Source organism: Pelecanus crispus, chromosome 20 (assembly GCF_030463565.1).
Source record: "Pelecanus crispus isolate bPelCri1 chromosome 20, bPelCri1.pri, whole genome shotgun sequence".
Lineage (NCBI taxonomy): Eukaryota > Metazoa > Chordata > Aves > Pelecaniformes > Pelecanidae > Pelecanus > Pelecanus crispus.
In genome coordinates this window covers 2,039,406-2,107,025 of record NC_134662.1, presented here as the reverse complement: position 1 = coordinate 2,107,025, position 67,620 = coordinate 2,039,406, and the positions used below count along the sequence as shown (strand labels likewise).

Below are 67,620 nucleotides of genomic sequence, written 5' to 3'. Positions count from 1 at the left end.
CAGTTCCCTGCATCTCTCGAGGGAGGGAAGGAGATGGACCCAGAGTAGTCTTGGGAGAGAGGAAATGTGTTTGTGGCGGTGCCCAGGGCCAGCTGCTGGCCTGGCTGCTGCCATCCTGTGCGACGGGAGGCATACCTGCCCCTCGGAGGGGAGCGTTAATGCTGTCGCTTTGTTTGCAGAGTGGTACCTTGAAGTGATAGCGGGGCACGGGTGTCGTTGCCCAGCGGGGTCTGTCCTCCAGACAAGTAACAGGGTGAGCCATTGTGCTGAGCCATAACCAAGTGACACTGCGTTTGAGACACCCTCCTTTAGTTCAACTGACAGTTTGCTTGCATTCAAAGCTAAAAAACCCCCAGGAGTCGTTGGTTGCTAAAAAAACCAGGCTCTAGTCACATGAGCGTGCATTTTGGATTTGGTAATCCCTGGCCTGCAAGCCCAGGAGACAGTTTAGAACAGGCAGGTGAGAGATATTTGGTGAAGGAGAGGCTTGGAAGAGCCTGCCCCTTTCTTCTGATTGTGGGATTTTGAGAAAGCTGTTTAGGGTCAGATCCACAAAGCGATCTCTGCCTCTGACTGTTTGTCTCCTTAGCCTGATTTTCAGCACAGCATGCACTGCAGGTGTGTATCTGCTAGCAGTTGGAGCTCCTCCCTCCTGTTGACTTCTCTAACCTGCTTAGGTACTGTAGGAAATCCTGCTAAGCATCAGTGACCTTTAACAATCTGGCTTTCAGAGCTCAGTTTTCCTTTTGGTAGATTAGAGACAGTGATGAGTATCTGTGTAAAGCATTCTGAGACCTACATATGAGGAACACTTATGTAAGAGCGAGCAAAAATAATTAGTAGTACTTACGAGGGGTTAACTTTTTTTTTCCCTGCAAAGATTAACTCTAGGCTCAGCTGTGCAATTGAGTTACTGTACATCAGCTAAGCTGTAGTGGCTATCCAGAAGCATACTTATGGCAAGCACCAGGTAGTTCTACTTAGTAATACTTTTTCTCAGCAGGAACTAAATGGCATCACATTATCTTACGTATGCCTTAGCTAAACCGTAATATCTCCTTGGTGTTTCTGAGCCTTCGACTTAAGGAATTTGAAACAGCGAGAAAACATGAGGCCGTGTGAGGTGTAGATGTCTGTGGAACAAGGCAAATCTCACAGTTTGGGGTATGTCGGCCAGGGCGACGTGCGCACAAGAGGTGTCTGGCACAGACCCAGAATCGGTAGGGCCTCAAGCAGCTCCTGTAATAAACCGAATGCATTGCTTGGTTTATCAAGAAGAGTAGCAAAACTCTTGCCTCTGTTTCAGGTACCCTGCTTGAAATATCCCAGAACACAGCTGAGGGCAAGACAGCTTCAGAAAAACCGAAACAGAAGAAGAATCGCTGCTTCACTTGCCGGAAGAAGATAGGGCTAACCGGTAAGACCCTGGCTGTGGGGAAAGCTTGCCTGTGGCCTGACTAGTCTGGTTTCATAGCCCTGCAAACAGATCTCCTTGTGCTGTGAGAGTGCCTGGGTTCAGAGGGTTGGCGTGGGTCAGTGGTTGGACGTACCCCTCCAAAAAGTACTTTACATCCGCAAGACGTGGTGCTGCAGGGGAGGTGAGAGGGGAGCTCTGACCCGCGAACAGCACTGGCCGAGGCAGGAGCTCAGGGAATCTGCCACTCATCCTCAGGGTCCCTGCCAGCCCTTGCATGCAGGATTGTGGAGCTGGATGGAGCCTGGCCTCTCGGGTTATTTCTGCTGCTTGGCAAAAGCTGCTTGTAGAAGGAAGGGCAGTACTCGCTGTGGATCTAATTCTGCTCCTATTCAAGGCAGCGGTAAAGCTTTCCTAATAGTGACACGAACCGAGTTAGACCCAAACTGAAAATCGCACTCCAAGACTCATCCTGTTTGTTAATGCTGCTTCACTTGTGCCGTTAGCTTCCTGAGAGCAGGATGGCTCTCAGTGTTCAGTCTGTAAAGCTGAAGAGAGAGAAGAGCTGAGACGGTGTCAGGTGACTGGTATCAGTGGGAAAACTGCCCCTGGAAAGGCAATTCATGAAGCAATTAACTTGGCTGTGGTTTGTTAATAAAAACATCATTCCCCTAAATTGACTCTGGCATTTAGTGTTTCCCTGGAAAAAGTTAACTCCAGAGCTATGCAGGTCACGCTGTTCTAGCCGAGCGCTCGCCTCTTTAGCCTCCTCGGTGCGTTCAGCAGCCAGGCACTGCACACACGCTTCTGCTTTCATTGATGTGAGCTGCTTGACATGGTCTGGCCTGGGAGGTTTGCCCAGCGCCTGACACTGCGGAACCCGGGCTTGCCTGGATTTTGAGGGCGCTGCCATAAAATAAACATGGGGTTATGAGCCTAGGACTGGGCAGGGTTCTCTGTGCCCACCCTTCAGATCTGCAGGGGGGATTGTTTTCCTGGATGTTTCCTTAAGAGCTTCAAACTGTGAGAAGTTTCCTCTCCTTTAGGAATCAACTTGCAGAGAACTCCTGTGAATTCAGGGCACTTGGGATAAAATGAGTTTTCTCAAATAGGAGTAAACTGGCACCTTGTAGCAAGGTGTTTGTGGTCCTTACAGCCTGTAGTTGGAAACCTTTCGTGAAAGCAAGGAGTGCGAGTCCAGCGCGACGGGGAGCTGATCTGCTGTCCTGCAGCAAACTCCCTTCCTGCTCCGTGCCTCAGTTTCCCAATGTGCTGTGATAACGGTAGCACTTCAGAACAGCATTATCTCCAAGTGAAGGGACTAAATTATGAATTTTGAAACCTAAATAGCTCAAAAGTGATCCTAACGAGGTGAAGGTTTTGCTGCTTGCTGGCTTACTGCTGGTCAGTCCAGATGCTGCTGCGTGACGCTTGGGGAGCCAGGCTGGCTCGGAGGGCTCGGCTCCAGCGCAGGCTGCCTCCTTGCAGCCTGGGGAGCCTGGTCTGGATTAGCAATCTGGTACTCTGCAGTCCCCGGCATGTCCCTTGTCCCCGGGGAACGCGGAGAGCAGCTGCTCTGAGAGCGTTTCCCACCGCCGTGACAGCTGGGGCTGCCCAGAGCACGCGTGCGCTCACAGGATCAGCTAAGCCAGAGGAAACTGAAGAACAACCCGTGGTCTTCCCCCACACTGAAACTCCCTTTTGCCTGTCAAGGACAATGGCCCCCCCTCCCTCATCTGACCCTCTTTCTGCATTAGTGGAGTTTCCTGGCCCGGCAGGAAAGAGAGGGGGCCCTGCTGCCTTCCTGTCCGGCTGGCCGGGGACTAACGTGGCTTTGTCTCTCTGCTCCTCCTCCTTTCAGGCTTCGACTGCCGCTGTGGGAACCTGTTCTGTGCCATTCACCGGTACTCCGACATGCACGCCTGCCCCTACGACTACAAGGCAGAAGCCGCGGAGAAGATCCGTAAGGAGAACCCCATCGTTATTGCTGAGAAGATCCAGAAGTTGTGAAGGGGGCTGAGCAGCTCCAACTGCAGCCAGGTGGCCTGGTGCTCCTCCCCTTCCTCCCAGCCTTCCTCTTCCTCCCAGACCCGTCGGTGGTGCGATGGGGACTTCAGCAGCACACACAAACCAGCGCCCGGACGTGGAGACTCTTCGCACTTCTTCAGCAGAAAGTTGGCGTTCCTTCTCTTCCTTCCTGCCCCTACAACAGCCACAGATCTGTTCTTGACCAGCTTCCCAAGGGAAGAGGGACCATCCTGCCCCACTGCTCCAGTGCTGAGACCTTCAGATTTGTCTTCCGCTGGGGTGGTTTGCACGGCGTGGGCAGCAGGGCTCTGCGGGGCGGCCTCTCCCTTCAGCCGGCAGCTCCGAGTCCTGCGAACCACTTGGGACTCGCGGCTGGAGCCCATGAGCTGCCACTGGACTTCATTCCCTCTGCCCCACCGTCTCTTTGTGGCGGATGTAAAACCGGGAGCTGGAGAATCTTGGCAGCAAGGCTGCCTTCTGCTCCCCGAGAGGTGTTTGGTCTCAGATGCAGAAAAGAGGATTCTGTAGTTTTAATGCCCCAAATACCCCTCCCCTTCTTTTGAGACACTGTTGTTGAAGCACCGGCGTGGTTAAGCAGCAGAGTACTGGCACAGTACAGTTATTTTGTGGCTTGAAGCGACGTAGACACGCTCCAGCCGCGGGTCAGGACCTTTAGGAAAGTGCTGCTCGCTGCCTCACACCTCTCGCCATGGGGAGGGAGCCAGCCTGCCAGGCTTGCTGCGTCCAGGGACGTGGCTGGGCTGCGGGACACCCTTGCTCCAGCCTCCCGTGCTTCAACACCCCCTGAATAACCGCTGGCCGCTTCCCGAGCGAGGTTTGTTGTAACACAGCGGCGCCTGCGCCTCTCCTCTCCCCTCCGCTCCCCGCCTTCTGCCTTACACGATTCTTTCTCATCAGGGTTGTGCACAAAGCTCAGATCGCCAAACCTCCGCTCCTTTCCTGTCCCTGCACGCAGGTGGATGGCGGGAACCCTTCCTCCCTCGTGGGCCTCGCTGATACTGGGTGAGAGCCATTCTCCTCTATGAGCACGTTGGCTCAGGAAGCCCACCCAACCCTCCTGCCTCGCTGCTCGTCCCTGTGGGACAAAAGGCAGGGCCAGATCCCCAGGAGATGCTCCAAAAGCTGAACAGAGGGATCTGTGGTGTAGGGAAAGGCACGTGAAGGGCTGCAGGGCACTTGAAAAGTCACAAGGAGGATCTTGGGGTGCCTGGAAGTGCAGGGGGCTTTCAGAACAGCCCGTGGCGAGCCCTGGGCAGCAGGGAGAGGCACTTGGAGGGCTCTGGGCCAACTGAAAGATCCGTAGAGTTTTTAGGGGTCCTGGAAGACTCAAGGAGGGCTCTGGAGTGCAAGGGAAGGCAGAAGGAGAGCTTTGGGGTACACTAAACATTCTCAGAGGGCTCGAGCACCCCAAAAGGCACCTGGAAGGCTCTGGGGCGCGCACACTCACACACGCATGTGGAGGGCTCTGGGGTGCAGGGAAAGCCAAATGCCGGGCTCGGTGGCACTCCAGGAAAAACACGTGGAGGGCTCTGGGGCTGTTAGAAAGGGAAACGCGGGGCTTGGGTACGCAGCGAAAGGCAGGCGGAGGCTCCTGGGATGTGCTGAAAGCCGCCTCCGCACCGCGCAGGGTCTGCGCCTGCCCCAGAGCACCCTGGCAGGGAGCTCTCCCTGGGAACGCCAGGAGCGGGGCTGTGGCCGCGGGGCTGCGGCCACGGGGCTCCCGTGGTCTCACAGGCAGAGAAACCCGGACAGGTCCCAGGGGAAAAGCAGCAGCCTCTGCCCCGCTTCTGGCCGTCCCACGCTTTGGAAGCATTTCCCTCAGCATCGGCTCGTACAAGGGTGTTGGAGAGCGGAGCCGCAGGGGCTGAACCGGCAGCCGGGGGAAATCAGGGCAGCTTCTTCCAAGCGTTGGCTTCCTCCCCTGTTTATGGCAGTTCTGCCCCACTGATTGCAGGGGCACTGTTGCGAAGGTTTTGTTTTTCCTATCTGATTTCAGCCAAAGTGGTGCGTGCCCTGCGGCAGCTACCATCGTACAGTGTTACCGGGAGGATTTGGACCTCCAAAAATGATGCAAATTGCCTGCCAGTGCAGAGCAGAGGTGAGGGAGGTTGGCTCTTGCCAGCCTTTTCCTCAGGTTTTTGCTTCTGGGTGATGTTGGCGTCACAGCCGGAGCATGCGAGTGGCGGCACGTTTTAGTGCCGGGATGCACCTGGGCCGTAAGCGCGGTGCCGGCAGTGCAGGGTGAGCCTGGGTTTTGCTGTTGAGGTTTTGGCTGAGAACGAGCTGTCACTCTTGGAGGGGGGGAAGCTGTAAGAAATTGCAACCAGCCCTCACCTTGCGTTGGCACAAAGGTCGTGAGCCCCTGGGGAGGGGAAGCAGCTCCCATGGATGCAACGGGAAAGCCCACATGGGAAGCGGGCAGCCGCCTGCTTCACCACCTACCTTGTTCCTTTTATCTCCTTCCTCTTCATACGTGTAAATATTAATACAGTCTAGTTTGCTTGGATGCTGTGGATAGTTTGTTATGGGCACGGATGTGTTGCATGCCGGCACCTGCTCAGCTCTGGGCTCCTCTGGGGCAGCTGTGGGGCTCCATGCCTCAGTTTCCCCGTGGATAATTGTGCCCGGTGCTAGCGGGGGTTAGAAGTGCCTCACTTCTGGCACCCGGACTCCCGATTTCTCTTCCAGCCACCCCGGTACTTAGGCTGTGTCCTGGGGCCGTATCCAGCCCCCCTAGGCCCAGGGGTACCAGATTCCCCCTTGGTGGAGGAGCTGCATCCTCCACCCACGTTTGCAGGGCTGAAGTGGGACCCCACAGTGCTCATGACTCGGGGGGATGGTTTGGGCCCAGGCCTAGGACCCGGGTGGGACCTACGTCCCACCCGGGTCCTAGGCCTGGGCCCAAACCCCCTTCCCCTGCGTGTCCACTTTCATAGAATCATCAAATTGTTTTGTTGGAAAAGACCTTTAAGATCATCCAGTCGAACCATTAACCTAAGACTACCAAGTCCACTACTAAACCAATTAAGGGTAGAGTCATAATTAATTTCATGTTTCCTGGCTTGGTGGCTGGAATATTTAATGAAAGTAAAAACTAGGAATCATTAAGGTTGGAAAGGATCTCTAAGATCATCAGCCCAACCATCAGCCCAACACCCCCATGCCCACTAAACCACGTCCCAGAGTGCCACCGCTGCCCGTTTTTTGAACACTTCCAGGGATGGGGACTCCCCCACCTCTCTGGGCAGCCTGTTCCAATGCTTGACCGCTCTTTCCATGAGGAAATTTTTCCTAATATCCAATCTAAGCCTTCGCTGGCGCAACTTGAGGCCATTTCCTCTCGTCCTGTCGCTGGTTGCTTGGGAGAAGAGACCAACACCCTCCTCGCTGCACCCTCCTGTCAGGTGGTTGTAGAGAGCTATCAGGTCTCCCCTCAGCCTCCTCTTCTCCAGACCAAACAACCCTGGTTCATAGAATCATAGAATCGTTCAGGTTGGAAAAGCCCTTGAAGATCATCCAGCCCAACCATTAACCTAACATTACCAAGTCCACCACTAAACCAATTAAGGGTAGAGCAGCAATTTCATGTTTCCTGGCTTGGTGGCTGGATTATTTATAATGAAAGTAAAATCTGGGAATCATTAAGATTGGAAAGGACCTCTAAGATCATCAGTCCAATCATCAACCCAGCACCCCCATGCCCACTAAACCATGTCCCCAAGTGCCCCCCTCTCCCCTCAGCCTCCCCTTCTCCAGGCTGAACACCCCCAGCTCCCTCAGCCGCCCCCCATCAGCCCCGTGCTCCGGACCCTTCCCCAGCTCCGCTGCCCTTCCCTGGCCACGCTCGGAAGCGCTCCGTTCCCTCAGCCGCTCCTCACGCGACTTGTGCTCCAGGCCTGAGGGCTTCCTGAGGGAAGCCGGGCTGCGTTTGACATCTGGATTTTTTCGGGGGGGACCGGAATATCGCGGCCGCGGTGCGTGGGCTCGCCGCCCCGCTCCGCCCGGCAGCCCCCAGAGGCGGGAAGCCGCCGAGCAGGCCGCGCCGTTGCCCTAGCAACGAGGGCGGCGTGATGGCGTCACTTCCGGGCGGGGGGAGGGCGGGGCCAAGCGGCCGCTGTGCAGCGCCGCCCCGCTCCGAGGCCCCGCAGCGGCCGCGCGTCCCTTCGGCGGCCCCGAGCGCGGGGGGCCCGGGCCGGGCCGCGGCGGAGCATGTCCGGGTACGGGGGGGCGCGGGCCCGCCTCGGCCGGGGGGAGGCACGGGTGGGTGCTGGGGCCCCTGCGGGAGGACGGGTCCCGCGGCGGGGGGTGGGGGGGCACCGGTCAGTGGGGGGGGGGGGCCCAGAGTGATCGGGGGGAGGGGGGCACGGTGATCGTGGGGGGGGGGCAGAGTGATCGTGGGGGGGCCCAGAGTGATCGTGGGGGGGCCCAGAGTGATCGTGGAGGGCCCTACAGCGATCGTGGGGGTGCCACGGCGATCGGGAGGGGCCCACAGCGATCGGGGGGGGCCCACAGTGATCATGGGGGGGCCACAGCGATCGGGGAGGGCCCTACAGCCATCATGGGAGGGCCCAGAGTGATCGGGGGGGGGCTCAGAGTGATCGTGGAGGTGCCACAATGATCGGGGGGGGCCCACAGTGATCATGGGGGGGCCCAGAGTGATCGTGGGGGGGGCCCACAGTGATCGGGGGGGCCCATAGTGATCGTGGAGGTGCCACAGTGATGGGGGGGGCCCACAGTGATCGTGGAGCAGCTCACAATGATCGTGGGGGGGCCCACAGTGATCGTGGAGGTGCCACAGTGATCGGGGGGGGGGGCCCACACTGATCGGAGGGGGCCCATAGTGATCGTGGGGGTGCCACAGTGATCGGGGGGGGGCCCACAGTCCCACTATGGTCAGTGGGGGGAGTGAGGCCCACGGCGATCGGTGGGGGGGCCCCACCCGGTCAGTGTGTGTGTGTGGGGGGCCTACCGGTCAGTGGGGCGGTCCCACGCGGGTCAGTGTGTGTCCGGGGGTCCCACAGCAGTCAGTAGGGCAGGGAGGCCCGCAGCAGCCGGGGGGGGGGCCCACGCAGGTCAGTGTGTGTGTGGGACCCCCCCCACCAGCCCGTGGGGGGTTAGAGGCCCACACCGGTCAGTGTATGCGGGGTGGGGGTCCCACGCCTGGCAGTGGAGGGGGGTCCCATGCGGGTCAGTGTGGGGTGGGGGGTCCCACGTGGGTCAGTGTCTGTGTGTCCCACTCGGGTCGGTGAGTGGGTGCCGTGTGGATCCCCCCACCCTGTGTGTGTGTGTTGGGGGGGTCAGTGCCTGTGTGTGGTGTGGATCCAGCCCCCACGCCAGGCATGGGGTGAGTGGGTGTGGGGTCAGGGTTGGGGTGTGGTGTGGATCTGCCCCCCGTGACGGCTGCGGGGCGAGGGCAGCCGGGCAGGCAGGGCTGCCTGTCCCAGCCGGTGTCGGGGTTTGGCCCGGCGCGAGCGTGACACACGGCGCGAGCATGACACACGGCGTGAGCGTGACACGCAGCGCCTGCACTGCCGGCCGCTGCCTGCCTCTGCCTGCGTGGACCCACGCCCCGACGTGCCCGTGCAGGTGTGCGGCCGCCGGACACCCTCGGCCGCCGCGGCTGCACGTGGTCTGGCTGGCACGCAGGGTGCCAAACCCAGGGAGCGCCGGGGCTGCCGTGTGCCAGCTGTGACGCCGGCCCCAGCACCGCTGTGGATGGCCACCGGCCCTAGGGGGACCCAAATTCAGCCCCAGCCCCCAAAGTGCAGGGCCTGTGGCAGGGCTAGGGCATGGGGCATCCCTTCACTCCGAATATTTGGGCATATTTTGGCGCCTCATGCCTTCCCCTCCTGGCTGGGCAGGCCGCCTCCCCCCTCCACCCTTTCCTCCCCTTTCCCAGCCCTTCAGAAGCAGATGGAGCGAATTCCTTGGGGTGTGGGCTGGTTTGACATTCCTCAGTGCAAGCCTGTGCCCAAACTTGCAGAAAATAGTTGCTTTTTTTTTTTTTTTCCCCCCCTCTTTCTCCCCCCCTCCCCTTTTTCTTCAGGAGCTCGGCGCTCCCGCCGCACGCCTGCGAGGCCAGGCCTGCGCCGGCGCCCAGGGGCTGTCCTGGAGGGGCTGCGGCCTTTGTACCGCTGACGGTGCGGCTGTTGTGCCGTGTGCCTGCGCGCGATCCTGCGCCCACCGTCCTCGCCTCCCCGGCGTGGGCCTGTGCGTGGGGGCTGCGGCGCGTAGAGTGGGGCTGTGTGGGCTGGGAAGCGTTGGAGGAGGCTTGGTTTTGGGGGGTGCGTGGGTTCGGCGCGAGCGTGGGAGCTGTGAGCGGCGGGTGCGCGCTGTGGGTGTGTGTTGCGGGGGGACGGCGCGCCCCTTGGCTCGGGGGGTGCGGTGCACGTGTTTGCCAGCGCGTGCATGTGCCGGGGAGGTGCGTGTTTGGCCCCGGCCGTGGGTCATGCGTGTCTGGGGGGTGCCAGCTGCAGAGCCCTCACTGCTGCCTGACCTGCCCGCAGGCCACCGCTGCTGCCCGCAGACGGACGGATGGCGGCCGCCCCAGCCCCGACCAGCGCCCCGGCCCGCGGTGGACTGCCAGCGGCAGCCGTGCCAAGGGCCAGCTGAGGACGGGGCCTCTCCGGGCCGTTGTCGTTCCCGGCCTCTCTCCGATTTGGATCCTCCCTCGCTCCGGGCGCAGCTGCCTTTTGCCTTGCCGCCGTCATGAATGGGCTGTCGATCAGCCAACTCTGCTGCCTCTTCTGCTGCCCTCCCTGCCCCAGCCGCATCGCCGCCAAACTGGCCTTCCTGCCTCCGGAGCCCACCTACGCCGTGGTCCCCGAGCCGGAGCCCGTGGGCAGCACCAGCACCGGCTCCCTACGCGGCGGCACCGCGGGGCGGTGGAAGCTGCACTTGAAGGACCGGGCGGATTTCCAGTACTCTCAGCGGGAGCTGGACAACATCGAGGTGTTCGTCACCAAAAGCAGCCGAGGGAACCGCGTCGGCTGCATGTACGTCCGCTGCGTGCCAGGCGCCAGGTGAGTTGCCCGTGGAGGTGCCGGCCCGGCGCCGCTGCCGGCAGTTTGACCCCAGCCTGCTCACCGCCAGGCTGGTTCGGTGCTGGTGGGCACAGTGCCGTCCTGCCCCTCCTCCCCTTCAGCCGAATGCCACCACGACCCCGCCTGCCCCGGCGCCTTGCTGAGGGAGCCGGCCCCGCCACCGCCACCGGGGTTTGGAGGCGTCCTGTGGGGCGGGCGGGCTTGGCTCCCAGGACCGGTCTGGCTTGTGGCTGCAGCTGGGAATGGGGTTAAACACGGAGTGGAGGCAAAGCTGGAGGCTATAGGGATGCAGGGATCCTCTAGGCTGTCCCGCAGATTCCCCCTGATGTCATGCAGGTGACGTAACGCTCCAGTTGTGAACCGAGCGTCTGTGAGAGGCTCTCGGTGAGCGCCGGGGGGGTCTGTGCCGGCTGCTCGCCCTCTGTCCCCAGCCCCACGGTGACCGCAGGATGGGCAAGAGCCTGCGCTGGCCAGGAGACACCTGCGGTGATCCAGGTCTGCGCGTCAGTCTAATTCACTGGCACGTTTGATTCCTCAAGGAGAAGAGCAATGGGAGTGAAAGCCGGGAGGGATTTAGGTGCAAGCTGCTGCTGGTCACTCCCATGGGTCTGTAAACTGGGAAGCTGGAGAAGGGCAGCCCGGGGTGCGGGACGGAGACCACCTCCCGGCTGCCAGCGGCTGGGCATGAGGGGATGGCAGGGACAGGAGGGGACTCGGCAGCTGCTCCCCGAGCCGGTGGCACGGCGTGGGGGGTCAGGTGCAGAGGGAAGTCAGGTCCCAAAGCCTACAGCACCCCGGCTGACCACACGCCCTGGTATCCACCCAGGAGCAACGCTCCCTCCGAGGGACGGCGTCCGCAGAGACCTCTGTGCCGGGGAACGTGTCCTGGATCTGCCCTCGGCTTGCCAAGGGCTTCAAACCCACCAGGCGGGCTCGGGGCGAGGCGGGGTGGCTGTCGCGGGGGTTGGAGGGCTGCGTTACAGGAGGCCTCCGCGGGCTGCCTGGTGGGGACGTCTGCTCTGTCCCTGCCTGCGTCGCAGGTCCCTGGAGAGAGGAAACCGGCGGCGGGATTGCTCTGCCTGCACATCCGCCTGCCCGTGCCCCGGCCGGCCCGCGGGAGCGGCCGTTTGGCACCGGCTGCTGGGACTGAGCAGGGATCCGGCCCTCCTAAACCCCTCGGGGGCATCAGGTCTCACTTGCTGTCTGTCCATCTGTCCCACCCACAGCTCGTCGTGCCATTGCCTTCTTGCTGGGGCATCCAGGCTGGGACATGGAGGCTCAGCCTGGCCGCAGGCCTCTTGAACCAACTGTGGGGGCTCAGCAGGGAGCGGGTCCCTCTCCCTCCCTCCGGCAGAAGAGAGCCAAGCTGTGTGCTAATGTGCTATTAGTGTTAATTTTTATGATTAACATTGTTTTTCCCCTTATGGTGGAAATTTCTTGTGCCTTGTCACTCCCACAATTCACTTCTCTCCCAGCGTCTGGTGTCTTGCCAGACTCAGGGGAGAAAAAAATCCGCTGTCAGAATTCTTACTTGAAATCCCCATTGGGCGAACGGCCCCAAATCCTGAGCTTTTTACCAAAAATAGACTGAAGAACTTTAACAGAATCATCCTGCCTTCGGGCTGCCCGTTTCTGCTGGGAGCGAGCCCCTGGCCCCGGGTGGTGAGGAGGGTCTGAGCATCTCTGGGGTTGGAGCGGGGCTGTCGCAAGGACCTTCCTTGGTGGCCAGAGGGGCGTTGGCCCTTTGCGTCCTGGGGTTTGGCTTCCGGCCTCCAAAGCGGACGTTCTGGCTGGCGCTGCGCAGGCACGGCCGCCCCTGGGGCGCCGGTGGGGCCGGGCAGTGCGGTGGCACTGCGGCAGAGTCCCCGATTAACGTGCCGTGCCCATCTCTCCCCGGTGCTGCAGGTACACGGTGCTCTTCTCGCACGGCAACGCCGTGGACCTGGGGCAGATGAGCAGCTTCTACATCGGGCTGGGCACCCGCATCAACTGCAACATCTTCTCCTACGACTACTCGGGCTACGGCGTGAGCACGGGCAAGCCCTCGGAGAGGAACCTCTACTCCGACATCGACGCCGCGTGGCAGGCGCTGCGGACGCGGTGAGCGGGGCGCCTGGCAGGGGGAAGGGAAGACGTCCAGGAAAACCCTGCAGGCCGGCAGTCTGGAAAACAGGAAATCTCCTGGAGAGGGAACCCGGGTCGCTCGTAACGGGAAGGGGTGGCCGGAAAGCAGCTGCAGGAGGAGCGGGCCAGGGGACCCGGAGGGGCAGGGGTGCTGTGGGGGTATGACCTTGCCTGGGGACGCTGGCACGAGCTGCGCTCCCCATCTTGCTGTTCCCAGGCTCTCCTCTGGCTGTGCTCAGCCCCGCTTCCCCAGCCGGGCTCCACGTGCAGCCCCGTGATGGGCTCTGCCTCCCCTGCCCTGCCGGCAGCCGGGCCGGGCTCGCAGTCCGCCCCAGGAACGGGGGGCTGCCCCATGCGGCTGCGATCCGGGGTCCGTGAACCCACCCATAACCCTGCTTCTGGCAAGGGTGAGCCTTGACACCCGCCCACAACTCATCCGGCAGCTCAGCCCTGGCTGCTTCCTGGTCCTGCCGGGGCTGCAGGGCAGCTGCTTTGGGCCCAGCCGTGAGGAGCTGCGGGAAGGCAGGGGCACAGAGCCCCGTTCCCCCCATCACCCCAGAAAGCCTTGCAGGGGGCTGTGGCCAGAGCAGGGTGACCCCCTGAGCTCTATCTCCTGGCGATGTGACTCTGCTGCCTGGGTGCTGAGCTCCCCTCTCCTCTCCCAGGTATGGAATCAGCCCGGAGAACATTATTTTATATGGACAAAGCATCGGCACGGTGCCCACGGTTGATCTGGCCTCCCGCTATGAGTGTGCTGCCATTGTACTCCACTCCCCACTCACCTCTGGCATGAGAGTCGCCTTCCCCGAGACCAAGAAGACCTACTGGTTCGATGCCTTCCCCAAGTGAGTGGCCTGAGGAGAGGGGATGGGGGACAGGGTCAGCGCTGGAGGGGTGGTGCCCAGGCCAGCTCTGTCCTGGGCGCCAGCCCCGGCCACGCAGAGGGGTTGTGGTGAGAATTGTGGACCTGTTTCCCACGATAGGCTTAAACACGCCCATCGTGATCCTCCCGCCTTGCTTTTGGTCCCCTGCGGGGGATCATAACCCTCCTTGGGGTCACCGTGCCCCCTCCTGAGGGCCGTGTGTGCACCCCACGTCCCCCGGTGGCATCGCCTCCTGGCCATCCTGTCCCAGCGTCTTTGCCTGTCAGCTTTGGGGCTGTGCCACTAGCCCATTGTCGGGTATCACAAGTCCTGAGGGTCCCCAGGACCCCCCTCTCCCCCAAGGGTAATTTTGGGGGCTTTTTCTTCACCCACCCCTCTGCAGAGGGCAGGGGCAGCAGCATGGAAAGGCAGCGCTGAGGTGGGACAAGTTCTTGCTTCACCTCTCGCTTGCAGCGAGGCCAGCGGGGCCCAAGGGACAGTCCCCAAGCCGGATGCGATGGCTGGGAGCCACCAGCCCACGCTCTGCATCCCGATGGCCTCGCGCGGCCTTTGGGGACGGGCTGAGAACAGCCGTGCTTCCACTCCTTAAAGCCTGGCACGGCTGATCCCAGCGCGGGGAGGGCCTGGGCGCACGCTGTCCTGCAGCCCTTTCCCTCAGCCCTGCCTAGGTCCCATGGGGCTGTTGTCACCGCTGTCTGGTCCTCGTCTGTCACGCCGGGCAGATCTTGTCCTGGAGCTCATCCTTGGCAGAAGCTCCATGTCCCCGTGCTCTGCTGTGGTCAAAGAGCATTTCCTGGTCCCTCTCCCCGAGGGGATGTGTTTTGGGGGGCAGGAGGAACGGGAGTGCCTTGATCTCTGCACTTACCCCCCGCCTCTCCTCTCTTCCCCACCCACCTTCTTGGCAGCATTGAGAAGATCTCCAAAATCACCTCTCCCGTCCTCATCATCCACGGCACGGAGGATGAAGTCATCGACTTCTCCCATGGCCTGGCGCTCTTTGAACGCTGCCCCAAGGCTGTGGAGCCGCTGTGGGTGGACGGGGCCGGGCACAATGACATTGAACTCTACAGCCAGTACCTCGAGCGCCTTCGGAAATTCATCTCCCAGGAGCTGGCCAGCCAACGCAACTAGCCGCGGGGTGGGGGCACGGGCAGGGGGTTTCTGCCTGTTTCTCCGGTTCTCCCAGTGTCCCTCCCCAGTCCCTGCTGCTGAAGGTGCAATGAGTTTGTACGGCCTCGGCTCCAGGCTCAGGAGAGGGCAGGAGGGCCTGGGGCAGACAGTGCATTCATTTCCTCCTGGACACGAGCACAACTCTCCTCCCTCCCGGTGTCAGCCCCGGCGCTGCTGGCACCACTGGCCGGGCTGGCAAGAGATGGCAGCTCCCTCCTTCCCCCTTCCCCAGAAAGATGAGAGCCCACCCTCCTGATGGCGTATCCTTGGCTTTGGACATGTCCTTGTCCCCTCTCCTAAAGCAGCGAACTCCTGAATTCCTCCTGGCCGCTCTGCTGCTCTGACTATAGCAATAAGGCGAGTTGGAGAGGGGCTGGGGGCCCAGCCCCCTCCCGGCGTCGCTGCAGGGCGGGACGGAGGAGGTGGCAGTTCCTGCTCTCGACAGAGCTTTCCCGGGATCGGCACCGGTGGTGGCGGGGTGCCCGGTGTTTGCCCCGCAGCCGGGGCAGAGCCGTGTCCCCAGGGGGAGTTTGGGGATGCATGGAGGAGGTGCCCCCCTGCCCCACACCCCCTCCAGCCTGGCCCTGCTCTGCCTTCTCGGAGCACTCCCCGTGTTCAGGTCACCCCTGGAAAACCCCCTCCGTACCGCTCGCTCGCCACGCGCTCGGGAAACGGGGCGAGGAAACCAGGCACTGAATAAAGAGCAGAGGTTTAACGTTTTACCCGTGTGCGCCCTTTTGCCAGCTATGCCTGGGGCTGCCTCCCTGTGACCCAGCCGGGGGGACCAGCCCCAGCCCCCCGTGGGGTCCGGCCCCTTGGCTTTCCCCGTGGCCGGTGCCTCTGCTGAATTGCACTTGGCCGGACCCGATGCTTGTCCCCTGCGCCGGGGACTGGGCAGCCCCGAGGTGCCGGCAGACGGGGAAGGAGCTGCTGGCCCCCCAGGACCGGGCTGCGAAGGTCCGTGGGGGCGATGCCAGCCCCTGTCCTGTTTCCTTAGGGAATCCCATGGGATCACGGAGGTGGAGGGTGGCCCCAGCCCCCTAGGAGCTGTGGCACAGGGCGCTCGGCCGTGCCGCAGGGGAAGGGCGACGTCCCCACAGCCGGCCAGCGCACCGGGGCCGGCGTCGCGAGGGACGCAGCGTGGTCCCAAGCGGGCAGGGTGGCCCTGGCAGGGACCAAATCTGATTTTTTGACCTGCTCCTTGCCCAGCTGTGCTCACAGGCGCCTTTGTCGTTCCCTGCATGTGCTGGGCACGGAGGCAGGCCGTGGGGCACCCCGCTGTGCCCTCCCACCGGCAGGTAGGGTGTTTTGCCCCGCAGAAAGGCAGAGCGCTCGGGTTTGCGCTTTTTGGGTCAGCGCCTGCTCTGCAGTCACCCGGGGAAGAGCTGGTCAAAGCGTCCCTGTTTTTTCCTGCCCCCGGGGTATCCCTCGCCCCAACCCAAACAGCAAAGCCCCGCTCTGCCCCTTCCCGTCCCCACGGGGACCCTCGCGGGGCTCCCAGGCACTGGTTCTCCCCCCCGTCCCTGTCCCCCTCGTGTCCCCTCCCGGGTCCGAGGCCGTGGGGCCGGCGGGCTCATGTGAGGAGCGATAATCTCCTTAGGCGGCTCTCGGAGGGGCTTGGGGGCCTCGTGGTGGGGCCTCGCCGCGGCCCCGCGCCCAGAGCACTCACACGCACCTCTTGTTGGGGGCTGGGAGCCATGGGGGGGCCGGGGCGGGGGGCACGGGACCCCCTGCTCCCCACACATCCCTCGCCTCCCCCCAGGACCGAGGCAGGCTGCTCCGGAGGAGGGGGGACCCTTCCTTGGTGCCGGGGCTCTGCGGGAGCTAGAGGAGGATTTGCACGGTGGGGCTCTGGGTGGTCTCCCCCCTTTTCCAGGGGGGCGTTGGGGTCTGGCAGCCGGGATGCCCAGCTTCTCCCTGCGCACCCCCAGCCGTCCCCTCCCTTCCCCGCTCGCCGCACGCAGCTGCCGGGTGACTTTAGAGCCTTTAGCTCATATGGGTGCTGGAAGCCAAAGCCACCGCAGCCGCCCGGCCCCGCTCCCCACCGGCCCCAGCCCCGATTAGCGGGGCTGGAGCAGCCCACGGTGCCCTAAGCCTGACACAGAGACGTTTTGTTTGCACCAAGGGTATTTTTATCCTCTTACTGCTGCCTGTTTCCTGTTGAACTGCGGATGCTTTAGAGCAGCTCTGCATTGCTGGCAAGACATCTCAGGGCCGGTGGTTAGATTCGGGGGGACAGCGGAGTGGCTTGAGTTTGTATTTACTGTGTTTAAGTTCAAAGAAAAAAAAAAAAAAAGGCAAAAGGACAGAAAAGTTCAGCCTAATTCCCAAAATTTAGACCCAGCTCGGGTATACAGTATCCTGGTGAGCCGGACATCGCTGGCTGCCGCCTCCATGATGGGGAGCAGTGGCTGCATCCGTCGTTGTGAGGGATCGGGGCTTTTTGGGTCTGGATCCTTCACTGCCCCTGGCCTGAGAAGGCTCGGGCTCCGTCCTCGCCCGGGCACGAGCAGCTGGAGCGAGGAGGGCGGGAGAAGCGCTAACCCGGACGTGAGCTGCAGGCTCCCCAAAAGGCAGGAGCCAGACCTGCCCTGGGGGTGCTGGGCGCAGCGTCCCCCACCCGTGGGGCCAAACTGGGCCATGGGCACCGGGACGGCACTTCTGGCCCCGCCGCTGGTGCCGCGGTTTGGGAGCACCAGGAGGGGACGGGGAAGGAAAGGGGCTGGGTTGGGGCTGGTCCCGGACAGGGTTTGGTGCCTGGAGGGGGACTCTGCCGAAACCGCGGCCTCAGCAGGGCGTGGAGGAGGGGAAAGGCAGAGTCAGGCCTCAGAGTGTCCCCAAAGTCCTGCGGCAGCCGCAGCAGAGAGGGGCCAGGGCAGGCGGCCCCCCGGCTCGTTTTGAAGTCCCCAGCCAGACAAGCCAGGGCACAGGCGGCTCCTGCTCCCACGGCGGCAGAGTCATGGGCCCGTGGCTGGGCTGGGGATGTCTGCGTGTGCCCGCGTGTGCCCGCGTGTGCCGGCTGCGAGCGGGGACGACGTACAGGACATCTCGGGGATCCCACAGGGCAAAGGACGGGATACCCGCTGCGGTGAGCCCTGGGCAGAGGTGCGATGCCGGTGCGGATGGGCCTGCGACCGAGGCTGGGCATGGGGGACATCGGGCTCACCGGGTGACCGGCCAAGAGGGGTTTAAGTCTCTTTTGGGGCATAAATGAGGCTTTTGATGGCCGGGGCCTGCATGCCACAGTCATGAGACCCCGTTCACAGGCCGAGCTCAGTCATGGGATCCAGGAAACTGAATTAAAGCATCTTAAGGAGCTTTTTTCCGAGCTCTGCTCTTGTTTTTTCACGTGCTTGTCATATGAACAAAGACGGTATAAAAGGGCAGAGGGGAAGGATCCCATCCGTGGTCGGGCCGGGGAGAGGGGAGGGTGCCAGAGGAGGGATGCCAGGGTGAGGGGCTCTGCGCGGCGCCGGCTAAGATGGAGGGAAGGGGACAGAAAAGGAGCGGAGAGGATGCGCTGGCAGCAGGTGAGTGAGGCAGCGACCTGGGGCTGGCAGGGGACAGCTGGGGACAGGGGTGGCGGCAAGTCTGGGGGAGCAGAGCCCGTCTGCCCCGGCTCCCCCGGCAGCACTGGCGCTGTGAGCAGTGCGCCGCACCCACGGCTGTGAGCAGGCACCGGCCGGCACCTCCTTGGTAAGAGATGGCACGCGTGGCATCGCGTCATGGGGAGGAGGGAGCGCGGGGGGCGGCGGAGGCACCCACCACCCTGCGCTGCCGGCTGGGGGGACAGGGGTGGCGGGTGCCCAGCGGTGCCCGAGGTTCCCCCGTGCGGGGTTGGGTCCTGGGAAGGGAGCCGGGCAACCGCGGGATGGACACACACAGCTCTGCACTGTGCACATATGTGTGTGCACACCCGCACACATGTACGTGCACAGACACGCGTGCACACATGGATGCATGTGCCTGCGGACACGCACGCATTCACGCTTGCACAGACACCCGCGCACACAGCGACCTGCGCATGCACGCCTGCGCAGGCTTGCACGCGCATTCACGTCCACACGCGCAGCAGTGCACGCATGCGCGCGCACCCCGGCACAGATGTGTGCACACGCACACGTGGCTGTGCACAAACCCCCGCGCACCCCCACGCTGCCCTTTTGGTGCCGCACTCCTCGCCCCCTCGGGTTTGCACCCACAAACCCACACATTCACCCACAAGGCCCCTGCGACGGCCAGCGCTGCCCGAGCGCGTGGCCCCGCTCACACCCTGCGTGCCCGCCACGTCCCAAAGCGTCCCCGGGGGGAGAAGCAGCACCGGGGCACCGCGGAGCTCCGTGGGCTCGGTGGCAGCCACGGCGCAGGCTGGGGATCCCCCTGCTCCCTCGGGCTCCTGCCCGCTGCCCTCCCCTCCTGGCTCACATCTCCCCTCCGTCCGCAGGAGCCCTCGGCCGGAGGAGTGCGGGGCCGCGGCCCCTGCGCCCCGTGAGCTTCCCTTTGTCATCCTATGCCTGAGCGATGCCTGGAGGCTGGGACGGTGAAGGGAGGCCCACGGGCTGCCACAGCCCCGCGGTGACGTCGCCTGGACACCACACGCCGGACCACGCACCCGGCGCTGGGGCTCGCGTCCTGGGAGGGCTGGGAGGGCCTTTGGGGGGCCAGAGCACCCCCTTGGGGGGCCAGGAGCACCTTTGGGGGGCCAGAGCACCCCCTTGGGGGGCCAGGAGCACCTTTGGGGGGTCAGGAGCACCTTTGGGGGGCCAGAGCATCCCCTTGGGGGCCTGGGAGCACCCTTGGGGGGTCAGAAGCACCCTTGGGGGGCTGGGAGCACCCTTGGGGGGTCAGGAGCACCCTTGGGGGGCCAGAGCACCCCCTTGGGGGGCCAGGAGCACCTTTGTGGGGTCAGGAGCACCTTTGGGGGGCCAGAGCATCCCCTTGGGGGCCTGGGAGCACCCTTGGGGGGTCAGAAGCACCCTTGGGGGGCTGGGAGCACCCTTGGGGGGCCAGAGTATCCCCTTGGGGGTCAGGAGCACCCTTGGGGGAGCCAGAGCATCCTCTTGACGGCCAGAAACACCTGGGGGGCTGGGAGCACCCTTGGGGGGCTGAAGCATCCCCTTGGGGGGCCAGAGCATCCTCTTGGGGGCCATAAGCACCTGGGGGGGCCGGGAGCACCCTTGGGGGGCTGGAGCATCCCCTTGGGAGGCCAGGAGCACCCTTGGGGGGCTGGAGCGTCCTGCTGGGGTGGCCAATACACAGTGGGTTGGGGCTGGGCCGGGGGGGTGCAGCGGCCGGGCCATCGCCGCAGGGTTTGGGTGGGGTTATGGGGTGCAGGGAGCACCCCGGCCATGGGAGCTGGGGGGCGAGCAGGGTGCTGCAGCCAGGCTGGGGAGGGGTCTCCCATGGGATACGTGGACCGTGGCAGGACACACGTGGGGCAGTGCCAGGACAGGGTACCGGGGTACCAGGATGGGTGTTGTCCCGCGCACCGAAGAGCCCATCCCGCGAAGAGACGACCCCGCGTGAGGACATTTCAGCAGCTCCGGGGAAGCCCCTGGTCTCCCACTGCCCCGTTTCTTTCTCCAACTTCGCAAAATCCTGGCTGGCACCTCGTGCCGGGGCTGTGCTGGGATGATGGAAAAATTCCTGTGTGGATGCAGAGAAAATCTGTAACTCTCACCGTGGGGAGCAGAAACTTTCCCTGGGAGGTGCTTTTTTACGGTGACACAAAATAACAAGCAGGGAGCGGAGGTCTGCAAGGCAGGAGGCTCCCGCTACACAAACATCTCCGGTTGGTTTCCTTTTTTTTTGCCTCTTTACCCCCTAAAAACTCGACCCAATTCACCCGGCTGTGGGCTTATCACGGGGTGAGGATCAGCTGCGGGGAGGCAGGGACCCAATCTCTGCAGGAGATGCTTCACCTGCGGCTGGGCCCGGGCTGATGAGTGAGGTTTTGGGGACACCCCCTTCCCCCTGGTCACCTCCGAGCCCCAGCTACCCCAGGGCTGGATCCAGCCTCCCGCCCCAGGGAGAAAACCCAGAGCATCCCCCATGTCAGGTCTGGAGCCACCTTTCTGGGTCGCATCCTCCGTTCGGTCCCTGCCTGTTGTCACCCAGCAGCAATAACGGGCTGCGGTGGGGATGAGTTTGGCCCAGATGTGGTGGCATCCCTCCACCTGGCTCGCCCCAGGGAGGAGATAGCCAAAAACGCGGAAGGACGGGCGCTGGCACATGTCCCTCTGCGCTGCCCCTTGTCCCACACGGGGACCCGAGGTGCTGTGACAACCGAAACCTGTCCCAAGGTTGTTCCCCTCCTTAACTTAAACTGTGACACGTGGCCGTTGGGTGTGAGCTGTGCCAGGAGGCACAGTGAGCATCAACCGGGTGTCCCGGGGACAAGCGGCTGGGGAAATCCCCTCATTTCCCTGCAGAGGGGTCGGGAGCTTTTGGGGGGAGGGAGATGAGGTCAGTTTGGGGATCCATTAGTTGATCCGGGAGGCTGCGGTGGGAGGTTCAGGTCCTTGGCAGGGTTGGATCCACCAGGATGTGTGAATTTGGGGGTCCCTGTTCTCAGGGGGGCTGCCTTGGGGTGTGCAGGGACCCTCGGGACCTTTTCCAGTGCTGCTAACAGGGAGCTGAGTGGGCGTCCCAGTTAATCGAGCTGCCCCTTCCCATGGGGGGGGAAGTGGAAGCACAGCCAAGATCAGCCTGAATTGATTTTGGGAAGTTTTTCCGTGTGGGGTCCTCCAGCTCTGGACAGAAATGAATAGTTTATTTTACATTATTTTATTCTATTTTGCCAGCTTGTGAGTTGAGTAAGCACAGGCCGAGAATTATAAGGAAGGGAAATAACATTATTCAGCACGTCTGTGCACATGGTATTTCTGCAGAGCCCTCTCTATTACAGCTGAAGTTATATAAAATAGATTTATCTATATCATAAAAATAAAGCTGTTTTCTTTTGGAGGGGAAAGAATAGCTTGCTTTTCTAGCACTCATGGGAGGCAGGGAGCAGGCTGGCAGGAGCGTGGGTGGGGATGCTCAGCGCGAGCCCTCCCTGGGTACCTTGTAAAGCACCTTGTGTCGGTGGCATGCTTCTGCCAGAGGGAAAGCTGTTGATCTCCTGGTGCTTCCTGCTTTTTAAAAGCTTTGTATCAATTATTCAGGTTTCCCGGGGCCAGCAGCTGCTCGCCCCCAAACCTTGGCAGTGCCAGGGCATTGGTGTCCTGCTCCCGCTGCGCCTTGGCCGGGCTCCTCTTCCGCTGTTCTCAGCTCCTGGACTCGCTCTGCTGGGATGCCATGGGGGAGTGATGGGAAGGGAGGAGCAGGATCATCCTATTGTCTCGGTGCTTTATCTGAAAATAAAGTGAGTTTGGTTTTTTTTAAAACTACTGTGAAACATGACTTTTGTGATCTTCCCTTTGTCCTTCCTTGGGGCCAAGGACTCCTCCTCGCGCACCTTCCTCTCCATCATATGGCTGGCTCCCTGCACCACCTCGGCGCTTCCCACCCTCCCTCCCATCTCTCCTTTCACAAGTGATGAGGCTTTCCTGGATCATCCCTTGCCTCTGGGCTGGGGCTTCTGACTACACATAATGGGATTTCTCCTCAAAGGGCCTGGTCACTCGCTGTCATCCCCAAACGGCCTCACCTGCTGAGGATGGAGGCTCCCTTGTCCGAAAACTCAAGGTAGGGGCAGTGCTGGGTGATCCCCTCGCCTGCTCAAAGCCCCTCCAGGGCTGGCCCTGAGTCCCTGCTCCGGCTCGGCACAGACAAATGGCTGTGACCACCTGCCTCAGTCTCCCCACCGGTAAATACGGGTGTGCCGATCGCCTGGGGAAAGGAGGGAGGTCTGGGACTTCATGGCGGGGGGCAGCGCACAGCAACTCTGCTCCTCTGCGTGGCCTCAGGTGAGTTGTTTCTGCCTCGCGTCCCTCTGCCAAAACCTGGCTGGTGTTCTGCTGCTCTCCAGAAGGCCAAGGCCGCGCTGGGGGCCGTGGGCCGCCGCACAAGGAGCCCGGGGCTGCCCCCCGGCCGCAGCAGGAGCAATCCGGCGGTGTTCGGGCGGAGCGGAGCCGGCCCGGCGTGAGGCAGCGGCGCTGGGGCCTGCGCTCTCCCCGCCAGGCCTCTGCCCCTCGCTCTGCGGGGTTCTGGGGGGAGCTGGTCCGGCAGTGCCCCAGACCAGCTGAGCTGAAGATATTCTCGCCGGCATCTCCTACAGGCGGGTCACACGCCAGCTGTGGCTCCAGGAGGGTGACAGGCGACACATCCTCCAGCCCTGGGCCGTGGGGCTGCGGCCGTGGGGGCCCGGGACCGCCCCAGGCCCCTTCCTGAGGGAGAAACCCGCGCTCCCCGGCCGGCAGCCGCGGGACAGATGCCAGGAAGGCCCCGGCGCCCTGAGGGAGGCGGCTGAGGGGAGCGGCGGGGCGGGCTCGCCTCAGCGCGGACACCTCCCTCCGGCCGCCATTTTCCTCCCTTCCGCCCGCCCCCTCCCTTGACACCGCCCATTGGCCCCGTCCTCTCCCTTGCCCCCGCCCCTCGCTTGCCCCCGCCCTCCCATTGGCCCCGCCCCGGCCCCGCTCAGGCGCGCGGCGGGCAGCCCTGTGCGGGCAGCGGCGTCGCGGGGGCCTCTCCGCCGGGCCTGGCGGTTCCAAGATGGCGGCGGGGCCGGCGTTGGCGCTGTGAGGCGGGAGCGCGTCGCCGCCGCCCGCGCCTCCTCTTCCCCTCCCCGGGCCCCCGCGCCCGGCCCCGCTCCCCGCCCCGCAGCCGGCGGGATGCTGAGATCCACCGGCTACTTCCGCGGCATCGACTGCCCCTTCCTCAGCGCCGGGGGGCCGGGGCCGGGCGGGGGCCCGCCCTGCCGCCGGCCCTACTGCCACTTCCGGCACCCCCCGGTGGCGGCGGCGGCGGCGGCGCGGTGCGGAGCCTCCGGCGGCCCCGGCGCGGGGGTCGCGCTCGGCCACGGCGCAGGTACGGCCCCGGCGCGGCCCGCCGGGTCGCGGTACCTCCTTCCCCTTTCCCCGGCTCTCTCCCTGCCCCGGGCGTGGCTGTTCCCGGCCCTGCGCCGCCCTCGCCCCCCGGCCCTGCCGCCCCCGGCCCGGCGCTGCCCGCCGGCAGCAGCGTGTCCTCCCGCTGGCAAGGACAGGCCCGTGCCCTTCCTCCTCCTCACGCCTGCCCAGCCTTCGGGGCCTGAATCTGCCTCTGACTCCGCTAAACCCCGCCTGCTCCCGGGGCTCGGGTACTGCCCTCCCCCGCCCCCAGGCCCCTCTCGAGTGGGATGTCCCCCCGGGGGTCTGCCAGCACCATCCGGGCGGGGCAGGTGGGTCCCCCTCGCCCCTGAACTCCTGTGTCTGCTTGTGCTCAGCCCTGCCCAGGTTTTGGGCCCTTGGTTGTCACCTCGTGTTGCCTCTGAAGGAGGGTCTGAGGTGCCTTTTCTGCCCCACCAAGTGAGAGATCCGTCGTCGGTTGGATCCCACAGCTGCTGTCTGACACAGGGGTGGTGGGGAGCAGCTTTCCAAAATGTCCGATTGCCTGAGGACAGCCTGTCTCGTCACCGGGATGGAGGCTGCAGAAGGGCAGCTCTGTTCTGATCCCTTTCTTTGTCCCTCCAGGCACCCAGCTCAAGTGGCGGTGAGGTGTCAGGGCAGCCTTTCAAACCTCTGCTAAGAGTTGCTGTGCCTCTCAACCCTTCCGGAGGTTCCGGGGTTTTGTGAGCTGGAGGTGATGCGTTCCAGCGCTGCGAGGCAGGTCCTGCTGCTGGGGTGTCGCAGGGGGGCTGCGGTGAGCCGGGCCCCCTCCCGCTGAGGGACTTGAGTAAGGCATGGAGTGCTGCCAGGTTTCTCAAATGAAGCTTGGCTGCAAAAAAGATAGTGAGCTATTGTTCTCTTCCATTCTTCCAGCAAGAAGCTCTTCCATTCTGCTGTTGTTTTACTTACAGACGTTATTTGCTGATCTGCTTACTTTATTTGGAGAGAAAGCCTTCATTCTTCTCCCTAGTAGAATGCTGCTTGCTTTATTTTTGTTAGAGCTTTGTTATTGCAGTTAGGTATACTTGCTAAAATGTATGGTCTCTAGCAGCCTGAAGCAGAAGTTGTCAAAATAAAGCACAACTTGCTGTGGTTTTTTTTCTGTGCTTGCTTAACTTTGGGTTATTCACAAGTTTGGAAGATGATTAATTTTTCATGTCTCTTGGTTACCAAGTCAACTTACCACAACTGTGGTTTAGTTTCAAATAAAGGAAGCATACTCAGGGCTGTCACAAGCAGACAGATACCCTGTTAGGAAGACAAAAGGTTTTGCCTCTTTCGGTGTTCTTTTGAATTTGAAAAGCTCCCTAGAACCCTTTAGGATGGTCCTCTAGATGCTTGATATTATAATTAGCTTTCAGGGTACTATTCCTGTTTGTTTTTAAATATCTGTAGAGTGTCAGTTTTGGACTTAGACTTTTTAGACTTACTCATTTTGGTCTGCCACCTGAAACAGATGCTGCTGTACTAAATAAATGCTGGTGCTGGTTTTGATTTTCGAAATGGGGAAGTGAAGTTTGGTCTTTAGTAAAACCTCCTGGTGCACCTGGAAAGCGTGCGCAGCTTCTGATACTGGCTGAAACACTGAAAAGTGTTAATGTAAGAACTGAGTGTGAATGCCAAGAAAGAAATGATCCCAGTGCTAATCTTGTTAGGCCTGGCTTGCATGTGTTAGTGACCCAGGAGAGAAAGCTTGTGTTTTGGGGAGTGAGAGTGGTTTACTTACTGTATCATGGCTCTTAGAGAAGCTCTGGCTTTGTAAAACAAAAGCTGTAAGCGTGGGTCTAGTTTTCCTAGGTGAAGTGTCTGCCATTGTGAAAGAAGCAGGATCCTGAGGCTTAACTTCCAGCCCACTGCCTCCCACTCCCCTCAGCCGGCTCAGCGCGTGCTCCTGCCCTCTTCCCCAAACTCCTGGCATCTCACGCGTGGCACGGCTATCATAACCAAGGATCTGTAAACTCTGCCTCAGCTTAGTGTTGGACTTCAGCCATTTTTTCTAAGTTGATTTCGACTGAGAAATGGAAAATGAGTGATGAACCTGCTGCAAAACGCTGTCTCTTAGAAAGGACTTCAGCGGGGTTGTGTAAGGTGCCTGATTTCCACAGGAGCAGAAGACGCTTTTGCAGTTATTTTTTTAAGCAGTGCTATTGCTTAGCTTCATCTGAAGGGTGTAGGTTGAAGTGCTCCTGTCTTTTCCTCTGTCTGTCTGAAACTCGTCTAGCCTGGAAGGATGTATTTAAGATTTACACTAGAGGGTGTAGTAGTTTAGCTAGCAACCAGGCAACCATCTTCTTGAAAGCAGGTTCTCGATCCGACTTAAGTTGCTCCCTGTCAGTGAAACTGCCTGTCTTGTTTTAAAGTAGCCTTACAACACTGCACTGGGGCGTATTTGACCTATTTAATCATGTCACTCGATAAGTAAGCTTTAAAAGCATAATTTTTTTTGCCGAAGCAGGTGGGTACCTACACCAAAGAGCTACAGTGCAGGCTGGTGTTTTCTGGGATGGTGCCTAGAAAAAAGGGTAACATCTAAAGAACCAGCCTGCTAAGCGTATTGATTTGAGGCTGATGTTGACTTTGATGTTTGAGGATCACCGTAGGACTGGCAGTAACCCCAAAACTCTTAGTAGATCTTTTGTAGCCTTGAAAGTAGCTTTTGAAAACTGAGGAGTGGAGCTGGTCTTGCCAGGCCGTGGGGGGAGGAGGCTACGGACACGTGCCAGATGGAGCAGAGAGGAGGTTAAATCACGACAAGGTGAAAAGAGGAATTAGTGGGATGCAGCACTGTTCCTCTTTTCTTTGCCCTCCTCCCTGTTCCAAACTTCCTGAGAAGCATAGTGTTCAGGTGTTCGCAAGAGATGATCCTTACTTTTTGTACGGTGCTCTTATGGTCCCAACCACTGGGAGACAGCGCTGGAGAGGCCTCTGTACTTGTTAGGAGATCAGCAGCAGCAGCAGGACTGAGTTTTCTCCCGTCTGCTGCTGTTTGCATGTGGCAGGCGTTCCCTTTTCTTCCCCTCTGAAAGGAGCTCACTAAATACAAACTTGTCGGGTGAGGAGGAAACCGGCGTGATGCGTCTGGTCCGTAGAACGTGTTTGATACTTCGCGTGGGAAATCTATTCCAGAGTCTTTACTGCAAGTATCTGCCTGTGTGGTAAAAGAGTGTGGCTACCTGGAGGCTTGTGGAGATTCAGGGCTGGCTGAAAGCTGAGGGAGGTGCTGGGGCGGTAGCATGCACCGATGTGGTATTTCCATGGCACTGTTGGTGGGCTGAGAAATGGGATGTGAGCCCGTGCAGGACTGGGAATCTGGAGATTGCAAATTCTAGTCCTGACTTGGCTGAAGTGCTTTTTCCATCTGCAAAATTACTAAAACCCACCTGCTTCAGAGCAGGATGAAAAGATTATTGAATGTGTGTGAAGTGCTTTGAAAGCGTGCTGTGTAAGTAGGAGGGAAGAACTGCCTTCAGTCCTAAAAGCATCTCCTCAAGAGCTGTAGACGAGAAAAATAGGTCTCTCTTTAAAGTCTAGGTCCTGAGTATGCTAAAAGACATAAAAGAAGCATAATACATCTCTTCATAAATATCTTAAGGAAACCAGCTCTTTGGTTTACTGGGTTTGATAGTAGCTGTCAGGAGATGCTCAAGAGGTGGATGTTTTTTGAACCCAGAGCAGAAAACTGCATCCAGGCCTGGAGGTCTGAGTTCCTCTTTGTCTGCTCTGGTCCTTGTGTTAGCGCAAGGCTTTCAGCACCCTGCCTTGAAGTACTTTCTTCTAGAGTGGTGCGTACTGACAGTTGCTCAGCAGTTTTCTGGTATGGTCCAAAGCTTGTGGAGCGGTTTTCTTGCTGTGTGGATTTTCTATTTGGCTGGGCAAGGCTTTGCAGATTAGATCTAGATTGCATCTTCGAAAGGTGACTGGATGGGTTTGTGTGGTACCGTCTAGCGACTGAGTTTTTCACCTCTGTGTGGTTTACACTACTCAGCCCACAGATAAGCCGCTGTAACGCTGTTTGGTTCTTGTTTGCCCAGGTCGGGTGCGGAGAAATCCTTGGGCTTATCTCCCCAGCTTTAACTCTGTTGATCCTGTCCCCGATGCAGGAAGGCACTTCACCTCTCCCTTCTTCAAAGTCTTCAGCCGAAAAGCTGGGATGGCTGTTACTTCTGTATAAAATGCTGTGCAAAATGATACTTGGTAAAACCTAAAGTGGCCTTTAAATGTTAAAACCCAACTTTAATCATCCTCAGCCCATGCGTCACCATCGGATCGAGGCCATCGTCGTCTTCACCTGTCAGCACGTTGCTGAGGGGCTGCGCGTTAAACTCGGCGGTGTTTGGTGGGAGCAGCCCCCATGTGCTGTCTGGGATTGCCTTTGCATTACTTATATTGCAGTGCAGGTTCACTCCGTGTGTAGAAAGGATGAAAAGAAGTCTTTAACAGATGTGTTCTCCTTCCTGTAGTTGATGACGTGCAAGATGAGGTTCTTGTAGGAAAGAGCGTTTATTATTGTATTTGCTACAGGGAACTTGAATGAGCAGAAATGGAAACTTATGAATTGCCGTCGGTATTTCTTCACCAAGAGAGGAAATCGGGTGGTTAGGTGCTGGGTGCTCTAGTCCATGAACTGTGGGGGGGGGGGGGCATTGCTAAGACTGCTTTTTTTTTTCCCCCCCTACATTTGTGTTTAGGACAGTAATTACCAAAATGTCGCTGGTGGATGTTTTTTTAACTGAGTTTTGAAATGAAGAATAGAAAACCCAATTGATGGTAAGGTCAGGACGTGTCTTTTCATGAAAACTAATGTCATGGCTTTCCAGCGGTTAGGGATTTCTTGTCATTTAACTAAATTGTCAGTTATGGCAGTTTTCCTGTGGGTGGGCAGGTGCGGCTGCCTTACGTGTCAGGATTTCAGCGTGGGCTGGCAGGGCACTTCCCGTTTTTGGTCTTTCTGCAAGCGTGTGGCTGTGGGGAGACTCGGCCCTGAGCTTGCATGCGGCTCTTCCTTGTTCCAGTTACAGATAGGTGAAAAGCAGGAGGTGGGAGCAAATCTCTGTCGAGCCGGAAGGATTTTGAAGGCTAAAGGTGCAGTGACCTGCTTTCGTGTCAGAGGCACTGGCGTTTGCGAGCTCCCCGGGCTCCCCTCTGCCCGCCACAGGAGCCCTTTGGCTGCTCTTGCAGGATTTCTCTCTCCAGCATGCAATCTCTTACCTGACATTTAAATACTTCCTCTGATTGTTTTCTTTTTTACCCCCTGTAGTCAAACACTGCGGTGCTGCGTTAGCACTGGAGAAGCGGAAGGCACAATTCACTAGTCCGGGGTTTCCCAAAGCAGTTTCCCTGGGCTGCCCTGCGCTGGGCGAGGTGGATCGGAGGCGCTGGGGCCGCGTGCCGGCTCCCGTAATGCCGGAGAGGCAGCAGCGCCGGGCCGCGGGCGGGCACGCACAGACAGGCAGGGCCCCGTCGTCTCCCTGCCCTGCCTGCAGCCTCCTTCCCCGCTGGGGCTGAGCGTGGGCCGTGGGGCTGGAGAATTGGGGTGGCATTGGGCTCCGGCTGGGGAGCGTGCTGCTGGGGGGGCCCGGCGGGACGGGGGCATCGCCGTTTGGGAAACGGCTGTGCTTGCCGACTTGCGTTGCTCAAATCAAGTAACAAGCAGCGTGTACAGTGGGGAAAGTACGATGTCAAAAAATTCCCCAAGATGACCGTAGCAGTGCTAGGAAAGACGACGACAGTCAGAAAGCCCCTGCAGACACTCGAGTCCAGACACCCAGTCCAACTTGGGAGTAAATGAGGGTGAAGGCGGGACTTTGGGTTGGTAAGTCCTGCCCTAATTATCTCTGCAGCCCAGAAAGTGCTGTGTCAGCACATGGTCAGCGGTATTGTGCCATGAGCCTTTTCCGGAGTGTCTTAGTACCAAAAGCCTCAAGTACAGCATGAACAAATATCTGCAGTATTTATTAACCGCGGGAAACTCAGGTAATTATTTGAAGTTTTTGACTTACTGTGGAGTGAACTTGTGTTTTTGTGTGGGTTGCAGTACGTGAAGAAGCAGCTGCGAGAAAAGTGCCTTCTCCGGAGAGGCTTTCACGTGTTAGCCATTCATTTAGCGTGAGACTTTGGTCCTCAGGGTTGCATCTATGTCTGAAATATATGGACTATGCAAAAAAACTCAGCTCTGCTTTGGAGGGTTTAGTTAAGATTTTAATTTCTATGTAGGATGTAGCCTTTTTATTAAAGAGAGGATCCGTGCTGAGAACTGTGAACTGTGTTGGGTTTGCTGGTTAAGAGTCCGCGGAGCTGCAGGTGTCCAAGTCGTAAAGGAGCTGCAAAGTATTAATTCTACTTTTTGAGTTCACTAAAGCCAGGCAAGTTTTAAAACCAGTTTAAGTTTTGGTTTTAGTCCTTCATAAGTCATAGCTGAAGTTTTTAGATGTAATGTAGCTTGAAAGGTGCTTTTCTTTAATTTTTAACTTTGTTTTTCAAAGTGTCCAGTTGTGACTAATGAAATACTGTCGGGTTTTCTTTTTCTTAAATGGGAATTCTTCACCTGAAATAGTTAAAGAAATAAGACAGGTGTTGAGAAGATAACTTCTCTTGAGCAAGCCAGAGAAAGGCTGGAAAATTAAGGGGCTGGTGGGTGAGGAGTAGTGTTACTGCTTTTAACCTTGCTGGTTAAAGTAAGTTTTCAAGGTGGAGTTGAATAGAGGGAAAAGAAGACACCAGAATACTTGAAGTATTTATTTTTTTTTTTCCCTTCTGCTTCTTTGAAAAGACGACTTGCTCTATTGATTAAGTTTTGGAGTAGATCCTTAGTTTTACCTAGCACTTGTGCAGGAGATGTGGAAATGTTTTCTGGTCTGTCTTTTTCTTGGAAACAGAAAAAATAAGTCTCCGTTAATTTTTTTTTTTTTTCCCCCCCAAACAGAATTTCAACTTTTCTTGTATATTGAGGAGTAACTTTAAAGCTAAAATGAGAGAGGGAATGGAAAGATCTCCAAAAAATCCTAACATTGAATATCCAGATTAACGTATCATCGATTTTAAAACGGTGAGATGCCTTCTAGCCTGCGTGATGACAGGCTGTGGGGTCGGGGTAGCAGCCTGGGGAGCAGTCGTGATATTCGGGGTGCCGACCTTGGCTTTCTGCCCCTCTCTTGGCAAATATACCAGTTATGTTTCTCCTAGGTTACGGGAGAAATGTACTGATGGTGTGATTTCCCCTTGGGAAAACATTACATTTATCACAGATCTTGACATGCCTCTGATGCTCTTTGCCTACTGCTGTTGTTTTAGCACCAGAGTGGATGAGACTGTAAATCACTGTGGCAGTAGAGGAATGTGAAGGATGGCTCTTGCATGGGCCAGACCGTCTTGTTCTGGCTTCTGCATCCTTGGATTTAACTAGTGTTGCTGTGTGAAGCAGTGGCGGTCCCAGCTGTCCTCCAGGGCTGTCTGTGAGGCTATCAAGAGGGTGAAGCTACCATATTTAGTAGGCTTCAGGACCTTTTAGATGCCTTTTCTGCTGCGCCAGAGGCAAAACTGCACAAAATTGCATTTTCTTGAATAAAATTAGGTGTGTGCTGTTTCCCTGCATGTTGCTGTCTGAGCTGCTTCGAGGGGTGTGCCCTAATGTCCTCCTGTCAAAGTGAGTTTCCTACCCAGGTGAGTCATTCCCAGCCGCCTGCTCGGGATTGACACGGCCCATGTTGGAGCTGCTCCCTTGCTGGATTGAATCCACTCGGGCAGGTCCGTGTCTCTCCGGCCGCAGCGCGTCAGTCGGTGGCTGAGGTTTATGGCTTGCACGAGGATGATTTCTGGCTGCTCTTGTCCCGTGGCGCGATCCGCCCCTCCTCGTGCTGGCTGTGACGCCCTCCGGTGAAGCCCCTGGTCAAGCAGGTCAGCCCACGGAGACGGTCCCTCGGTGGCACCGGGCACTTGCGTTGGCTGACAACATCTGGTGAAACCATGCCCCCAGCTTAAACAGGCTTTGTCACAGCAGGTTTAAAAATACCGCACTGTGATGGATGACTGTTCAAACTTTTTTTCAGCCTTGCTAATATGAGACTTTCTTTTCTCATATTTGCTTCCTTTTTTCCTCTAAAGAAATGACTGTGTTGGTTCATGATGTGCTTTGACAATGGTGTCAAATACCTCTCACGGAGTAACAAATGCAAGGAGCGGGGTGCGTAGAGAGACGCCGCTGTGGACTAGACTGGCTGTAATACCTCTCAGACCTTGCTTCCCTTACGTTCTTAGAGCAGCACAAGGTTATCTGTGCTTTCAATACTTGATTTTAGTATTTAAAAAGAGAAAGAAGGAGCAAAAAAGATCATTAGGACTAGGGTTATATTTAAAGTGGAAGAATCATTTCTCTTAGCTCCTCTTACCTGCCCTCCTAACCCATTTACTCTGGATAATTATTTGAAATGTGCTATTTTAAATCTCAGTGTTAATTATTTCCAAGTGGTTGGATATTACTGTTAAATTAATTGTTGGAAATTTGCTTTGGGTACTCGCAAATGAGTTCTGCGCCAAAAACTGCCATTTCTTTTGCGCTGTTTAATTCTGAAGAGTAGCAAAGCTCAGCCTGCTGGTAAAGCCTTTTTGAAACATTTTGTTCTTGAGAAACCACTGTCTCTTCTGTGAAGCATTAAATGAAAAGCTTAAAATAATTTTCCAGTGGTGATAATTTTTCGGTAATGGCAAAGGTTGTGCATTTGCCTAAGTACTAGCACTGTAAACACAGGCAAGCTGTTAAGCTGACAGACTTGTTCTGATGACGTTAAAATAAAAATGCCTTTTTTTTTTTTTTTTTTTCCTCCAAAGAGGTCTCCCAACAGCTTTCACCTTCCCCATCTCCCGATGAATGCACCTTTTGTTACCAGCTCCAGGTGACCCAGGAAAATGGGTGACTTCAGCAGCGGTGGGTCTTCAAAATGTTTGCTGTCTTTTGGCCTGTGCTGGTCGCCCTGCAGCTTGGCCAGCAAACCCTTCTGTTTTGAGATCCAAATTGCTGTAAATTTGAAAGTTTCTAATTTTTGTCTCCCTTTTGTTTAGCAGCAGCTGCTGCTGCTTAGCAACTCTGTGCTATATCTGGAAGGAAGGTAGTTGTCATCTGTGTCCCACGTGCGTGCAAGAGCTTGACTCCTCTTCCAAAACCTGCATGTTTACAATGACCAGTACCCGTCATACATTCGGGCTTTTCTGTATTTAAAACATCTGAAGTATGTGTTCTGGTAGGGTGCTTGGGAAAAAAAAAGACATCTTTTTCTTCAGAATGATTCACTGTAAAATAAGTTTTAACATCAAGCAGGTGACCTTGTACTCCCATTATTCATTTAATGTCAGCCTTTGTTTACTGCCTTTGCCTGTTGCAAAAACTAGAAGGACCAGTGTACAGCAAGGACTTGCTGGCTTATACAAGCTCTGTAATAAAACTGCTCCACCTCAGAACTGAGGCCTCATTTCCCAGAACCAATGTGACTGTAACCAGGAAAAAAGATCGACCTTGGGTTTTTTTTTTTTGAAGACTCTTGTTTTACGCTTCTGAATATTTGGTGCTGAAATGGCTGATTTAAGTGCAGTTCATTTTGGTATATTCTAAAGTAGTTCTAGGTTAAGTAAATTGTTCGCTGAGGTCCTATGTAAATTATTAATAACTTGTTTTGTATAGTGTTGATGTTAACGTCACCTTTTTGTGTCTCAGAAGGACTATTTCATATGTCTGAGGTGCAAACTATTTTAATAAATTAATGTATTTTAAAGAGTGTCCTGATAGTAGTTGAGTTCACAATTCCTATGAGGAGTTGTCATCTCAAGTCTCATTATCTCATGATTCTCAAAGGACAGTGTAGACCTTCAATTTTACATCCATCCAAAAAGTTACTTCACTACGTGGTGCCTCTCACTCATTTTGCTTCAGCAGAAATACTGCAGACACCTCGTATATCAGAATAGCAACAACAGTGTAGTTAACCTTGTAGTAATCTTTCTTTACACCACGGTATTCATATTAGTGTTTGAAATGGAGAGGAATAAATGCAAAAGCTGAATAAGACTCCCTTGAATGCTGTATCCAGGTGTAGGAAGGGGTGTGTGGGTGTAGCTGGGTGCCTGCCTGCGTGGGACTGGGCTCAGGTGCGCAGAGATCCTCTCCTAGGTTCCTAGGAGTATAACTGGGCATCTGAAACGCTGGCCTGATTTCAGACAGCGTTATTTAATTTCTCTGACTTTGAGGACTTGTGTGTATATGGCTCTCCGTGTGTGTGTGTATATATGTATAAAAATAAAACACCCTTCTGCTTGTGTTTCCACTACATTATCTGCAAACGCATCACGGCCAAAGGTGACGGTCCCGATTAGGATCGCGGAGCCCACTTACACAAGTGTCTTTCATGGAAAAGGTAGCCTTTGATCAGCGGCACTTGGGTAATCCATCAGGCCTCCTACACACCTACAAAAGAGCTCTTTCATGACGATATCTCAAAGCCTGCAGGCATTCTTGGAGATTGTAATGTATTTTTACATCTGGTCATTCCATTGAAAGAAAATGTGCAAATTAGTTTTATACTGTAGATGAACAGCAGAGAATCAGACACCGGGGCTGTGCTTAGGTCGTCTTCTACTTTCTCTGTATCCTGATATATTTAAAATAGTTTGCTTTTCTGCATGGACAAAATGTCTTTTGTGTAGTTTGGGGTTTGGGGTTTTTTTTGGTGTGGTAGTGGGGTTTTTTTGCAAGTCTTCAGATCCAGACTGTGTGTTCTTGCCTCTGTTTGTTCATAGCCCACCTAATACTTATCTCTGCGCAAATTACCGGGCTTTCAGCTGTTCCCTTAACAATGCTTGTGCTAAATTTTAGGTCTCTATCTTGAGTTAGAGGGTAATAGCTGACTCCTCCACGCTTCACTGCACAGGTCTTCTCTTCCACTATGGAACTGATGTTTCGCGAGGTGGTGAGAAAGGAGGTGGTGGGTATGGAGGGCGCTCTGTTCTTTATCAGCTGTGAGGCTAATATTTATACCTAATTATTTTGAAAATCCGTTTATATATACTAGCCTTGATGATGACACTTTGCATCTAGGTTTGCTCCTGGTTTTTTTCCTAGTTACCTGCGTTTCTTCATGGTTTCTTTTTCTGACGAGGCTGTGGATATCAGTCTGTCTGTCTGGTGTACACCATCCGCTGAGCTGCTCTGGTTTGCCATCTCCCTCCCGCTCCCCCCAGGGCCTGAGCTGTGCTGGGCATCGTAACGGGGAAGCGCAGACACTAGCTTTGGAAATGCTCTTTGTGTCTTGGTTGTAAAGCACTTTGCAATAGGTGGAGGGGCAGCTAGTTATAGAAATATATCACCTTGATCCTTTTTCCCCACATTTCTGGTCCTGAGCACAGCTCAGACTGTTCTTTGGAAGATGGTGACATCATGCTGCAATTGCCCAGAGTCCCCGCTCAATCAGGAGCTAATTGGTTTGGAAGAAAACTTTGCAAACCCAAGGGGGTAAAAAGTGTTTTAGGAAACCACTGCCTTTATTTTAATCCAGTCTCTATTATTCTGCTTGCTTGGAGGCTAGTTCTGCCAACAGCTAGACAGGTTCTCTTCTTATTACCAAAGGGAGCTGTGCATTCATGGATCCTCTGAAAAAAACCCCTCAGTCTTGTGAGAATGGTAGAAATGACTCCTGTAAACACTGTTTCTGGCTGTTACAAGAAATTCTGTCATCCCTGTTAGACCTGAGAGGTTGGTTTTTTTCCTGTCTTTTATCTCTCTGCTTATTGTTTTATCCTTCTACATATTCATGCTGGAAAGCCAGTATTACTACTATCCTTCTAGGAAATAACAGAAAGTTCCTCTGGAATAGCAGCATCCAGAGGCACTATGATAAAACAAGGACTGAAAACTGTTCAAAGTAAAAAAGCAGCCATTAACTTACCTGTAGCTTCTGTTAGCTTGCTAAATGCAGTCATCTTTATTGCTGGGTTCCTCCATTGCTAGTCTGATTTTTCAAGGTGAAGTTTTTCCTGCCTGTTCTTTGGCAAGCAGTGTGCCTGTCGCTCTGCACACGCACCTGAATGCTGTCCTTTTCCCTTCCTTTTCACCATGAGTTGGAAAGGTAGGTGGGAGAGCTTGGAACACCGTGGCAGAAAGTAGAGAGTGTTTATACTTGTGACAACTGCTCCCATGTCCTTTTCAACATGAACGTTACAAGAACCGGTTGTAAGTTCTCCCTTGAATGGGTTGCTTTAGCATTTCCATATTGTTCCGTATTGTGGACCATCGCTCACCAAAAGCTCTCCTGTAGAGCTGTGGTCGGAAGAGCCATGCAGCAAGGTCACGGCGTGTGCTCTGTTTGTAGTCCTAGAAATGCCTGTGTAAGAGAGGCCACCTAAGGGACTTGTCTGAAAGGACAAATGTCAGAAAAATGTTCTGGGTGTTTAATGTTCCTGTCTTGGTGGTGGTTCTGTGTGGTTGAGTTGTGTTGCCTTTGGATCTGTAGTTTTTTCGTATTAGCAGCACTCAGTTTGTCAGTCTAAATCAGACTGGTTTTCCTGCAGCTGCAGTGAGAAATACTGAGCTTTGAGGACTATTGGAGGCTTTCAGTGGGCTGTAGGCATTGGCATCGAGAAATGAGAAACTAATCCACACTTTTCCTACTAGAATCCTCTTTCCTTCCTTGGTTGTTTCATTGAGTTAAGCAGATAATTGTGCGCATACTCAGCTCCTCTTGGTCCTAATACAGTGATTATTCTTTGGTGCCCTGAAGATTATTTAATTTATAGAGGTTTTCCATGAGTAATAAAAGCACTTTGTTAATAGATCTTTAGTGCTTAAGGCCCAGGAATAGTTTGTAAAATCTAGTCTAGCCACACACCTGCTGCTGGCCAGAGAATGTCACGGGTGGCTTGGTATCAAACGTCTCTTCTGTGGTGACGAGAGCAAGGCTTTTCGTAGTGTCTTTCTGTATGGCTTTTGATGAGAGCAGACCTTAAAAAGACCTTTTTTACATTTTACTCCAAAGAAAATTTTACCTAAATTGCTCACAGTAAATTATTTTTTCCTTCTCTTTTACAGAACGAGGCTATGATCCCTACAACCCAGAGCTTCCGAGGCCCTCGCTGGAGGCAGAGGATGGCACGCTGGCTGACATTACAGATGTGACACCTGGTATTCTGGAGCTGGAGCTGGTCAACAAGGCCATCGAGGCAGTCAAAAACGAAGTTGAGAGAGAGCAGAAAAAGTATGAGGAGCTGCTAGAAACAACAAAGGAGTTCAGTGCTTCAGAGGCCTCCTCGCTCATTTCAGATACACCTGTGTCAGCTGCTGGGACACAAAATGATTCATTTACCTCCTTAGAATATAATCCAGGTAGCTACAACTTTAATAATAACTCGGACTACAACCCTACTCCTCTCGCAGCTGCTAGCCGGTCAAGTAAATACACTTTGGATACATCCCGATCTAAAGGTAGCTCACTGGAATATGTTCCCAAGGCTGTAGTACAGAATAAAAAATACAGTAGCACTGTCACTAACAATAAATATGTGATTGATGACTCTAAGCCTTCTACAGACTTGGAATATGACCCGCTTTCGAATTACTCAGCCAGGCTTTTGAGCAAAGCCACAACAAAGGAGCCAAAGGGGTCTAAAAGGGGTAGGGTGTCTAGTTATGAGGAATCTTATTCTCCATCGCGAAAGAAGGTCTGTGAACTACTCGATGACTATGAAGTGTGTGCCAGGTTCTCTTCCTCTGAAGATGAGGCTGATGTGGAATATAAGCCAACTTCTGTTAGTTCGCAGTCAAAGGCTGGTTCTGAAAGTGAATCAAATGACGGGTTATCCAGCAAAGAACAGAGCACCAAACTGGATGACTTTACTTCCCAGGATAGCAAAGAAGTGGCGGCACAATATGGTGTGGAAGACCTTCCAAGTTCACAGAAAAGTCTTGACAAAAACTTACCAGACAAGAATGCAAAAGCAGCAAAATTGTGTTCTGGTAAGAATGACCAGGAAATTGAAAATAAAAACAAAGACTCAAAAGACAAAACAAAAAGGAAGAAATCAGATGTTAGTAAAACACCTGGCCTCAGTGAGGTTGGTAAGAAGGAGAAAAGTAAAAATACAGAAAAAGACAAAGTGCTCAAGAAAGAAGAAAAATTAAAAACCAAAAACGAAGAGAAAAACTGCAAAGATAAAAGTATCAAAGTGAAAACCGATGGGAATTTAAAGAAACCTGAAAAACAAAAGTCAGAAAAAATGGACGGGCTTAAGAAAGAAAAATCCAAGTCCACTAGCAGTAGTTCAGGGAAAAGCAAGAGTGAGGGTGTCATCAAAGGCTCTAGTACGGAGAAGCTGGGGAGCAGCAAGAAAGACTCCAAGCTGAAAACAGCTGATGTGAAGAATGGTAAGGAAACCTGTGATCGTAAAAAGAAAGAGAAAGGGACCAAGACTCCAGCACAGGAGCGAAAGAAAGAAAAGGTCGGCTCTACAGAAAGAGGAGATCCAAAGAAGGGTCGGAAGCAGCAGAGTTTGAGTCATGTTGACCTGTTTGGTGATGAGAGTGGAGATGACGATGACAAAGGCCAGCCTTTGCCATCCACGTTACTTGACGTGAGCTCGGACTCGGATGGTGATGACTGTGGTTCAGACTCTGAGAGTGAAAACGAAGCGACAAAGAAAGTGAAGCGCTCTAAATTGTCAAAGTCATCGTCGTCTTCCTCAACATCCGATGACATTGATTATTCCATCCTTGAGAAAGACTTGGACTTCGAGTCAGATCCAATGGAAGAGTGTCTCAGGATTTTTAATGAATCTACAGATGTGAAAACTGAAGACAAGGGAAGGCTGGGGAAACAGGTAATGCTGGTTTGGGTTGGTTGGTTCTCTCACATCTAAATGTGAAAGGATTCTGGTTTAGTTTCGCAGTGTAGCTGAAGAGGGCTATGGAGGGAGACTCCATATGTTGGAAGAATCTCATCCTTGTAATGACTGAGTGCTTTGAAGAGTTTGCACCTGAATTTGCCTGCTGGATTGAAAGCTGCTGTGAAATGTAAGGCTTCAGTTACCTTTTCTGTGGAAGGCCTTTAGCTTTCAGGGTTATCGGGTACTTCTGTCTCCATCTGGCCGAAGAACCATGGTGGCCTGGATGGCTGGAGAGAAGGCTTCAGAGAGTTTGTTGTGGGTGTTTCAAAGCTAATCCAAGTTCACTAATCCGGGCAATGCCTTGTTGTTACAGCATGGTTTAAGGAATGTAGTGGCAGGTAGAACCAGGACAGTGTGCTGGTGCAAGTAAGTCAATGTAGTTCGCACTGGACACTTCAGAGACTCCCCAAATTACTGTTTCCTATTTTAAATGCATACTGCAGGTATTTTACGAGGATCTCTGGATACCTTGTAGGTGGCACAAATAAGAAATGGAGGGTAAAATTTCTTCAAAAGGTACAAGGAGTTTCAGAATAAGGGGGTAAAAAGACAGCATTTACATAAAAAGGCTTCTGCCAGTGACTTGAGGTGGTCCCCAGAGGATGCAAGACGCTTGTTTTCCAAGCTTACAACAGAACGGAGCAAGTGTAAAAGGCTAGAAAGCAGCTGCTGGCTGTGATCCTCTGACAGCCTCTGAGGCAGGGAAGTAGGAGCAGACAAAACTCATCCTTCATCTTCCGACATCCAAGTTCAACTGGGCAACAAGAGCAAACCCTTGATCCGGGAGCGGCTGCCTGTGCACGGGCAGGATTGTTTGACTTGCTGTCCAAGCCAGCACGCCCAGGTTTTCTGGTTGGGATGATTTTGCTTGCGTACAGAGCAGGTGTTCAGGGAATTGGATTGGAAAGAGCTTTAAAAAAAGAAAAAGGTGACACATTTGGCAACATTGAGAAAACACCCTAAAACCTGTCTCTGGCATTATCTGGCACATCTGGCTGCAGTGCGGAGGTATCGGGGTTGCTGAGTCAGCTGTATTACCTGGGAGGCTTAGTGGGGCAAGGTGACAAAATCAGGTGCCCTCTGGGGGCGGGGGGGGCAGGGGGTGTCCAAGGCTGTGTCCATCTATCCAAGGAATTACTGAGTGGCTTCAGCTGCAGAGCTAGCCTGTGTCTGAAAGGTAGTGGAGGTACTGGGACTTCATCAGGGCTTCCAGCGTGTCCCAGTTTAGACCCTTTCAAACACAGCAAAGCTCCCTTTGGAATTGCTGATCTGAAGGAGGGGCAGGGTGGGTGCAGCAGGAACCATGCGGCTGCATGGTAGAAAGCCAGTTTCTCCTGGTATGGTTGGTTGTTGACTTTTACTCTAAAAATGGCATCAGGAATTGGTGCTGGTTTTCAGGCTTTTGTTAGTTGGGTGGGTGAAGCGGCCGTGAATAAAATTCTTCTATTCATGACAATCTGTGTGTGGAGGACAAAGTGAGCCAGGATCTGCAGCACGGGGAGGAGAGCTCATCTTTTGAAAAGAATAGCTGGACTATTAAAGCTTTTTGCTGAATTCTCTGTTGCAATAACGTCCCTGATCTGTTCTGAGAGACGTCTGCGTTGCTGACAAGTAAAGACCTTTTCTACACTTGCACGAAATGCCTGGGTAGAAGAAACTATATAAAGCAGTTGTATGTAATGATTTTCTTCTGACCTATTAAGCATTACTTGATTTTGCTTGTTTAAAATTCAGCGTGCTTTCTTCAGTGTTTAGTGTAATTCCCGGCTAGGAATGAGCGCTTTATTTTTGGCTTTGTTTCTTCAAATTGCCTGGTTTAAGTGAAAATAGTATAAGGGCACGCAATCTATAGTGGGAAATACTAATCCGTTTAGAGCTTTCCAAATACGGGATGATTCAAAATGGACTGAATTCAGAAAATGCTGAACCAGGGGCTGCCACTCACTGCAAACAGTTAATTCTGGCATGGAGTGGCAATGTTCAGCTGTCAGCAGCCACGTGTGTTTCCTTTGTGTGTGCTTTACCTTACATCCCTGCACTAAAATTTTATTTTAATTTCCTCCTGTTTTGGAAAGGAAGGAACAAGCATTGCAGCAGAGGGGTCCTCCTTTGCGAGATGGGTGTTTGTAAGTAGGTACCTGCTTCCCACTGCATTTCTGGCAGGTGGGATTGGTCACGGGGAATTTGTTTATGGAATAATTTCGTCGATGGAGCCCATGTCATTTGGTCCCAGTAACGTGCTAGTCTGGAGGGAAGATACGCGTGGGCAGTGCGGTACTTTTCCATTGCGAAGGATTGCTTTGTGAGAGAGTTTATTAGGGATGTAACTGAATTAAGAGAATTGCCGAGTTCCTAGAGAGCGAAGTGATTCACTGCGAAGTGCTCATCCGGAATGGCCTTGTGGCGAGGATCGTGAGCTCAGCCTGAGCGGAGGCTGCGCTCATCCCCAAATCCAGCCTTCAGCTCTGTCGCTGAATTTCCAAGGGATTGTCGGGCTCGTCTCTGCTCAGAGCTTTGCCAGCGGTTTTGCTGGAAAACTGAAAGCAAGATTGACTGGAGAGCTGCTAGAGTTTTGAAAAATAAACTTGTGAAGCGTGTTTTGTATAAATGAACATCCGAGTCAAATTCAAGGCAGATTTTGAAGTGGTTTCCCCCCCGCAGCAGCAAGCCTGGGATGTTAGCTCAGAAGTAGTTGAGCTGGAGAGGTGCTGTTACTTCCTCCTGGGTTTCTGGCCATAGAAGTGTGTGACCTGGGGATTTGTCACCGCACTCCTTCTGCAGATATGGCTGCGGATAGACCTACAGAGAAACGTTTCCCTAAATGCGGAGTGGGGGCACCGTGCTTTGGTGTCGAGCAGGTTTTCAGGACCTGCTCTGGCAGCATGTTCTATGAGGGCAGAAATGAGTCAGCTCACAAGTTCTTTCAAAAAAAAAAAAAAAAAAAACAAACCCCAACCCCCCCTGGATTTTAAGAATGCCGTGAAAGGTGAGGTGTGTGAGCGGCTGGCAGGAGAAGGGCGTTCAGGTTTCTCGTGGTAGGGCTGCCCTGCATCGTGCCAATGGTGCCTAGCTCACAGCTCGTGGAGCGACTGCTTGGGTGCCAACTGTAACGCTGCTGTTCGCTGGCTTCATCAGTGGCTCTTGGGTTCAAAGCAAAGTTTTTTTTTAGTAGTTCAGCAGCTGACCACATGTTGTTCTCACCTGCCACCTGCAAGGACTTTCTGTTAACCCAAAAGGAGACTTTTCAGATCTCCTTATTGGGCAGGATCTTCAAGTCTGTTCAATTTTGGAAGCTTGTTTTCTTTTGTTTTCCAGCTATCCAAAGAGGAAGGAAATGAAGAAAAGACAGAAGATAATTTAACTACCTTGTTTCCTGGCCAAAAGAGAAGGATCTCTCATCTTGTCAAACAAGGAAATGTAAGTGCAGCTTTTAGAAACAGAAGTTTAGATTCTTTAAAGTGAGGATTTCTGTCCTGTTATGACACTGGAAAATAATGCAGTCCCAGGTTCAGGCAGTAGTGTATGAGTTGTTTGTGCTGGAATCTGTCTATGTCAGATTTCTTTCCTCCCCTTTCTGATTTCTGAAAAAAGTGGTTAGACATCTGTTACAAATGGCAGCAAAACTCTAATAAACTTTCATAAAACCAAGGGTAAGCTGTGGAAGAGTAAATGGATTCTGCACCTTGTAACTCATTGGGATAGATTGAGATGTTCATTTTTCTACAGTATAGCTTCAGTCAATCACTTAGATAAAAATTAGCTGGACACAAGGTCAGTCTGTGTCTGGTACTTTTCTTTGTCTTGTGGACCTAAAAGATAGCTGTAGGAATTTAGTCAGATGTTTAAACCCATTACCTTATATCTGTTCAGAATCAGCCAAGAGATCAACAGTATCTTGTTTGATACTCTTCTTTCACAATTGTGAAAATACTTTAAATACAGAGGAGAAGAATTAAAAAAATAGGCAAGGAAGACATTCTGATTTTTTTAAATTTCTTTCTCACTGGGATTTTAATTCATGTTTTCTCTGAGGGTTTAATGTGTTTCCCTCCGGGTGCGGAGCACAGATTAGTCAGTTTTATGTTCCAGCAGGGTAAGAGTGGAGACGTACGCACTGATTTGAGCTGGGTAGTCCAAATTAATTGTTCTTCCTTTCCTCTCTGCCTAGAAAAGGTTTCTTTGCTTTTAATAATTTGAAGCCCTGAGGTCAATAAAATGCATTTTATTTAACTACATATCTTCAGCCAGTTCATGTGTTTTGATAAGGGCCCTTTCTTCCCAAGCGAAGAGATAAGAGACTGAAGCAAATGGGTTGGAAATTCATTAACTCAAATATTTATTGTAAATAGGTGCCTTTTAGACATGTACAAATCTTTAAATACTTTTTTTTTAATGTGACAACTGATCCCAAAATGCTTTCCAAAGATGTGAGCCCCAGCACAGCCATTGCATGGGCAAACAGAGCCGATCTGGTGTGCTCAGCAGCAGCTGCCATGAGCACGCACTGGGACGTGCTTTTCCTGGAGTATCTTAGCTCAGTGCCGCTGCCACGTCTGTTCAGGAGGTGCCGTAAGACCTGAGCTGCTGCTTTTATGCACAGAGCTGAGGCTCGTGCTTTGCCGTATCCCTCCAAGTCGAATATTTGCTCAGCCTTGCTTGTGATTTATAGCTCAAGGACTGAGCAAGCAGAAGTGGAGGGAGCTGAGTTCGAGTTTAGTTGCCTGGGGAAATGGTGGGCCAAAGGAATTGAAGGTGAGGCAGAAATGAGTGTCCTGTCCTGCTCGGAAGTCTGTAATTACAATTTAATGGCTGCCTGCACTCAGTTTGGTATCCAGAAGGTGGTGTCAGCATCAGAGACCAGGAATGCAGGAGGTGCCAGCTTGCCCCCAATTTGTGGTCGCGGAAACACCATGTTACACAAAGGCTGTGCGAGCGCACCCTTCTCTAAAGAAATTTCAGAAGGGAAGGACAGATTTCAAAGGTTATTAAGTGTTGTGGAGAAGTTTGTACTCCTGCTGCTTCTCTTGTACTTCTGCTGCTAGAAAAGTTCTCTCTTTGCTGACATAATTTCTGGCACCTTTCCTGCAACCTAAATTTAGACATCAAAGAAAATGCATGTGTAACTTGTTTGTGCTAGTAACGGCTGAAGCAGTGAAATGCCTCCAGAAGTAGGCAGGGACAGAGCCTGTTTAAAATTCAGAGCTCAGTTTATGTCGTGCTCTAATGCCATAAATACATATATGTGAGACTTCTGAGGAGTTACAGGAACTAGAGACCTGAAATAAGGCTGCTGAGAGGTAGGGAGGTGCTGTAACGCGAGGGTAGATGGCACTGGTTCTTCAGCATGGGAAAGACAGGGAGCGAGCTGTAAAACTCAGCATCGTGTGGCAAAAGGGAATGGAGAATAGTTGGTTACATTTTCATTGCAATATAAACTAAAGAAGCATGCAGTAGGCAGCACGGGGCTAGATTCGTTTTCTAGTACAAAACTGTAGAGCTGAGAGTATTGACAGAATCCAGAAGTGGGTTAGGCACAGTGATGGGGAACATCATGCCATTAAACAAGCAGTTCAAATACCACCTACCAATTTAGGAACATGTCGGAGTGCTGGGAGGCCTGGCCTGAGGGTGAATCATTAATGCCATGGTTTTTAGTGGGTGACTCTAAATATTTTGTTCTGGAAGATGGTTGGGATCATCTCATCTCAAAACCTGTATTTGCTAACAAAGAAGGGTGGAGGAAAAGAGATCTTTCTTGGGTGAATGGAAGCCAGAGGGTGGGGATCGAGCAGGTGAGCATGCCGGCTCTAAAACTTCTTGTCTGTGCAGGCAGAGGTCCCGAGCAAGCCCGTAATCCGGCCGTACCGTCCGCCCACCGCTCAGGAGGTCTGTTACCAGAGGATCCAGCTGGCTCAGCAGCAGGCGGCACAGCTGGCTGTGGCCGTTCAAAAGGCCTCTCTTTCTTTGCCAGGAGAAAAGAAGAGGATTGCTCACGTGCCAAATGTAGCCCTTTCTGCAGCAGCTAAACAAAGTAAGCCAGCAGCATTATTTGTGATTGCTGTCCTGTCCTCCCCCCTGTTAAAAGACACTGCCTTCTGTTTAAACTTCTCCTGAGCAGATGTGGAACTATCAGGAGATGTGTGGCATTGGCCATGACTTGAATCTTTGCTGTTAGTGACCAGTGGAAGGTCTTTCCCCTGAGAAACTCCGTCCTGTTCTGAAAAGCAACGGACCAGACGTACAGCCCCGTTCCCGTGTCTGTCTCACCCGGCCTCCCTCACTTCGGCCTGTTCTTTTTCTGTTTCTTCCTTGGAGTGTGTTTGCTCCTCATTCGCTCTTCCATTCAAGCCTTCAGAGGTGGCACGAACAGGAGGGAAGTACTAATTAATGCTTATTGGTAGCCCTTTGTAGTTGGAAGGACTCAGAGCTGACGTGATGGGCAGTTAGGGCATTGTAGCTGTCCGGGTTACGTCTTTAAACTCTGCTGACTCAGTTACCCCAAAACAAACAGAAATGAGGCACGTTTCCTGGCAGAAGGTTCCTTCATCCTTGCCTGAAAGGTGGTAAAATTACCCAATTTGTATCCCTTTGGAGGCTTCCATTCGAAAAAATCACAGCTTGCAGCATGGGCCTTTTATAGTAAGTTCATTCTGGCAACTTGAAGCCCAGTGGTAGGATTTCTACCTAAATATGTTTTCTCTTTCTTGCAGGCCTCGTGAGTAGTAAGACAACTGCTGCTGGCAGGAGTGTCACAACTTCCAATGACTCTGAAGCACCCACCCTTTCTCTGAAAGCTTGCACCTTAGCTGGGATGGCTTCAAAGACCACCAGCACCATCGTGCCCAAAAGGGTAGCACATGTTCCCTCCCTACAGGTAAGAGAAATTTTAAATCTTTCTGGTCATTCCCCATTGAGGGTGGTATGTTTAACCATGCTGCTCCAAACTTGGTGCTCTCTGAAGAGCAGTGTTTTGATTAGGTTGATTAAATGGGTTTGTTTCTTCCTGTGGTTTTTCTCGATAGCATTGTATAAAAAAATCAAACACTTGAGGGGTAGGAGCTTAAAAAGATAGAAATACTTAAGTGCTGCTCTGATCTCTTTGAATATTGATCGCTCATCTTCAGTTTGAGTCTTCTGTTGTGCTGTCTGGCTAGGTGTGTAGCTGCTTGTGTCAGGGACTTGGAGCCTCTTGTGTTCAAAAGGCACGGCTGCTTAATGCCCTTCGCAGGCTTTGTGGGCCATATGAGGAAGGTGGTTATGAACAATGTCCCACAGAGACCTTATAGTTAAAATGGTATCATTTAAACTTCATGCTGCTGTTAATATTTGGGGAAAAATATATCTTTCTTTTTTCTTTTTTTTTTTTCTTCTTCCCCTTCCCCGCCCTCCCCGGGATACCTGCCCAGCCTTTGGGCACTTTTGCTATGAGTTCCTTAGCAAAGAAGTCCCTCCTTTCCCCATGAGCACTGGGGAACATGCTACTCGCTAAGACAATTCAGAATAGAGTTCCTCATGTAGCAGCGTGTGGATGGCATAAGAAGCTGTTTGCTGGAGCGGGTGCCAAGGAATGTGGTTAGTGCCAGGACTTGATTAAAGATACCTTACTGATGATATCTTGTGTCAAGATATGTCACAACATACTCTGATTATTTCTGTAGGAGTGAAAAGTAATTTTCTTCCTTCCCCACCCAAAAAGCCACCATAGTAACATGTAACTTGAAGCTGATTAAAAACAAAAGAAACAACTGAAAGGATAAACTGTTTACCAGTGTTACAGAGGTGCTTAAGGGTATCATATTAGAGGTTGAGAAAAAATATGTATGTAATGAAAAGGATGAAATCCCCTTGAACGGGGCATCAAAGTGGAAGTCTTGTGAGGAAAATGAGCGCTCTTCCCGTGAGATAGGACCGATTGCTCCCCTTGGAACATGCTTATATCTTCTGTAGAGCTGGTTTTATTACAGAGTGCAGCAGAAGGTTTGGTTCATGGATATCTCTTGGGTGGGATGGAGAAAGACTGACAAAAAAATTGAGTCCTTTAGAGATGAACATATGGTTTCTTCTCAAAAAAAGAGGCAAATTGTGTTGATTTGGCAGATAAACGGAAAACTGCAGTGGTAGGTTGTAACTTGGTTCAACATGCAGTTTTTATACTCAAAGATGATGTCATTCAGTTTAAGGGGGAAATCCTTTCAGGAGCATCATGACTGGCATTTAAAAAGGAAGAAAAAACCCCAATGCAGTAAAGTAACAGGAATCCCATGGAAAGTGTGATGATTTAGCTGGCTGCCAGGCTGGCAGGAGTGGGCCTCCCATTCTCTCTTCACAGTCAGAGTACTGAAAAGAAAACAGTGTCTGTCATGCACATAACTGGTGTCATGTGTTCAGGTCTCCAAGTCCAAGCGTGGTGCTTGGTACCATGCTAATCTTGAATCTCTTAATGTAAATGTCGTCATTTTCATGGTCTGGAATGGTTGTATGTGTAAATGTAGTGTTGTGACTAATGTCACTGGGAGTCCTTGGCTGCTGGATGAGTTGCATAAGGAAACATGGTTTTTTTTTGAAGTAGTTCAAATACTGAAGGTGGCACAAAAGCTTAAAGTGGCCTTTTTAGTACCAAAAATAATGCATGTTATGCTTAGCTTTGGGCAGATTTTCAGAAAGGAAGTCATGCCGCTATTAATAACATAGCAGGAAATGTGGGAGTCTCAAAGCAACATACTCCTTAAACTCTGAATAGCCTCTTTCTCTCTCTCTCTGTCTCATCTTTAGAGCGCCAGCTTACAGAGGCCTGTTATTCCCACAGAATTTGGTGCTAAAGTCCCAACAAACATTCGTCAAAGATATCTCAATCTCTTCATTGATGAGTGCCTGAAATTCTGCTCCTCCTCCCAGGAAGCATTTGACAAGGTCTGTACTGATGCTTGCTTCTTATGAATAAAGTCTGCAGCAGAGAATAACGTCGTCTGCCTTGGCTAAAACCTTCTAAAATTGCAGCAAACCCAGAAGACTCTCCTATCCACATACAGTTCTGTAGAGGAGACTGGCATTAAATAATTCCAGATGGGACAACAGAAAGCGTAATTCCAGTGGGGGTTTCCAGTAGGAAATCCCATCTTTCCCTTCATTTGGAAAGCAGGCACAATCTTTTTAATAACACTAGGAGAGGGATGTAGGGGAATGTGCATTGTGGTCAGGCCAGACAAAAAGGCCTTTTGCTCTGGTACAGCAGCAAACACCTCCGGGAATCTAAGTGTTCAGCCGAGGTAAGTGTTTGAGATAAATGAAATGGGTAAAACTTGCTGCTTATGAACTGCGAGGCTTTTAAGGAGCCTTCTGGCAGTAGGGAATAATGTAGTAGGATTTTCAAAAGCAGAGTTGAGAAAGTAATGCGTTTTGTTGGAAAACTTTGGCCATTAATGTTAGTTGGGTAAATATGGGGCATTGTGTGGTGTATTTTGTAACCAAAGCAGACGCCACGAGGATTTCTTTTGTGGGATTTCACCTTCACAGCTCCCTGGGGGCAAGTTCCTGTTGCGTCCAAGGAGTGACTGTTTGCCAAACTTCCTTTTCTTGCCAGTTAAGATCTTGCACTGCCACTGAAGTGGGGAAAACAGCTTTTCACAGGCAGTTCCAGAACTGCTTTGTTAATCTGTCAGGGAAGGTTTCACACAAAAATGCTTCTTCCAGCACTTTGTTTAAAATACAATTATTTTTTTTTTTCTCTTACTCACCTAAGCAGGCCTCAAAACTAGTATATATTTGTGCCATGTTCCACTTTATTACTCGATTCCTCGACAGGCAATTTTTTTTGCTATCATACTTGGATTCTGTATTTTAAGAGCCAAACGTTTCTTTTCTCCAAAAGCGGTAGCAGGAGGACAGTATGTAGTAATGAATTGCATTGTTTGCAGGCTCTGTCAGAAGAGAAGGTGGCTTATGAACGTAGCACCAGTCGCAACATCTACCTGAATGTGGCAGTGAACACCTTAAAGAAGCTCCGAAGCCTAGTGCCCAATTCCCCGTCCAGTACGAACAGTACGTACCACGTTTGTGGTTTAATAATCGGAGCCCTGCTTGGATTAGAAGCCACGGAGAGAAACTTGTTGAAAAGACAGACCCATTTCTCAGAAGCATTATGCTGAAAGGCAAACAACTCCAGTTAGCTTTTTATAGTCTGGCAAGCTTTAATGGGCCTTCAAGAGGCAAGTCCTGCAATGCTTTGTTGGCTGTCTGAACCTAAATGGAGATAATGCCACATGGATTTTTTTTTTTAGCACAAGTTCTTTAAAATGAAAAGCCCCGCTAATGGAGTAACTTTCACATGATGCCTTCAAAGTGATAGACTCGTCCATCACCGCAGAAATCTGTTACACACATTAAGCTTCAAGAGAGAAACGAAGAGGGTTAAGACATTTCATTATTGGCTCTCGAGAGGGTACATTAAACAATCAATTTGTGCTGTTCTTGTGAATTTTTTTTTCCTGGTCTCTTCCCTTTTCTCCCCTCTGTCTTCATTACCTTCATGGCCATTAGTCAGAGCAGCTGAACTTGGGAGGCTGGTCTTTAGAAGAGGGCTGCCAGTTAATGATTAGTAAAAAGCACCTATCTGCCATTATCCGATGTGCTGAGCATATTCTAGAGCTCTGAAGCTCCTTTCTAAAGGAAGTTGAAAGATTCAGTGTGGGAGTCTGGTCTGCAGGGACCTAACAACAAAGCTGCTCGCTGTGGGTGGGTGATGCCACCACGCAGCACATGACTAGGTCGAGTTGCTTCTGTGCTTAGTCCTCTCTTGCTTTTGGTCAGGAGGAGGGCTTGCTGTGCGGAGTAAGCAGGTAGAGCGAGCTACCAGAGTTTCCAGGGGAACTGTAAAAACGTTCTTGCTGCCCTTAAAAAAGTTGCTGTGAGCTGACAGTGCAAACAGAAAGGTGCCCATAGTGCTGGGATGAAAATGCTAGGCCACCGCCTTACACGTGCCAATTTCTGGAGCAGAGCAAGAATTCAAGATGCAGCTCTCCTTTTGCCAGTGTGCAGTGCCCCAAACTCTAGGACTGAAGTCACTTGCTCAGCTGGGTACCTGATCTCTGTCCTGTTTTGCTTCTTCCCTCTTCTCGCTGCAGAGGCAAGTAACAAGAAAGTGGTGTCCCATGAAGCTGTGCTGGGAGGGAAGCTTGCTGCTAAGACAAGCTTTACGCTAAACCGGTCAGGGAGCTTGAGAGCAGAGGATTTAACAGGTAAGACCCTGCTCCTGCGAGGCTGTAACCTGTAAATTATAGCTGGAGGTATAACGCTGTGACTGGGGAGAGCAGGATCTTGCTGATGCATGAAGTGCTGTGATTTATCTGTGGGCCGGTGTTATGAGTTATTTCCTAACTGCAGTACAGTGCTGCAGACTTGCTCGCTGAACGGTGCACCACCGATCAGCGCGTTCCTTACTTCCCTGCTTTGGGCTGTGAGTTCACTGATGAAGTCCGTGTGGCTTTGATGTAGCATCAGTAGCTGTTCAGAGCTGCCTCCTGTGTTTTGGGTATTCCTGACTTTTGGGCTTTTATTTCTGTCTGGATTTTACTTTAACTTTCTTGCCCTGAAGCAGTACTTTACAATGTGCCTGTCAGATTAAAAGGCAAACTTACAAATATCTCCATCTGCTCTGCAGGGCTGATTTCCGTGTTTACGAATGTCATAGTAAGGTCATATCGTAGCCAAAGGATTGTGCCACGAGCATTATCCATGTTGGCTGAAATCGGTTATGGGTATTTTGGTTGCCAAGAGATGTAGGCAAATTGTCAAGGAGATCAGAGAAGAGACAGGGAGGCCACAGAGCAGAAGGAATTGACATGGAGAAAGCTTAAAAGAGCCTGTATAGCTCAGCTAAGCAACATCAAAGGGTACACAGCAATATTGGAAGGGTTTAACGTAGCAGCCAAAGAAGAGATATTGAGCAGAGTGCAAGAAGTTATAATTATTCTGTGAAATGAAATGAGCAGCCTGAAATCAAGAGCAGGAAGAAAGCTTCTGATAATGAATTTTTTAGCTAGCTGTGGGTGGCCTTTGAGAGCTATTCTTTGGGCTGTGTTACAAGTTATCAGTTAAAGCATTTAAAACATTAAAATGGGAGAAGTGTCACATTGGTAACAAAAAGGCCTGAAGATGGGCCCTTTGCAGGAATTCTGTTTCAGCTGTGTTTTCCAGACTTAATGCTAAGTTAAAAATTGGCTTGTGCACCAATGACCAGATTTAAAAAATACTGCCCTGGCACCTATTTCTCTGTCAATCCTGAACAAAGGCAGTGGAAGCAAGTTTAAAATAGTGGGAGTCCCTGCCAGGAGGCTTGATAAAGCAAAAAACAGTAAGAGAAGCAGTCCTTACTTAAGTGATCTGGCTTCAGCATTGTCTTTGTGTGCAGGAGCTGCCTTGTACCGGCGACTAAAGGAGTATCTCATGACTGAGGAGCAGCTAAAGGAAAATGGTTACCCAATGCCTCACCCAGAGAAGCCCGGCCGTGCTGTCCTCTTCACTGCAGAGGAGAAGAAAACGACTGACTGTAAGCTCTGCTGGCTCGTTCATTTTGCAAGGTTTGCTAGATACATTACAACTGGAGACACCTGTCCTGCTTGCAAGTGGTCTTTTTGCACAAAGATGTTGCTGGTCTCAGCGTGGAGCCATTTGCTCCTGTTGTGACGTGTCTCCTTGGCTGTGACCTCTGTCTGCAGGCAGCTGGTCGCGGAGGAGAGGAGCGTGGCTGCAGAAGTCCACTGCCTTTCTAGAGGATGAATTTCTTCAGCTTGCATGTCATGAGAATGTTATTTTTGACACAGGGTTTATAGTCTGTGGCATGTGGGGCTGTGAGGCTGAGGGAGGTTTCTAATTGCTGCCAACAAATATGAATTGGTCAGGTTGCCTCCCTGGACAAGCTGCCTTCGGCCATCCCCTGTGAGGGCATGTTTTGCACTCGCTCACTCGGTGCAGGTTTTGACTCCAACTTCATTGCACTAACCTGGAGGCTGCCTGCTGCTGTTGCAAGGGAATTGGTTGGAGAGAGGCTCCTGTTTAGCATCTGACGATGGCCCCCTCTTCCAGGGGAAGGATTTTTTTGTCTCTCTGTGCATATGAACTGCTGTTACGGTGTGATATGCTCCAACATCGGGCCAGCCTGGTTTTGCGGTGGGTCATGCTTACTGGTTTGGATTGCAGGGTTTTCTGCTTGATCTCTTGACAGCACTGAGCCGAGTAGTTCCCAAAAGCCCTTTTTGCAACTGGACAAAATGATCCCCCAGGTTTCCTCAGGACAGGGTGGGGTCCTCTTCTGTCTGAGTTTTCTGAACTCCTGTAGCAGGGTTTATGCTTCTCAAATGCTGATCAGAGCAGGCTGTGATGCAGCAGGGATAAAACATACTTAGGATATACTTTGAGGTGCCTTGCCGCGCTCCTCCGAGCACCTCTTTGGAGAGACCTTGCTGAAGTGTGTTAAGTGCTCATCCATGTTAACACCTTGTGTCTACATTTGTCCTGTGCTTGCTGAAGTAACCTGTACAAAAGCTCTCCTGCATTAACACTGTCAAGTACTGTATTTGTTAAAGCCCTTTTCTCCAGTTAACCAGCAAGCTGCTTTATATGATTCTGAGATCGAGTTCCTGGTTCCGTTTCTGTAGTTTCCTGCAGATGTTGCAGAATCTTTGAGTTTGTTCTGACTTAACTAAAGCTATTGCTAGGTCTGTTAATGCTGCGACTATGGTCAGTGGACAAAAATGGTCTAGACTGGTGTTATGCAGAGCTGGGAATGTGCTAGCAGCTTAAATGCTCACATTAGAACTGAGGGAATTGCATGGACATCAGAAGCATGACAGTCAGCTCCTTTACTGTGGCTTTTTGCATCTCCCTGCTCTGAACTGTGAGCAGTACAAGCACAGGTGACAGGAGGGAGAAGTCCATACCTGCCCCCTCAGTGGGCCAGGTTGTGCTGTTCCTGTTTTTAGATGCTGGAGAATCCTTACAGAAAAGCTGTGCCCAGGAAGAACTCGAATGTCATTTAGAAGTGACGAGGCACAGATCCCCTGGAAACCAGGCTTCATTACCTCTGATGTCCAATGAATGACTTATTTATCCTGTTTCTTAAAATAACTGTGTTAGAGTACAGCGTAATTTGCTGTGATTTATCCTGTTTCTTAAAATAACTGTTAGAGTACAACGTAATTTGCTGTGGATGGAGGAACAATGCAGCAAATGCTGATGTGAACTGTGTTGGAGCTGATGTTGCACACCAAAAACACTAGGGAGTCTTAGGTTTGCCTCTGAGAAGTGTTTGGGGGACAAATGCTACAGGGTTGTATTTTCAGAGGGATTGCTATGTCTTTTTAATCCTTTTTAACAGGAAAAGTTGTTTCACCAGTGTTTAGGGCTTGAATGATTCCGATTTACTTGTGCTCTGGCCAAATTTAACAGGTGAAGGATTTCTAGTGACCTGACTCTTGCTTCCCTCTTCTCTTAAAGCCTCCTGCAGGATTTGTTGTCGCTGTGGCACTGAGTACATGGTCTCAGCCTCCGGAAACTGCATTCGCAAAGAGGAGTGTGTCCATCATTGGGGAAGGCTACGCAAGCAGAGAGGTATATCTCTTCAAAGAGGGCTTAGTCACATGCTAGCTGTGCTCTAGCTCCGAACACAGAGTCTGCCTCGGGTTTGAGTTGCTGTGGAACATTTTGTGGCTTTTTGGGGCTTGTCACGCTCATGAGTTGTGACAGTTCCTAGTTTTGTCACTGGGTGGCCCTGCTGCTACTGAAATAGCCTTGCAAAGAGCTGCTGGAAAGTAGCGGTGCGGTCCCGAAAATGTGACACTGGGGCTGGAGCAAAGGTTGTTCATCTTTCAGTGTAAAAAAAAGTGAAAGAAAAAACAAACCTTCCTGTGCCTTTTGAAAAAATCAGTCTTTTTAGGAGGTTGACTTGGGAGCACCAGACATCTGTCACTGCCCAGGAGAGTTTATTGGTCTTGGTTGAATTCATTTGCAGCAAGACACTAACCTAGTTTGCGCTCTGCTGTGGTTTTCCATCAGAGCATCCAGGTGGCTTCTGGAGTTTGTCTGGCTGAATGTGAGAGACTTAAACTCTTTAGATTGCAATGTGTGAATCCATACTTATTTTTCCCCTTTGTTTGACATGTTAGTGTTGCTGTATCTCTGCATGTGAGAGCTAAAGTTTAGGTCTCTTGTTAACAGGACTGTCCTTGTTGACTGTTACCTCTTGCTCTTTCAGTGCCAGGTGGATGGGAAACTCATTATAGCTGCTGCTCAGGAGCTGTGGGTTCACCAGGCTGCCAGGTTGCTAAAGTAAGTTATTGAGCAACACCTTTTTATACTCAATGACATTTGTCCTCTGCTTACAGTGGTGATGGCTGTGTAATCATTGCTTAAGCGTTTAGAAGAATGGTGGCTTCCCTTAAGGGGGGGAAACAAGTACTTCTTGAATATCTTTTGCTATGCAAAGGTAGGAAAATTTAATGTTTGGCAGGAAGGAGGAGACTCAACTGTCTGGAGTCAGGTGGTTTCATTTGTTCTAAGCAAATGCTGGTGGATTACGCTGCCCAGCAAAAGCTCAGATACAGACTTCTTTAGGGAAACACTGAGTAAGTGAGAAATAAGGAATTTCCTTTTAAGGAGCAGTCTCAGGGCCTTGACAAAAGTGTGCCAAAACCTTTTTACCATTTTTTTCCTTTCCCAGATGCCCGTGCTAAGGTAACTTTCTGCTGTAGGCCAAATCTTTTCTTAGTTTTCTGTTTACTGCATGCCCTTTGTTGTATTAAAGGGAGGAACCTTCCCAAGGAGCCTGTTGTAACTCATAAATATTACTTCTCTTGAGGAGGGAGGGGGGGAAGAGATCCCAGCACTAGAAAGCAGAATGAAAAACCTGCTCAGCAATGGAGTTTTGGCTCTTTGATAGAGCTGAACCTTTGCACAGGTGCTTTTTTTTTTCCTCAGGTAACAGGAGAGTTGGCTTCCTGGCCTGGCATCACTGATCCTCTCAAACCATTGACTGAAGGGAGCAATCGGTCTTTTGCCTCTCCTTCTGGTCTCTGGGGATGCTCCTCATCACTTGTTTCAGTGGCATTTTTACATTTGGCAGCTGCCGTGCAGGGGAGAGGAGCATGATGCAGAACCAAGTGAGAGGGGATCTAAAAGGGTCGTGTCCAGTGGAAGGGGCTCCCAGAGCCTGTCTGTTATAAAGCATCTTCTTGTCCCACTGTGTGAAAGACCTCAAGTGATACAGGGCCAGCAAGGCTGGCTGTAGGTTCTGGAGAGGTGTGTGCCCTTCTTGTTCTGGCCAAAAGCTGGAGCTAGGAAGTGAATTCTGGGGCAAAATTCAAGGCTTGTTAAAATAGGAAGCATTGTCTGTACGGGCACCCTAAAAGCTTGCCCTGCACAGTCTGAAGCATGGATGGGATCAGGCAGGCTGCTACTTCTCCTATTTCTTTTTCATGTGAAATTAGGATCTCTTTTTTAATCAGTGTTCCAAAAAACATCCAGCAGGGAAGTCAGGAGAAATTGATGGGCCTATAAAAACATGACTTCTCTGCATGTTTTTGTGTGGCTGTTGTAGACCATAAAACCTCATGGCCTTTTAGGAAACATACAATCTCTCTAATAGCCTTTTACTCAACGAAGCATGCCACCGGTGCTCCAGGGCTCAGGCATCTTTTTGCATCTGCCTCCTAGTTGTGCTGCTATAGATCTCTATGTTCTGGCTGTCTTGGTTTTCTCATCCAAATGAGCAAGTTTCACAGCATCCTTTGGTAGATTCAAGGTTGGAGTCCAGAGCCTGCTCAGGATGAGAGTACCCAATGAGATATTGGGATGTTTGGGCTACTGGGGAGCACGGAATCTTTCAGCTTTGAAGGAGGGTATTGAAAACAGCAACTATTTGTAATAAGAAACTGTTCTAAGAAACTAGATCTGTAGCTGGTTAGAAAAGCATATCTGTGTCTTTACCTTCCAAATACATTTGAGATGTGCCTGTCTGGACTATGCTGCAGTTAGCCAGTGTGGCAGGAGATGGCAGGATGGAGCTGTGCTCCTACCGCTCCCCAGGAGCGAAGGAGTCTGGAGCTGCTCTTCTTTGTGATAACTGAGTCTGCTGCTTTCTCCGGTCTGAAAAATAGAAGCAACTTTTCTGCCCTCCTCTCAGCAAGAAAGAATTAGACAGTTGCAGAACATCAACTAGTGTAGAAAAACACCTAATTTTTTTTTTCCCCTTGCCTTCACTGCCCAGCTACATTGTATTACAGAGAGAGGGAAGGGATCAAGCTGCAAGGGAGAGAAACGTTCACTCTCTGTTGGGCTGGTAATCTGCTCTACCCATTTCTTTAGCAAAACAGTCAGGTTTATGGGCATAGACGCAGAATGGACAAGTGTGGCCTCTTGTTCCTGGGAAGCAACGAACCATGTGGCCTTTGAGCAGCGCTGGCTTTGGATACAGGGAGAGATTGGATTCAGTGTTGGCCCAGCTGCCTCGGTAACTTCAAATGATGCAGGTCACTGTACTCTGGCTGCACCTGCAGTAATAACCTGCGCAGGAGAATATGCAAATCCTTGCTTTGGTTATCCCTCTGCCTACAGGTTTCAGCTTTACAAGTGCCTCAGTTCCTCGTCCTTCCAGCCTTTCTATCCTGAGATGAACAAGTACAGTTTGATTCCTTGTAGGGTGAGATCTACGAGAAGCACGATGAAGGGGGCTGTACGCAGGCTGCTGTGATTGCGTGCAAATACATTGAGGTTTAGGGATAGACAAAACTTAAACAAAACAAAAAAACCCCACTGGGGAATAAGGGAGGGAGAGCGTCACCTCTGGGTGTGGTGCAGCAGTTTAATTTGACCTAAAATCATGTTAGTGGGCAAAAGGGCAGTTGCGACCTCTGCCTTGCCCTCGTTTACATGTTCCTGCTTCCCCACTGGTGCAGTGGCGCGGGTAACCGGATCAGTGCAATAACCCAGTTTAAAACTCCCCCTGCAAAGAAGGCTTTCAGGCTGACCAAGTAGGGTGGGATCTGTGGCTGTGGAGGAGAGGAGAGTGGGAGTGCCTGTTGCAACAGCGGCTTAGTCTTGCATTGGCTTAAGCCACTTGTGAAATCACTCCCTGAGTTTTCCTGCTAGCTCGGGGAGCTCTTCTGTGCTGGATCTTGTTGACCCTAGAGCTTTAGCCGGGGATAATGAAGAGTGGTTGGAAATACTCTATTTATTGCCTCAAGTGCTGGTAGGCAGTAGCTCCTGTTTGTCTGCGAACTGTCTGGTTTTGGAATACAGTGGCTTTTATTTGTATGCACACATTGACATTTTCTGGTACTTCATTACACCAGTTTCTCATGCCGTCTGTGGGCTATGATACACCTGATGCTAATGCTCAAACAGGGATGTCTGGGATTAGGGTCCTGCACCTGGGCATGTCTTGGCCGCAAGCTAAACCAGGAACCAGCAGCTGGAGTTAGATCAGTGCAAGACCTTGGTGTGACCCTTTCTGAGTAATTCTACTCCAAAATGAAAGTTGAAAGCTACTTGTCCCTAGATGTGTGATGTCTTGCTCCTACGTGAGCTGTCAATACGATGCCACTAGCCCTGATCTGGCTTTGGAATCGGGGTTGCACATAGCTGTGTTTGCTATTGTGGTGAACTTCTCAGACCGACTGGTAGGCAAAACTTATTCCTCATTAACCTCAAGAACCTTTAGAAATGATAAAAAAATCTTTTTGTTTAAGTGGGAGGTTCTGTTGAAGTGGACTTTTTGGATTCTTGTTCCTACCATCAACAATTGTCCTTTTTTTCTTTTTCTTCTCCTTTAAGCAACATGTCCACGATGGGCGAAAGGAGAGCCTTGATGGCTTTGTGAAGACTTTTGAGAAGTTGCCGACGACTGATGGCTACCCTGGAATCTACGCGTTAGACTGTGAAATGGTGGGTCCCTAACGATAGGGGCAACGCACAAGCAAAATAAAGCTTTTTGGGGAAGGCCAAGGGCATGATACAAGTGGCTGAAGGAAAGCTCTGTTTCCTTACCATCATCTTTCATTTCTGCTGTGGACTATAAATCATATTGGTCCTGTACATTTAAATTAGCTCTTATTCATTAGTTTTAGCAATGTGCATTTCATTTGGGGACTGCGTGCACCCTTGAAAAGCTGTAGCTGGCTGGCCGATATTGAGCAGTGTTTGCTGGCTGGCCTTGCTGCGCTAGATCTGCTGCATTTTGGGAGCTGCAGCTCTTTGGTGAACGGCTCCATTGATACCACGCTGTGGTTGGCATGCACTTGGCCTCATGTCTGCTCTGTTGCTTGCAGTGCTACACTAAGCAAGGACTGGAGCTGACAAGAGTAACTGTGATCAACTCTGACCTGAAAGTGGTATATGACACCTTCGTCAAACCGGACACCAAGGTGGTGGACTATAACACCAGGTAAGGACAGTCTTCCTTGGGTCAGAGGTCTGTGCTCGGAATCGGGAACTTGGGGGGAACGGCTGGGAGCAGTTGTTGAAACTCCACTGACCACCACTGGCTGAGACGCTTTGGGCCTTGAGGTGTTCCTTTAGTGAAGGAAGCCCTCCTTTCTGCTCTTGCTCTGCAGATTCTCAGGTGTGACAGAAGAGGACCTGGAGAACACTAGTATCACCCTGCGGGATGTCCAAGCCGTCCTACTGAACATGTTCAGTGCAGATACCATATTGATAGGGCATAGCTTGGAAAGTGACTTATTTGCACTAAAGGTAACTTGCATGTCTTGCGTTTACATCTCCCTCTGGTTCTTTCCCACCCTGGTGTGTGTTATACGTGTCTTTTAAATTTAGGAACTGTTTATTTCCAAGAACCAGGAGGACACAGTAGATCTGTCTTGTCTCTGAGCCAGTGGGAAGCTGTCTGTGGTGGAAGAGCAAGGGAGTGAGTTGTGTGTCACCCATGGTGTCACCCCAGCTTTTAGTGACTGGAGCTGCCCGGGGTGGCAGACCTCTGGGGAGGTTGACTAGAGGAGAGCGGGTTGGAAGAACTGATCTTGATTCATTTGCCTTTCACCCCTGCCATATAGTCAAGAATCTTCCCTTGGTATCGGCATCCTTTGACTGGCTTGAAGATGTGCTCAACTAGGGTCAGGGCGTGAACAGGGGAGGCACTGGAGGCCCCTGTGCCCTCTGGATGTCCACAGTAACTATTTTAGAAACAGAACAAGCCTCTTTGTTGTCTCTGCCACTGGAGATAATTCTCATGGTTTCTCTTCTAGTGTTAAAATGTCTGTTTTCTCTTGAGTGAGGTTCTCTGCCTGGTTTGCTGTGATTTGTGGTGTTACTTTGATCAAGCTATTTTGACCTTTTATCTGTCTTGTTTCCTGCCTGGCCCTCGTCAGTCCAGCCTGCACACCTCTTGGCCATCTCTGCTGTCCTGCGAGGGAGGGCTGTCCTCTCCCCTTGCACTCTGAACGTAGATCCCCAGGGGCTCATCCCGGGTCACCAAGAAAGCGTGTGGCAGGCAAGCAGGAGCCGAGTCTTTAGTCTATGCTCACAAGCAAGAAGTTCCTCCAGCCATTCTTTAGCGTGCAGCTGCTTTGATGAAGAAGCTGTGGCTGCCAGCTCACGGCGATGGTTTGGAAGCAGGGGGTTTTAATGCCTGTAAAGCGCTTTACCTCTCCATGGCACCCTTTATCCCAGCATCTCAGAGAGTTCATCATCATCATAAAAAAATTATTTACAGTTTTATCAGCACAAGATGACTGCGTTGGCCTCTTAGAGGCATGATTTTCTCTTACCATCGCAGACACTGCCAAGAGAACGAACCCGAGAGCAATATAGCAGAGCGTGACAGGCAGTGACATGTCAAGTCGTAATGTCTGAAGGCTGTGGCAGTAAAGTTGACATCTCGCTAATGGCCGTGGCAAGCTCCAAATGGTGATAGCATTTCAATTTTTATTTAAAGCTGTATTATCCTGTTTCCTCAGTCTTCCTGATCTACATAAGTAATTATCATTGTGCCTGGGTGGATGCCAAACTTGACTGCAGTCTAGGAGAGATTATCCATAATGTTGGCAGTTTTATACTCCAAAGAGCGTAGCAGGTTGTTTCTGTTAAACTGCAGCTGTTCTCAGGCATTTACGGAGCTGGGCTATGAAACTATTAATGATGAAGTTGCGGATTGTCATGCAACATTAGCTGGTGCCTAGGAAGAGTCGAGGCAGATGAGGAGACTGGATTATCAGGGTCCTGTCTGAGTCATCCTGTGTCGAGACTTGCAGAGCCATGTTTTGGTCAGACACACAGGTTTATCTCTCAGACCTTGTGTTTTACTCCTGTACTCAAGATGTGGGACTGCCTTCATCCACGTTCCTTTAGCTCTCACTGAACACGTATTCTTGGCAACAGAGGATTAATCTTGTCTTAGGCTGAGAGTAAGAAATTAGTATTTTAAAAAAGCCAGCTTACCCTGTGTTCATGGACTCTGTCAGATGTGGCCTTGCGGTCCTCCTCGGGGCCCCTTGGTGCGGGGTAGGTAGCACGTTGACCTGTTCGGCATCCTCAGTTCCTCCAGCGTGATGACACTTCATACCTAGAGGACAGAAAACCTCTTGCCTCTGCTGTGTGCCCAGGCACTTTGACCCAGACATGGGACCAGCCAGGGCCTCCCTCCCATCCACTGTGTAGTTCCTTATGCCCAGAAGTACAAGATCTCCTTGTCCCATTTCATCCTTGCTAAGCCGGTGCTGGTTTAAAAACTTCCTGTTGACTCATTGCTGATAGACTGGAGGTTTTGAGGTTGGTTTGCATCTTGAAGGCTAGGCCTTTTCTGTAGAAGCACTGTGATGTACAAGGGATTAGGTACAGTTTTGACTTGCACATCCTTCCCACTTCCGTTCACATCTTGAGAAGCAGTTGAAAGGCTGTTACAAGCTTTGTGGGGTCAGCTGGTTCCTCGGCTTAGTTTTTCGTTGTGAAAGACACTCTCAGAGGTATGCCAGCTTCTCCAGGCCAGGGTATTAAGGATTGACCTGTCCTGTCCTTTGAGTTACATGAACTGAATCAGCCCTGAAGTTCTGCTGCTTTGAATGTGCAGTTAGGCAGGGCTTTGAGGGCAGGTGTGTTGGCTGGCAGGGCACTGGGAAGCCTGTGTGCATGCACCCTTCAAGGGGGAGTAATCTTTGATTCAGCCAGAGCCTCTTGCAAGACTGGTTGGGTTAGAGCTGGGCAACAGCATTACACAGAGCCCGAGAGGCTGACCAGAAGATTGCTTTAGTGTGGTTAATCCTAAGGAGTGCCCTTCCCTGGGGGAGAGGGAAAATAAGCATGTTTCTTTCCTGCTCCCTCCCTCCAGCTTATCCATGGCACAGTGGTGGATACCGCGATCGTCTTTCCCCACCGGCTGGGTTTGCCTTACAAACGGGCTCTCCGGACGCTGATGGCAGACTACCTCAAGCGCATCATCCAGGACAACGGTGAGACCAAGGAGGAGCTGAGAGTGAGGGGCTCGTGTCCCTTCCCACCTGGATGTGGGCTCCTTGGACCCGCCTTCCTCTGCTCTCCCCAGGCCCCATCCGCTTACTCCTAATCTTTTTTTTCCTGCATAGTGTCTGGCACTAGATGTGAATGGCCCGGCATATGAAGTCTCTGCCACAGACAATTTCAGTTTGAACCCCGTTCTGAGGGCCAGCAGCACTTGCTTCTTCCCTCTCTGTGCTAAGTGGGGACCAGAGAAGTGGTGTGAGGCAGCCAGAGGAAGCTCTGTCAAGGCCATGTCATGCCCTCCCTTCTCTCTCTACCAAACTGAGATTGACCTTTCTGTTTGAAGCATGGCGTGTTCTTTTCCATCTTCCTTGAGCACATTGTGACCAGCCAGGTAGCTCAGTTGGTTAGAGCATGGTGCTAATAACACCAAGTTCACAGGTTCAATCCCTGCTTACTGCAGGGGGGTTGGGCTCGATGATCTCTCAAGGTCCCTTCCAACCTAAAGCATTCTATGATTGTAAACATACTGCTGGGGAAATTGAGGCCTCTCTGACCAGCTACTCCATAGCCTGAGGGCCTACAAACTAGCAGGACCTCAGCCCTTAATTTAAATAAGGGAACGGTGTCAGGCTGGAGTCCTGCAAGAAACTGTGTTTATTGGAAATTCTACTTTAAATCCATCGCTGTGGTTCACGGTGATCACAGATGCACCTGTGGCTGCTGTGGCACAGGGCAGCAAGCAGCAGGGCCAGCGGTGTCAGGCAGGACCTCGTCTCAGGAAGCCTTCCTCTGTGCTTTGTGCTGCGAGCAGGCAGCGCCGGCGCAGCGGAGGGGCTGCCTGGGCCGAGGTGGTGACTGCCATCCTTGTCTTTCTGTCCCCAGTGGAAGGGCACGACTCCAGTGAGGATGCCAGAGCTTGCATGGAGCTGATGGTCTGGAAGATCAAAGAAGATGCTAAAGTGAAACGATGACTTGCGCTTTCTCTCTCTCCTGTTCCTCCTCCACCTCTTTGAAGCAGTGCAATAAATGCTCAGAGTAACACTGTCCACCTGTACGCAGCAGCATGCTACCCCAGACTCCCCGTGCACTCGCAGGTATCTATGGGACTTACGGACTGCTGCTGGCGCAGCCCAACGGCACCAGCTCACTGCTTGCAGGTCCCTGTGTCCAGATAGTGGCTCTCAGATCCGCTTTACTCCTCCTGAGGGATACTCTGTGGTACAACAATTGCCTTGTAGGCATGGCAAGGTGGTTTTGAGTAGCACGACCAGAGAGAACTTCTTGGTTCCTAGGAGAAGCTTTTAGAGGTAGATCGGATATGTGCAGAAGGATCTTTCTGGTTCAGTTAAAGGTAGATCTCTCCCCCCCTCCCCCCCCCCCCCCCCCAAATGTAACTTAAATTGCCTCTGTACTCCAAAGCTGGTAGATTCCCGCAGTGTTTGGAGATGGGAGGGAAATGGAAGAAAGTTGGGCAGGAAGCTGTAAAGTGAGTGGATTGTGTAGCTGGTGTGTGAATGGCAAGCAAGGGGTGGCGAGAGCCGAGGATCGAGCCACCTGGGAGGAGATCCTAGTGCAGTCCCACTGTGGAGGAGGAAGGCAGAGCTGCAAGAGGGGGAGGCTGTCCCTGGGAGCATGTGGCGGGTGCTCTCTCTCAGAGCAGCCGGTTGGAGAGGAATGAGGTGGGGTCAGGGGAATTACCGCCTGCTGCGACCCGGGTGATCTCTTCGGTGAGGGCTGGCATCCAGGTTCTGCAATCGCTGCAGAAGGGGGAAACCACAAGTGTCAGACCTTGCCCAGGCCTCGGGCAGCCGTGTGCGTAGTGGTGAGGCGAGGGACCGTGGGGCTGGGACAAATTTGGCTCCCAGAGCCAAGCAGCAACTTGCAGCCTTCCAGGGGAGGAGCCGTGCTGGGGAGCACAGTGCTAAGAGCGGGCATCGTGTCTTCGCAGGTTAGGACAAGCTGTCCTGACCCTGAGCTTCCAGCACGTCTCCAGCAAGCTTGTATGTAGGGGTCAAGATTTTTGAGGGGACTTAGGTGCAGCTAATGTTGCACCTAAGGGTGGCCCCTAGCAGTCTGCAGGACTCCCCACCAGTCTGCCCCTGATAGCAGGGACTTGATGCAGACAAGAGCAAAAGCAATAGGTAAAAATTGTTCTTTTAAACTAGTTTACATGTTGGGTGTTTTAAGAAGGGCAAAAGGCCCAGTTACTGTGCAGCCCCCTGGACAGAAGCAACTCTCGAGAGCGTGGCTCTGTCGCACTTGCGGCGGCTGGGTTGGGAGCACAGGCAGACCGGACGGCTGTAGCGGTCTCTCTCCGCCCAGGCTCCGTTGCTGTCAGGGGAACAACAGAGCTGATTGAAATGGGCCCTGGCAGATGAGGTCTTTTAGCTGAGATCCAGGCAGCAGGTTAGCCCCGTTACTAGAGCAGGGATCGCCTCTCCCAGGCGGGACTGGCATTGCTGGTGTGCTGCTGGCCCCCGCGGCCCTGCCACGGGCTGGCTGTGTTGCTCCGGTGGCAGTGGGGCAGGGGAGCTGCTGGGTTTTGGTTCCTGTCGGAGCGGGGTCCGGCTTGCTCCTTTGTACCCTGCTGGCAGCGCTGGGCTCGGAGTTTGGGGACGTGCTGCACGTCCCCCAGCACATCCTGCTGACCTGTCCCACCGCCGTGCCCAGCGTGGCGATGAGGAGGAGCGCGGGGCTGGGCTGTGTGCTGGGGCAGGGTGTCCTGCTCGGGCCCCTGGGCGCGGGCTGGAGGTGCTGGCACGTGCGCAAGCCCTGGGAGGCTCTCCCCGTCCCACTGCTGTCCTCAGGCAAGGACACGGCTTCCAGTGCCTGGCCTCTGTCAGGCTCTCCTGCAGCCACCGGGAGAAGCGGGGACCGTGAAGGCTCCTGTTATTGCTGAGCCCATCTGGGTTTCCCCTGGCAGGCAGTGGCACGGGCTCCCAGCCGGTTAGTTACCCCAAATTTTGGGCCGCGCAGCTCCCTGCCGTTCCCACAGCGCTCCGTAGGGCACGTTGCATCCAGCTCTCCTTGCAGCCCGCTTTTGCTAAGCGTTGCAGCCGCCTCCTTCCCTGCCGTGGGGCTTCCCCATGCAGCAGCCTCGGGACCCCTTGTCTCATCCCCCTCTCCCATCGCCTGCAGGGAACTATGCTGTTCCTGCCCAGGCTGTGGGAGAGACGGAGAGAAAGTTCAGTGCTTCCTAACCAGGGAGGGAAGGTTTGTTCCCGCTTCTGCCTCTTTCCCTTGTTTATCCCCCCATTTATCTTCACCCCTGGCCGCAGCGATGGAGCGTACCTGGAGCGGCCCCATGATCTACCGCGCAGCCACGTTAGATTTCGAAGCCGGCTCTTGCCTCGAGGTTCCCCCGTTACTCGACAGGCAGCCCCAGCTCCCCGGCCCTCTCCCGCAGCAGCTGCCTTCCCTGGAAGAGCCAGCGCGTTTCCGACGAGGGCCTGGTGTGCTGGTGTCCTGCCTGGGGAGCTGGTTGCTTGGCTTGATCCCACGGCCTGGGCTCAGGAAGGCAGAGCGTCGCTGCAGGGTGCGTTCCTCCTGCCGCAAGTCCTGCCAGGCCAGGGGACCTCGGTCGTTTCCCCTTCCTTTCCCCATGGTTCAGCTGGGACCCCCTAAAATGAGGCTTTCGGAGTGGGTGGGTGGGGGGGGGGAGGTTGCCTGCCTTGTGAGATGTTAGTGGGAAAGCGGACCCCGTCCACCCGCGCTGTCGGTGTGGGTCAGAGCAAGCGTTGGACCCACGGGCTGCCATCGCCTCTGCCCCCGGGCGCCGTAACACTGTAAAACCAGAGGTTTGTGGTTGGTGAGAGGTTTTTGGGTTGTACATAACTATTGTAACCTGTAACTTTTTGTAATTGTTTTTAATAAAAGGGTGTTGACTAGACGCACGCTCCTGAGTCTGGGTCTGCTCTGCCTGCCGTCGGATCGGGGAGGATGGGTGCTGGAGCCATCCCGGAGGCGGGGAGGGCTTGGGCATCCCTTCAACTTGCAGCCGCTGTTATTTCTTCGTGTCCTCACAAAGCGGCTCAGCTGCAGAGCCCAGCCTTCCCCCAGCACTTGTCACCGGCTTCGCAGCTCTCAATGCTCCATCCCTGTCCACCGCACGTCAGCCTGCTGGGGCGAGCTGAGGAGCTGGAGGAAAGGGGGCGAAACCGGTGCTGCTCGGCGGCTGCAAAAGTCCAGCCAAACCCCGGGGACTGTGAGACGAGCCGATGCCCGCGGTGCCTGGGGGTGTGGGCCGTGTCCTTGCTCTGTGCGAGCCCTGGGCAGCAGCCGGGCAGGTCCCGGCTCCTCTTGCCGCCGTCCCGGAGCTGGGGCGAAAGCCCAGGAGCGCCGGCGCCCGCCTCTGCATCCTCCCACCGCCTGACCAGGCTCCCCGGGAGACCCAGTATCAATCTCGCAAATGGGGCAGTATTAAAGTGCCAAGTGAAGGAGCTGATTCAGCACGGAGGAAGAGGTGAGGGTAAAAAGTTCAAATAAAAAAATAATAGGCTATTAGATGACCTCACTGGCAATGTGTTTTATTTAACGTGCTGGTGATGGCTTGGCGATGGCAGCGGTTACTTAGGATGCTGTAAAAGTCACGGCTGACCTGTGTTCTCAGCCACCTCTATGGGCCTTTGAGGTGCCGGGTGCGCTGGGTTCTGGCATTAACCTCCCGGGTGCTGTCCGGGTTTGTAGGGTTGCGAGAGCCCTGGTCCCAGGGGAGCAGCGCTCACCCAGCCTCGGGTGTGCAGGCGGACACGCGGATGGACAGATGGACACTGATGCTGCAGGCGTGTGTTCAAGATCTGTCTCGGAGCTCTGAGACCCTCATTTTTTTTCCCTGGACAACCTTGTCTCCAGCACTGCCGGAGCTGGGGCATCACCAACAGAAGCTGCAGCGAGGGGCTTGCTCTGAAACCTTTGCCCCTTTGGGTCCTTCGTCTCTGGCTCGAAGCGTGGCCCCTGGGCTTGGGGCTGCCTTCCCCCCGCCATGGGCTCAGCTTCCAGGTGCCGGCGCTGAATCGGGGGACGCAAATGAGCAGAGACTCCCTGAGCCGTAACCCTGGTCCCTCGCCTCCCAAAACCCCCTCGGGGGGGCCGGACAGGCACAGCCAGCTGCTTCAGCGCGAGCTGAAATTTGGAGAGGTGACGCGAGGTAGCTTGCTGGAAAAAAAGGCTCGATGGCCACCGCAGCTCAGCCCCCTTGCCGGGGGTCTGGCCCCCGTCCCCGCACACTGTGCCCGTATCGATCCGCGGAAACAGCCTCTGGCCCCCGTCCCGGTCTAAGCTCTTTACCAGCAAATCGGTGCCGCTGGGCTGGCCGCGTCCTCGGAGCTGTTGTGGATGCAGTGACCCGCTGGGTCCCGGATGGCCCTGCCGCTGTCGGAGCTTGTTTCAGCCCCGGGACGGGGGGCCCTGCCCTGCTCCTGTCTCTGCTGCGCTGGTTGCAGCTCGGCTTTGCACGGCTGCTCCCTGTGCCTTCGCGTTCCCGAGCAGGGAGGGAATTTCCAAACCCAAATCAAAGCAGCCTCCTGCCCCCTTGCAAGGAGGGGAGAGGTTTTGGGCAGCCTGGGGGCTGGCTGGGCACACGGGGTCATTACGTGTCCCTCTTCTGCAGCTGCAGCTGAGACCGGGCAGCTCATCACATGCAACCCTGCGTTTGATGATGCCAGGGTTTGTGCCAGGGTCCGTCTCGTCCTGCAGCGTTGTCCCCCATTGAGGGGCAGCCACGGGGCGTCTGCATGTCACCCCCTGCCACCGAGCCACCCGACACGGGTCAGAGGTGACCGCGGTCATCAATCCTCTCTTTAAAAAGCTTTTTACCACGGTTTGTCCGGAACCTCCAGGAGGGCGAGGGCTGGGGCCCAGTGTCCCTCACATGCCGGGGGTCCCACGGTTTGTGTGTGCAGGTGGGAAAGCTCCTTATGCGGTGACATCGGTGCGGTGAGGCCCTTTCTGCCACGGTCGATGGGGACAGGGACCTCGCGGCAGCCCCCCCGCTCCACGCTGCTCCTCGCTCCAGCCTCTTGCTTGGCGAGACCTGGGGTCGATGCCCCAAGCCCGGGCACCCTGGCTGCTCTTCCGTGCCTCAGTTTACCCGGGGTGGCAGCGTGAGATGCCTGTGCCCCGCCATGGCCATGGACCCCCGAAGTGCCCTGCAGTGCCGGGGGGCTGCGGAGCTCCTCAGATGTGGGGGTCCCTGTTCCCAGCCCTAAACCTGCAGCAGGGTGAGGTGGGTGATGCCGGTCTCACCGCAGGGACCGGGGCCCTCCTGCACCCCCCAGCCACTGGCGGGAGAGGGGAACTGGCCGGACTGGGGAGCAGGGGCTGGCGGCGGGCGAGAAACAGGGCCAGCACCAGCGACCAGCCCTGTCCCCTTCCCAGCACCGTCCCCCGGCCCGCCATGGCCGCAGGGTGGCCGGGAGCAGAGGAAGAGGAAGAGGAGGGTGCGGGTGCTGAGCAGGAAGGAGGGCAGCAGCCGACTGGTTGTGCAGGTTTTGGGGGGTGGGTGAGTTTTTGGGTGCTGGACGTGGGTGCTGAGGGCG

At 53.3% G+C, this 67,620-nt stretch overlaps 3 protein-coding genes and 1 long non-coding RNA gene across 6 annotated transcripts in view; all 4 read left to right on the top strand.

Annotated features, from left to right (window-relative positions):
• Positions 1-4,077, top strand: part of LOC104032677 (AN1-type zinc finger protein 5) — an 8,156-nt gene extending 4,079 nt beyond the window's left edge. Inside the window, exons 5-6 of the mRNA XM_009485092.2 lie at positions 1,307-1,417; positions 3,276-4,077. Of these exons, the coding sequence (XP_009483367.1) occupies positions 1,307-1,417; positions 3,276-3,424 (260 nt within the window). The 3' untranslated portion in view covers positions 3,425-4,077. The remainder of the gene's footprint in view (positions 1-1,306; positions 1,418-3,275) is intronic.
• A 6,015-nt stretch (positions 4,078-10,092) lies between these two features.
• On the top strand, positions 10,093-15,227 carry ABHD17A (abhydrolase domain containing 17A, depalmitoylase). The gene is made up of 4 exons (XM_075723587.1): positions 10,093-10,485; positions 12,412-12,606; positions 13,296-13,475; positions 14,420-15,227. Exons 1-4 carry the CDS (start codon positions 10,172-10,174, stop codon positions 14,643-14,645), a joined length of 915 nt encoding a protein of 304 aa, XP_075579702.1. The 5' UTR covers positions 10,093-10,171; the 3' UTR covers positions 14,646-15,227.
• An 8,231-nt stretch (positions 15,228-23,458) lies between these two features.
• REXO1 (RNA exonuclease 1 homolog) lies at positions 23,459-65,232 on the top strand. 3 transcript variants are annotated; one of them, XR_012831768.1, is made up of 17 exons: positions 23,459-23,654; positions 36,777-38,560; positions 41,942-42,043; positions 44,456-44,657; positions 45,337-45,500; positions 47,399-47,536; positions 48,541-48,664; positions 49,747-49,860; positions 51,033-51,170; positions 53,117-53,230; positions 53,874-53,947; positions 57,449-57,559; positions 57,943-58,058; positions 58,228-58,366; positions 60,954-61,074; positions 61,967-62,178; positions 64,961-65,232. XR_012831768.1 is itself a non-coding variant. In XM_075723516.1 (17 exons), the coding sequence occupies exons 2-17, from the start codon at positions 32,612-32,614 to the stop codon at positions 62,053-62,055; spliced, it is 3,549 nt and encodes a 1,182-aa protein (XP_075579631.1). In that variant the 5' UTR covers positions 31,689-31,889; positions 32,534-32,611; the 3' UTR covers positions 62,056-62,440. The 3 variants fall into 3 exon arrangements, 2 of the variants coding, with proteins under 2 accessions (XP_075579630.1, XP_075579631.1); XM_075723516.1 differs by lacking the exons at positions 23,459-23,654; positions 64,961-65,232 and adding exons at positions 31,689-31,889; positions 32,534-32,630 and having other exon boundaries at positions 61,967-62,440; XM_075723515.1 differs by lacking the exon at positions 64,961-65,232 and having other exon boundaries at positions 61,967-62,440.
• Positions 29,646-31,483, top strand: LOC142595426 (uncharacterized). The gene is made up of 3 exons (XR_012831769.1): positions 29,646-29,683; positions 30,633-30,755; positions 31,001-31,483. It is a non-coding gene; the product is annotated as an uncharacterized LOC142595426 (long non-coding RNA).
• Positions 65,233-67,620: the final 2,388 nt, after the last annotated feature.

Bases quoted from the DNA above. Each gene is read 5' to 3' on its own strand.
- ABHD17A (XM_075723587.1), top strand. From the start codon at position 10,172: ATGAATGGGCTGTCGATCAGCCAACTCTGCTGCCTCTTCTGCTGCCCT. The intron at 12,607-13,295 runs GTGAGCGGGGCG...CTCCTCTCCCAG, and splicing joins TGGCAGGCGCTGCGGACGCG to GTATGGAATCAGCCCGGAGA. The intron at 13,476-14,419 runs GTGAGTGGCCTG...CCTTCTTGGCAG, and splicing joins TGGTTCGATGCCTTCCCCAA to CATTGAGAAGATCTCCAAAA.
- REXO1 (XM_075723515.1), top strand. From the start codon at position 23,459: ATGCTGAGATCCACCGGCTACTTCCGCGGCATCGACTGCCCCTTCCTC. The intron at 42,044-44,455 runs GTAAGTGCAGCT...TTGTCTGTGCAG, and splicing joins ATCTTGTCAAACAAGGAAAT to GCAGAGGTCCCGAGCAAGCC. The intron at 61,075-61,966 runs GTGAGACCAAGG...TTCTGTCCCCAG, and splicing joins GCGCATCATCCAGGACAACG to TGGAAGGGCACGACTCCAGT.